The sequence below is a fragment of the Nicotiana tabacum genome, chromosome 4 (assembly GCF_000715075.1).
Source record: "Nicotiana tabacum cultivar K326 chromosome 4, ASM71507v2, whole genome shotgun sequence".
Classification (NCBI taxonomy): domain Eukaryota; kingdom Viridiplantae; phylum Streptophyta; class Magnoliopsida; order Solanales; family Solanaceae; genus Nicotiana; species Nicotiana tabacum.
This window is the reverse complement of record NC_134083.1, coordinates 114937671-115009759: the sequence shown is the minus strand read 5'-3', so window position 1 is coordinate 115009759 and position 72089 is coordinate 114937671.

Sequence of the window (72089 nt, the reverse complement as noted above, 5' to 3'; positions counted from 1 at the left end):
AGTGCGTCGTTCTGGGGTTGCAAGATCACATGTGCATGAAAGACAAGGTTCCTTTTGGTACATAATCCCGAGTTCGCTTCTCCCTTGTGATCGACACCTTGGTGCGTTTAAATACTGGTCCTTGAGGAATATTGACCCTTTCAACAATTATGTGGATTACGTGTTGTGGCTCTTCTTGCTTATTCTGTCTATTTGAATCTCTATTTCTAAAGTGGTTCTTGGCCCGATCGCTTAAGAATTGCCGAAGGTGCTCCTCGTTGAACAACCGGGCTACTTCCTCCCTTAGTTGTCTGCAATATTCTATTTTATGGACTTGAGTGCCATGATACTTGCACATTTGGTTGGGATTTCTCTAGGCTGGATCGGTCTGCAAAGGTTGAGGCCATCTAGTACCTTTGATGCGTCCGATGGATGATATGATAGCTGTTGCATCCACATTGAAGTTATATTCTGACAATCGTGGTGCTTCTTTGGGCTCGACATTCCTATCGAAACCATTCTTGCTCATGAGCCCTCGAGATATCTGACCTCGATCATTTCTTCTTTCACCTCGAATGGGGTTGCGTCCAGATCCGTTATTTCTCCGATCTCTATTATACGGCTGGTAACGATCCCTGTTTAGCCGTGGTTCCCGATCAATGTCCCTTTTGATTTTGTCGATAGGCCTGATAGGATAAATAGACCCGGAAGGAGTCTCTAGCTGGTCATCTTCGACCCTAATCTTTGACTGATACAGATTATGCACAACGACCTACGTAACAGTTATGTATTCGATCAAGTTCTACTTTAATTGTTGTGATGCCACCGACCTCCGTATTTTCAATCCTTGAATGAAGTCCTGAACGGCCCAATCATCGGCCACCGGCGGTAGATCCCTACATTCCATTTGGAACCGAGACACAAAATCTTTGAGCATCTCATTATCTCTCTGCTTTACCTTGAAGAGGTCCGAGTTCCTAGTAAAATCGACCTTTATAGCTCCGGTGTGTGCTTTAATGAAGGCATCTACAAGCATGGCAAAAGAATCAATGGAGTTGGGTAGCAGATTATGGTACCATATCATTTCTCCCTTTGATAGGGTCTCCTCGAATTTTTCAACAATATGAACTCGATCTCATCATCCTTCAGATCATTCTCTTTAATTGTACATATGTAAGAATTGACGTGCTCGTTGGGGTCAATCGTTCCATTGTACTTGGGACATTCTGGCATGCAGAACTTCTTGGGAATCGATTTAGGAGCCACGTTCGGGGGGAAGGGTTTTTGGACAAACTTCTTTGAATCCAAACCCTTCAAGATCGGTGGTGTCCTCGGAATTTGATCAACCCTAGAGTTATAGGTTTCTACCTTCTTGTCATTTGCTTCAATCTTCTTCTCCCCCGATTCGACTCGCTTTGTGAGCTCCTCGAGCATCTTCATGATAGTGGGGTCGATCCCTGATTCATTTTCGTTTGATCTTCTTGACACCGATTCGGCCCTATGAATAACTTTCTGCGATGGCTCGGGCTCGACCCTGCTCGGTGCATGGTTCTAGTTTTGGAGTTGTGCTATTGAAGCTTGTTGAACCTGCAACATTTTGAATATCACTCAAAAGCTAATCCTGCCTTCTTCGCTGCCCTGTGTGCTCTGGCTGGCTGATCGAATGTCTCTGCGGACGCTATTCTTGGGGTTGGCAGCCAGATTTGCATTAATGGCAACATGGGAACTGACGTCGATTAGGTCTACGGCCGGGACTCCATCGAGATCAACTGGAGGTATTTCATTCCCTAGGGCGGCTATGTTGTCGTTCTCGCCGTGAAAACCAAGTCCATTGTATGTGTGTAGGTGCTGCTTGAGAGTTCGACATGTTGATCCTGGAATCAAAGATACTCACAATAACAAGTATAAAATTGAAAGTTAGTACCAGGCAATCACTATTATCCTTAGCCCCACGGTGGGCGCCAAACTGCTTATCCTAAAAATGGATAACAATTGAATTTATATGTGATTTTAAAGACACGTGATTTCACTTGACACAAACTGAGAAAATATGTAAATTAATATTGAAATTGACTATAAAAAAAATAGAGCAAACCAAATGAGATGTGCAACTTTGGCCCTCGAGATAAGTTACCCTCGAACCAAGTGAATGAGCAAAATGAGATATGAACAGAGTATTGAGAGCTTAAAGAAAAGAATAGTATATTGCTTTGAATTGCGTGAATCTGTTGCCTTTACAAATGATTAGACCTCTTTATATAGTAGGGGAGTCCTACTTATGGTACAACTCAAAATACAGTAAGAAATCACATGTATGGCTAATTAAACGGCCTCAACTTGATACGTGCCGAGATTTTTGCCGTGATCCTTGCTCGATTTCAGATATTTCGGCTTATTGTTACTTGACTAGGTAAACTTCCATCGGCCTCGCTTGATCTCCGTTTTGCTTGATCTCGATCTTGGCTGATCTCGTCCTTCATCGGTCTCTGATTTAAGGGTTCAGCAATCTAACTCCGTACTGAGGCTCGATATAACACGAGGCCGCTCTATGGCCTATCATGATCCAATCATCGATTAGTCATAAGAAGGGCAGGCCCGTTCTGACCGTATACAAATTTTTTTTAGGATAAAAGATACTTGTATATTAATAATAATAACTAGGGTACGTGACCCAGTGAGCTGTCTTCATTACAAATGCCTCGATGGGCTATAGTTATGCCTTCTAAGGCATTGTCATTACCTAATGCAGCCATATTATAACACATAGAAGTTGAACATTGTCTTACATAAACAAAACCATCCTGATCTTTGTGATAGGCATCTATTACAAATTCAGGCGGTAAAACAAAGGTACATAACATTATAGCTAGTTTGCATAAGAGCTGCTTTTGCCAAAAGATGTGTTGTCATGTTCCCTTCGTGAAGGATATGCTTCAATGTGATCTCCCCTAGTAGCAGTGCCTTCTCCATTAACCACCTGCATTCATAGATCAAATCATTGTAAGTTGGATAATCATCATGAAGAAATCCTATAATCTCCGTGGCATCCGTCTCTACTTCGATTGGGAAGATTTTCTCCCTTATAATTAATTGAAGTGCATGCCGTAATGCTTGTAATTCTTCTTGGATTGGTTATGTTGCATGGATTTTTATGAGATAGCCCATTCTATATTGGCCTTTGTTGTTACGTATGGCTCCACTGATTCCCGCTTGTAGACAATTGCTCCTAAAGGCACCATCAATGTTGATCTTGTACCAACCTTTTGGAGGAGCCTGCCACTTAACATTAATGCTTATTTTTATGTTATTATCTGTTGCCCTAGACGTTAATCGATTGTATTTGATAGCTTGGCCGATAACTCTTTTAGTATTGATGTGGTTAGTAGTATTGTTTTGGTTGTTGTGATTTCTATTGTTCCAGATGGCCCATATGTTTTGGTTGTTGTGATTTCTATTGTTCCAGATGGCCCATAGGGCGAACGGGAATATATCTTCCCATGTGTGTTGTGTGCATTTGGGGATTGGTAGTCACTCCTATTGATTGCCAAAATATTTGAGTAATGCTATATTCCCAGAATATATGGACTAGTGTCTCATTGGTGTTTTTGTATATTGGGCAGTTAGGGTCTATATTGACACCAATTTTGCTTAGGTAAGCTCTAGTATGAAGACGTTTATGGTAGCATTTCCATAGGAAAAATGTAATCTTGTTAGAGCATTTGAGGCCCCAGATCCAATTGAAATAGAGGTTTGGAGATGTTTGGTCATCAATTAGCTTGTAACAAGAATTTGTGGAGAATACACCATTAAGATTTATACTCCATATGAGATTATTGGGAGGAGTAATACGCTTGTTGGGATTTAAAGCATTGATATTGGTGGTAATGCTTTGGGGGAGCTCAAAGGAGATTTTTCTTAGGTCCCAAGACTCTTTTTTACAAATATCCTTAATTTTTAAACAGTCTTCATTAAGAAATAAGGGGCATATAATGTTACTTCGAAGGTTAGTAATATTTGGGATCCAGTTTGTGTTCCAGATATTCAGATTTGAATGTTGGTTTATTTTCAATCTAATGCCCTTATTACAAATAGTCCATCCCTTAAGGAGACTATTCCAAGTGTTTGAACCACTCTTCGTATTTTTACTTTTTCCATATAAACTAATAAGTACTTTAGCCCAAAGAGCGGAAGGATTATTTAGAATTCTCCAGGCTAGGCTGGTTAGTAGGGCTAGGTTCTTTGACTTAGCTTTCTTAATACCTAGGCCACCTAGATCTTTTGTAGTAGTAATAGTGTTCCACCCAATTAAGTGAAGCTTTTTCTTTTCCCTCGTAGTGCCCCATAGGAAGTCTCTTTGTATTTTGTCTATTTTATTAAAGGGCTTTGGTCGGTAGAAAAGAAATTTGCATTAGGTGATTTGGTATGGTATTGAGAGTAGAAGTTACTAAGGTGCACCTACCTGCCATACTTAACCACCTAGCATTCCAATTGTTTAATCTAGCATGCATTTTATCAATTAAAGGTTGATAATCCTTGTGCTTAGGGATAGTGTTTAGTATGGAAAAACCTAAGTATGTACCAAAGGTATTACTAATTTTAATATCAAAGATACTCGTAGCCAGGTCTTTAGTAGGTTTTTTGCAGTTCTTGGACACAAATAGCTTGGATTTGTCTTTATTGATATTTAATCCAGAGAGGCAACAAAAACTCTCCATGCTTCTCCAAATTATTTTGAGGTTTTTTGTATTGGCTTGACCCATTAAAGTGAGATCATCAGCAAAGAATAGGTGGGATAAGGGGGGACTTCTAGGATTTAGTTTGATAGGATCCCAATTCCTTGTATCTACTTGATTATCAATGTTTTTTGAAAGTATATCCATGCATAATATGAATAAGTAGGGGGACATAGGGTCCTCGTGTCTAATACCCCTTGTAGGATAAAATTCTTTTGTTTTGTTACCATTAATCAGGATGGAGATGGTACTTGTAGTGATGCAGCTAAGAATTAGTGCAGATATATTTGGAGGGAAATTAAAAAAATTTAGAGTTCCGTAGATATACGACCATTCTATTTTGTATAATGCCTTTTCCAGATCAATCTTAAGGATTAAACTTTCCCTTCCTTTGGTAGAGTTGAACGTTTTTATTACTTCTTGGATAATAATAGCATTGTCACTAGCCCTCCTATTTTTTAGGAAGCTAGCTTGTGACGGTATACAACTTTGTATCTAAGAAACGCTAGAAAAATAGAATTCAAATAAATAAATATTTTTTTTAAAGAAAAGTTAAGTCCCCTCATAAAGTTTGGCTTTAGGCCGACTTCAAATAAATAAATATTTTTTTTAAAGAAAAGTTAAGGCCCCTAGTAAAGTTTAGCTTTAGACCACAAAACTCATCGGGCCGCCCCTGTCTTTCAAGTTACTTATGACTAATACAGTACAAAAATTAACTAAAGATTTTATATTAAAAAATAACTGTTTCCTTTCAAATATCTATTTATTCGACCAAGACTGTTTTGATTTAATCACTTAAAACATTTATAGTTCTGGCTGAGCATGATCCATGTGGATAAAGCCTTAAGCATCTCAACTTCAAGAAGCCGTTTTCTATAGAAAGTCCTATGACAAGATTCCTTCTGTTTGGTTTCTGTTCACAAACTTAAAAAATGGTGGGGAACACTTAAAAGAAACTTTAATTCAAAGCTTGCTGTATTATTTATAGAATTATAAATTAAATCCATGCAATGGATGCATGTCTTATTCCATCTTTCGTCTTTGTTTTTTCATTTATTTTGTTGTCCAGGCGTGCTTATCCATATCTTCTTACATGCCCAAATTGGATTCCTAAAACCTAACAAAAAAACATAGTGCTTAAGTATCAAGAGGAGATGCTTTCTATGTGTTAATGATCCAAGAAAAGCATAATAAACTTCGTACATGATCATAGAGTATTTTAGGTTCAAGTCCAAGCCAAAGAGATCAAGGATGGTAATAAATTGATCATCAACTAAATTTTTGTCAAAAACTATAATCCGTTCATTTTAAATAATACTTATAACTGAGCATGACTGGCTTAGGATTAAGTTGCAGTTTCTTATGTCGATCTAATTGAATATAAAAATATATGAAGAAAACAAAAGTGGAGATATATAGAAAGTGGTATCCGACTCAAAATGCTCCAATCCACCGTGTTATGCCGTATGAATGTTATCTAGAATCAAAAAAAGCAAATTACTTATGTCACATTAATTATGTCATACATAAATATTTAATTCTAATAAATAATTATTTTAACTTATCTAAACTGTCGGATAAAAAAATTCTTATTCCATCAGTGTAATAAATTTATTGTAGTAAGTTATTTTTTAGTGTTATTATAGGACTGCCTAAATTACCTTTTAAATGATCTTATACTGGAAAAAAATCAATCTATAGAAGTTAATATATAAAATAAAGTAGTAAATTTCTTAATGTTAGTCTACACATACTTTGACAAAGAAACACAGAGAATCTGTATCTTCATGTTGCCCAATCATTCAAGCGTGCGGAAAAGCTTGGAAAAATATAGATAACAAAAAGGTGGAAGAAAAAGAAAAAAACTTATCTTGTTTTGGATCATATGTAAAAATTAGTTAATGTTTACGAGGCTGATTTGATAAACCAATTAGGTTTTTGTTAGTTGATAGCATCCTTATCTCTATGCAAAAAGCGTTACAGACGCATAAATTCCCATTAAGATTCAGAAATATGGTTTCATCTAGCATTAGTCTTCTATATTATTTGTTGCTATTATTAAACTACATATTACTAGAAGAATTGGCGAATCGATCCCCCAAAAACTTAATCGAGGAACCGGTGCTCCTTGTCACGACCTCAATTTCCCATATTACGATGTCGTGATGACACCTAATCTCTAACACTAGATAAGACTAAGATTCATTGATAGCTTAACATAATTAATAATTAAGATAATAAGTTAAGTCGATAAAACTCATAATAACTCCAGAAAACAAAACATCTCTAACAAAATTTCCAAAACCGGTGGAATTGCGTCATAAACTTTACAGAAATATACGGCAAATCTCTAGTACAACACTATCTAAATAATGAGTGAACACTAGTAAAAGTAAGGACAGAAGGTGACTCCGAGGCCTGCGAGCGCCAAGCAGGTATACCTTGAAATCTCTGAAATGAATGGTCAAATCATTAATGCATAGCCTGAGCTGAGGTACCTGGATATGCACAAAAATGTGCAGAAGCATAGTATGAGTACACCACAACGGTACCCAGTAAGTATCAAGCCTAACCTCAGTTGAGTAATGACGAGGTCAGTTCAAGACACCAACTAGGATAAGAGAAACTGAACAAGGTATAGTATAGGCAAATAATAGAAGACGAGCAAATAAATGACGATAAAGCATTTCAATAATGTAAGCTAACAACGGAATTTAAAGCAATAAAGGAAACAAGGAGTGAACACATGATACGAAGAACAAAAAATCAATACGAACAAATACAAGTGAGGCAAATAAAAAGATAACAAAACAGTTCAACCAACCAGCCTCTTTAAAATAGAATGTACAACAAGAATCGCAACCGAGGTACTACCTCATATTTTGTAACGACCCGCTCGATCGTTTTAAGAGTATTAGTCCGGATTATTTATTTATTGCTCCCTCCGTCTCCATTTATGGTTACTTGACTTGCCGGGTGCTTGGTGTCGGGTTCGGGAGAGTTTCGGAGTAAAATGGGACACATGGTCCCTAAGTTTGAAGTTTGAGTTATAAGAGTTGACCGTTATTTGACTTGTATGAAGACGACTTCAAAATAGAATTTTGTTAGTTCCAATAGCTCTGTATGGTGATTTTGTTCTTAGGGGCATATTCGGATGTTGATTTGGAGGGCCGTAGGTTATTTCGGCGTTATTTGGCGAAAGTTAGAAAGTTGAAAGATTTTTGGAAAGTTTGACCGAGAGTGAACTTTTTGATATCGGGGTCGTATTCCGATTTCGAAAGTTGGAATAGGTTTGTAATGTCAAATGTGACTTGTGTGAAAAATTTGAAGTGAAACAGACGTGATTTGATAGGTTTCGATATCGTTTGTAGAAGTTGGAAGTTTCTTAGTTTCAATAGACTTGAGTTGGGGTGCGATGGTATTTTTGGTGTTGTTTGATATGATTTGAAGGTTCTACTAAGTACGTATGATGTTTTAGGACTTGTTGGTATAATTGGTTAAGGTTCCGGGGGCCTTTGGGTGGTTTCCGATGGTTAACGGATCGAGTTTGAAACTTGAAGAATGGCTGAAGTGCACCAGTTTTGGTGCAATTGCACATGAGCAAGTTTGATTGCAGGTGCGAGATCGTAGAAACATAAGAGTGAGCACAAAAGCGGGATTGAAGAGGGTGGCCAGTGGCCGCAGGTGTGACGTGTAGGTCGCAGAAGCTGAGTCGCTCCAACGGAAGGATGATTGCAAAAGCAGAGAATGGGGGAACTGAGGTGGTCAGGGTTTCCGCAGAAGCAGACAAGTGGGCCCAGAAGCACTTCCGCAAATGCGGATTTTGGTGCGCAGGTGCAAAGTCTGGGAGCTTAAGTCAGCTCTGCAGATGCGGAGGTTTCACCGCAAAAGCGGTACCGTAGAAGCGAATATTTTGAGATATAGAGCTCTGATTAAGGCGAATATTTGGGGGATTTTAGAGAAAATATTTGGGTTAGGAATCTTGACTCATATTTTATTATATTCCATTAATCTATCATTAATTTTTTTATTTAATTAATGACTTGGGTTGAGAAATTGGGAGAAAAATGTGTAAAGTTCTTAGGCCGAATTTTGAGGTTTTGATCGAGGTTTTGGTATCAGATTTGAGTAATTTTGGTATGGTCGGACTCGTGGTTGAACGGGTGTTTGGATTTTGTGACTTTTACTCGATTCCAAGATGTGGGCCCGGGTCGACTTTTTGGTGCGATTTTCTAATTCTTTGTTAAAGTCATAATTTTATTATTTAGATTAGTTTCTTATAGTTATATTTATAGTATGTAATTGCTTTTGGCTAGATTTGCGCAGTTCGATATCGGAAAGTTGAGGGAAAGGCATTCTAATTGACTGATTGAGCTTGGTTTGAGGTAAGTGACTTGTCTAACCTTGTGTGGGGGAAATTCCTTTAGGATTTGGTACTGTTTTTGGTAATTTGGGATATGTGAGTACCGTGTACGCGAGGTGACAAGTGCGTACACGAACTAAATGTTGAAATCCCAGTCTTTGCTAAGTAGTATTCTTTTTATGCCTTAATTTAGTTATTCTAGCACGTGTAGTCATCATATTTAGCCTAATTTCAAATTTCTGCGTGTCTCATCTCTTAATTGCAATTTGTACAACATGCCTTGAATTACCTGCTTCCTTGATTCTGTATTGGTTCTTTAACTGTAGGATTCCTTGCTTGTAATATCATTGTTTCCTTTACTACGTGTTGACGTTCGTGATTCTTATTGAGATGACTGTTTGGTTGTGGCACGTGGTTTCTTCCATGCGTAGTGTTATTGGCACGAGGTTTCTTCCATACGGAGTGTTATTGGCACAAGTTTTCTTCTGTGCGGAGTGATATTGGCACAAGGTTTCTTACGTACGGAGTATTATTGGCACGAGGTTTCTTCCGTGCGGAGTGTTATTGGCACGAGGTTTCTTCCGTGTGGAGTGCTATTGGCAAGAGGTTTCTTCCGTGCGGAGTGTCATTTGACACGAGGTTTCTGCCGCGCAGGTTGTTGTTCTGGCACGAGTTTTCTGCCGTACGGTTTCTATTTTCCTCCATTTGCTATATTGTTTGTTGTTGTTGTTGTTCCTTAACTTGTAAGATTTTTGTTCCCTTACGTGTTGTAAAATTCGAGGTTTCTTCCATGCGGAGTGTCATTTGGCACGAGGTTTCTGCCGTGCGAGTTATTGTTGTGACACGAGGTTTTTGCCGTGCGGTTACTGTTTTCCTCCGTTTGCTGTATTGTGTGTTGTTGTTGTTGTTGTTCCTTAACTTGTAAGATGTTCATTCCCTTACATGTTGTGATTGTCTTCTTGTTTTTTCGTGCTGTTGTTTTTCTGTACATTCTTATTGTTTCATTAACCTGCCATTTATTTTTACCATTTCACCTTCTGCCTTATTTTTTATATTCCAGTAGGGCCCTGACCTGACCTCGTCACTACTCTACCGAGGTTAGGCTTGGCACTTACTGGGTATCATTGTGGTGTACTCATACTACGCTTTTACACATATTTTTATGCAGACCTAGGTACATCTTATCAGCCTCGATAGTAGAGCGTTGTGCTGCAGCTTGGAGACTTAAAAGTATATCTACCAGCGTCTGTAGATCTCGGAATCCCCCTCTATCCTTTTTATGTTTTTTCCTTATTCTCTTCAGACTCTGATGTATAGAGATATTTAGTACTTCCTTTAGAGCTTGTGGCTTATAACTATCGGGTTTTGAGAGTTGTTCTTACTTTGAGTTGCAGATTTACTTGTACATGTCGAACGGTAATTTTTAATTATATATATATATATATATATATATATATATATATATATATATATATATATATATATATATATATATATATATATATATTGATGATGAGTTTTTAGTCGTTATTTCAGTTCTTTCCGCATAATTGTTAGGCTTACCTAGTCTTAAAGACTAGGTGGTGTCACGACATCCTACGGAGGGAAACTTGGGTCATGAAATATCCACATTTTACAATTCAAATTCACAACCTTTCCTTATACCGCCGCGTGAGCCTTACATTTAGATATGTTTGTAAACCTTTTCCCCCAAATTGCTACACGCACTTTAGCCCCCTTTTTATCGCCGCGTGGCTTCAAGTAATTCCTTTACTAGCAATACGCAGATAAATCCCACCTTGTGCCGCCGCATGCACATTAACCCCCATCCTTATATTGGCGCATGCACATCAATATCACAATATAATAATAACCCTCACCGCAAGTGTCCATATGGCACAACTTTCCAAAATCAACAATACCAACGTCACCACAACATATAGCCCAAGGATCAATCGCGATGTGAACAAGAATCTCAATAATAACAAAATAAATGAGAATCACTCAACAAGGGGAACTATCTCAATAATCAATAACTTCAACCTCAATATAATAATAGCTTTCATAACTTCAACAACAAATGATAATAATTACATAATTAAAATGCACATGACAATAAAAGAGATAACAACATCAATTAAGACATATAAAAGCATGTTTGACAAAAAAAACGATAGAGCATGTGATAACTAGATCAAGTAAAGCATGTAGAATAATTTAACAATGGAAGATATAATATGATATTTTAATTTCTAATAAAATGCATGAAAGGGTCTAAGAGCCAAAACCAGTAAAAATACCATGTATAAGCCCGTGTAATACACGTCGTTCATATAATTAAAATAGCAAAAATCAAACCAAGTCTTAAGGGGTATTTTCCCCATACAATGATAGACAAGATACTTACCTCAAGAAAGATAAATCAATCCCTTAATAAGCCTTTCCCGCAAAAATCAAACTCTGAACGGCTCGAATCTAGCCAATATAACTTAATACTATAAATACATGCTATATGATTCAATTTCGGATAATAAAGTTTTAATCTTTAAAGAAAATCAAAGACAACTCAAAAAGTCAAGCACAGGCCCGCACCTCGGAACCCGACCAAACTTATAAAATCCGAACACCCATTCCGATACGAGTCCAACCATACTAAAATTATCCAATTCCGACCACCAATCGACCTTCAAATACTCGAGTTATAGTTTTGGAAAGTTTTCGCAAAAATTCCCAATTTCTCCAACTCAAATCACTAATTAAATGATAAAAATAATGATGGAATCATGATTAATGAACAAAATCTAGTCAAAAATACTACCCTGATCCAATCCTTGAAAATCCCCTCCAAAATCGCAAAAACCAGAACTCTCTAACTCAAAATGTGAAAAATGAAATGAAACCCTCGATCTTCTCTATTTTTGCCCAGACATTCCGCACCTGTGGACGATTGGTCGCTTCTGTGACTCCGCATCTGTAGAAATATTATCGTAGATGCAGCTACACTAAAGCCCATAAAATTACGCATTTGTGGTCCACACAACACATCTTCGCTTCCGCTTATGCGGACCCAAGGCGCTTCGTTCCTTCTGCGAAAAAAGACCGCACATGCAGTCCCAAGCCAACATACAAAACTCCGCTTCTTCGGAAGAAATCCGCATCTGCGATTGCTCACCTGCACAAGAACCTCCACACCTGCGGACCTAGCTCACCCAGCCCCGTCTCGCATCTATGGCCAATGGGCCGCTTCTGCGGTGCCGCACCTGCGGCCATACCCTCGCAGGTGCAATTGCACCAAAACTCAACAGGCATCCAAAATCCTGCAAGTCTCTAAATGAGTCTGAACTCATTCCGAATCACACCCGGGGACCCCGGGACCCCGTTAGAACATAACATCAAGTCCCAAAATATAACACAAACCTTCTTGAGTCCTTATATGACATCGAACAACATCAAATCTACGAATTTCACCTCAATTCAGGCCTATTGAATTAATAAACATTCAACTTCTAAAACTAACGACGAATCATATCAAACTAACTTCGAATGAGCTCAAATTTTGCATCCAAGACCCAAATGATACAAAGGACGTATGCCAACTCCTAGAACCACAATCCGAGCCCGATATTAATAAAGTCAACCCTCTATCTAACCTATCAATCTTCCAAACCTTCAATTTTCCAACTTCCGCAAAACAACACCAAATCAACATACGAACATCCAAATCAACGTCCGGATATATGTTAAGTCCGAAATCACCATACGAAACTATCAGAACCATCAAAACTTCATATCAGAGTCGTCTATATAAAAGTCTAACTCCAGTCAACTCTTTCAACTTAAGCTTCCAACCTCGGCACTAAGTGTCTTAATTCACCATGAAACTTATCCGAACCCAAACCAACCATCTCTGGAAAGTCACATAACTGCAATTGTACATAGAAGAGGCAATAAATAGGGGAACGAGGCTCAAATACTCAAAATGACCGTCGGGTCACTACACTTGTCGTGCCCCATTTTCTTGCGAAAGCGGGTTTCAACGTGTGACAACTATTTAAAATGGTATTAAAAGAGAAGAGTTGACACTTAACGATTTTAAGATGCGTTAGGACACCTATATATAAATAACTATGTTTTAACTAGTTCCTGTTATCAAAGTTCAGGTAAGGGCTTAAATTACCCCGAAGAGACGGTATTAGGCACTCTTCAAGATTAACAACTGTGGTTCCCAGCCAAATATTACACTGTGTGGATTATGGAATTTTAATTACCCTACGTGATCATAAAAATTAGAGAAAGGAGTCCACACAGGATGAAACAAGCATTAAAAGAGATTGCACATATGAAAGAAGTGGGTTATACATTAATATGTAATTGGTACAATCATTTGGGGATTGCATGGTATAACCTAGTTTGATCTAAGTTCAAACATGCGTACAAATAGTAACTATATAGGGGGGGGGGGGCTAAGTGTTTTGGCCTAAAGGATCACCGTGATGACTCGATAGGTCATCTTAAATTTTAGAACCTAATTTTGCGCTTTCAAGCCTTAAATAATTTGTTTTAGCCTTTCTCGATTTGTGTGCGCAGTCCGGGTGTTTTTCCAGAAAGCTTTTATGTTAAAACTAGGAAAATATGAAATTTTTTCCTTCTATTTGAGTTTACTTCGGTCAACGTTTTGAGAAAACGGACCCGGATTCATATTTTGACGGTCCCGGTGGGTCCGTATCATGATTTGGGACTTAGGCGTAGGCCCGGAGTCAAATTCGGAAGTCCTTAGCCTGAGTTATCGCACTTTGCTGAAATTTGAAAGTAAAAGGCTTAATGACTTTGAAATGTTTAACAAATTGTTTGACGTTTTGGATATCGGGTCTGTATTTTGGTTCCGGAACCCAGTATAGGTTCAATACTATATTTATGACTTGTTTTTAAAATTTGATGAGAATTGGAGTTGTTTTGACATTATTCAGACGTCCGGTTGTGAAATTAGAAGTTCACGAGTTTTCTTAAAAATTCCCTTTGATTTGATGTTAAATTCGTAGTTCTAGGCGTTATTTTGGCAATTTGATTGTGCGAGCAAGTTTGTATGATATTTTTAGACTTGTGTGCATAATTGGTTTAGATCCCCGAGGTCTCGGGTGAGTTTTGGGTAGGCTACAGAGTGAAATTGGACTTAGAAACATTGCTGGTGTGTTTTAATTTTGGTGCAGGCCTTTGATCTCGCATTTGCGAGGTCATGCTTCGTATTTGCAACCTCTGATGGGTTCGCATTTGCGAGAAACTCATCGCATTTGCGAAGAGTAGCTGTAGCACCTTAAGTTTGAATTTGCGAATAAAGCTTCGCATTTGCGAAGTGGGTTAGGAGGGTATAGTGATCGCAATTGCGATCAAATGGTCGCAGTTGCGGAAGGTCAAAGTTTGCATTTGCAAACAAGTCATCGCAATTGCGATGACAACAGGAATGGAAGGGACTTCGCATCAGCGATTGTTTCTTCGCATTTGCGGGGCTCGCATTTGCAAACTCGCAAATGCAAAATCTGCAACTGACCAAATAGCTGAGAAAACGGTATTTTTGTTCATTCTCTCAAATTTTCAAAGTTAGAAACCCTAGATGCGATTTTCAAAGAAATCTTCTTCCCCAAATTATTGGTAAGTGATTCTAAACTAGTTTCTTTCATTCATTCATTTCATTTCCTAAGATTTCAACCTAAAATCTTGTGTTTTCATGGTGGAATTGGGGGTTTGGGTAGAATTAGGGATTTTTGTAAAATGGAGATTTAAACTTCAAATTGAGGGCGAATTCCAAAACCAATTACATAACCGGGCTCGGGGGTGAATGGGTAATCGGGTTTTGGTCCTATTATCAGGATTGGACCAAGCGTGCCCGGGGGCTGACTTTTGTTGACTTTTTCATTAATGACCTAAATTGAATCCTTTGCAATCGTGGGTAGTTCCTAAGGCTTAATTTGAATCGTTTGTTTGGTAATTTGCTAGATTCTATTTGTTAGGAGGCTTGTTTGAAAGGCAAAGTTGTGGTTGAGGTTTGAGTTGACTTTAGGAGTGAGGTAAGTGTCGTGGTTAACCTTGACTTGGGGGATTAGGACTTGTTTGTCTATTTGCTACATGTTTAGATGTTGGGTACAACATATATGTGATGTGACGAGTACTTATGCGTTGTTGTCGGGTTAAAGTATGCGGGTGGGACTTGTTTCTTGCAATTATTGCTTACTTTGATCATGTTATCCATGCTTAGACTAGTTATTTGTTAAATTGATCGTTCTTACCGTGTTTATGGGCTTCTGTGATAATTGAGTATTGATTCCAAAGTTGAGATTGGTATTGTGGAACCATTGTTGAAGTAAGGCTTGTTCTTGTTGATCTTATCTCCCTGTTATTTCTTGTTCATTGTTATGTGGTAAGGGAGAGTGTTAAAGCACGAAGGGTGATGCCATGCCATATTATGAGTGTTAATGGATGAAGGGTGATGCCGTGCCATATTGTGAGTGTTAATGCACGAAGGGTGATGCCGTGCCATATTGTGAGTGTTAATGCACGAAGGGTGATGCCGTGCCATATTGTGAGTGTTAATGCACGAAGGGTGATGCTATGCCATGTTATGAGAGTTAATACATGAAGGGTGATGTCGTGCCATATCTATTGATCTATATTGAGAGTGAGAGTAAAAGCACGATGGGTGATACCGTGCAGTGTCATTGCTTCATTGTAAGGTTGAGAGTAAAGGCATGAAGGGTGATGCCGTGTAATTTTCTTCGCTGTGCTAAATGTTTTTACCGGTTAAAGGCATATTGATTATTTTGAGTTATCATTTTTACTGTATATCTTATATCTTGTACACCCTTTAGCATGCCCCCCTCCCAATAGTACATGTTTAGCTGTTATTGTTGTTTTCTTGTACATATATTGTTATCTGCACAGGTTTATTATGTGGGTGTCTTGTCATAGCCTCATAACTACTTCGTCGAGGTTAGGCTCGATACTTACGAGTACATGGGGTCAGTTGTACTCACACTACACTCTGCACTTCTTGTGCATATTTTGGTACCGGCCCTAGCTGATCGTGAGGCTTAACAGCTTAGACTTGCTTATTAGAGACTCAAGGTAGATCTGCTGGCATCCGCAGACCTTGGAGTCCCCTTCTATATTTCCTATTTTACTGTTTCTTTTCATTCAGAACAGTTGTATTTCTTTCAGACTATGTTTGTAGAAAAATCTTAGAAGCTCGTGAGTTGTGACTCCAGATCCGAATTGTATCAGATATTATGGGTTTTATGTTATTTCGCATTTCAATTTTAGCTTCTATTTGGATTAATTGATCCTGTTACTGAAATTGACTAAAATTGGCTTAAAGAATCCTCTTACGTTGGCTTGCCTAGCATGTGAAATGTTAGGCGCTATCATGGTCCCGAAAGTAGGAATTCTGGGTTGTGACAATCACCCCGTACAACATAAATAATACTTCACAACTCCCTTAAGTATAAGAATTGCTGATATTATTCAGCGGTCACAGACAATCATCTTCTACTACCTAATTACTATCTTGAAGTTGTTTACCTAAAAGCGTTCTAGTTCAATTCTAAAGTGCGTCCTATGGGTGCTTTATCCGTCCCATACCTATGGTCCAGGACACTTTTGGACCTGCTATTTTGGAGGTCCTAGACTTCCTTAGGCTGCTCAAAAATGAGAAACACTAGGCGCACAATCAAAAACAAATAGGACTTTGCGTGGACAACACAAAAGGCTCAAATTCGCCTCCTCATGTAGACTCAGATGCACGCAATTAAGCAAACAATAATGACTGGGTGCACAATTTGGTAGACGACATCCATAATTGGTAGACTTAGAGTGGTAATGCGCTAAGTAGTTCAAACATTATATGCATGGTTTCTGTGTAATATAGCAATTAACACATAGCCCTATAGGCAGGATTTCTAGGCAACCGGTTTAACAAAGTAGTTATTTTTAACACACAGTTCCATTAAGGATCCTATAGTCATGATTTCTAGGCGACTGATGACATCCTATTGGCATAATCTCTAACGATTTGCAATAGAGAAATGAGGTCATCGAGAGCGCGGAATTATTTATTAGTCCCTATAGGCATGCTTTCTAGACGGGCTATGTGATAAAAGGGAAATGTAACAACATCAGTTTTGATTACTTAAGTTGAGAGCCTACCGTCATGATGTCTAGGTGAGTTACATAATTGAAATAAGTAAACCAAATCATGCATTTTCAGTTATTTGTATTGAACTCCTACATGCATAACATCTAAGTGTAACAAGTCAAATTTCAGATCCAATAGGCATGCTCTCTAACGTTGCAAGTCATTATTGTAATACCCCGGAAAATTCCGAAGTACTTAAGTATAAAGCCCGGTAAAATTTGCAAAGAAAATAATGTTTCATGGTGCCGGACTAGGCTTACGTGTTTTTGGGTTGAACAATGCACCAGAAAGTAAAGAAAAATGTTTGGCGAAAAAGTGCATTTCTGCAGTCTGTTATGTGACCGCAGAACCACTCTGCGGAACGCATAATGGCCGCAGAGTGAGGTAGTTTATTGGGTCAGTTGGAAGCAACTATGCGGTCAACTATGCGATCGCATAACTATTATGCAGTGCATTATGCGACCGCATAACAGTTATGCGGACCACATAGTGTCCGCATACACGGGCAGTTCTTTTGGCTATTTTGTAACCAAATATGCGACCGATATGCGGTCCGCATATCGGTTATGCGATCGCATACCTTGTTCCGGAGCTCCATTTTTGGGTTTTTAAAACCCAACCCTATTTCGTTAAATACACTCTTTGGGCCATTTTTGAGTCATAATATGATATTTTAGAGTGAGAGAGAGTGCCCTAGAGTGAGAAGGTGTTATTCCATAATTTTTATTCAATTCTTGTTCAAGTTTTGGAAGATTAAGAAGGGAAGCTTACTAGGTCTTCATCCTAGAGGTAAGATTCTACACCCTAAACCCTAATTTCGAAATTTTCTGAAAATTGGTAACTAGCAAGATAAAGTTTTGGGCATGAGAGTTATTTATTTTACATGCATGTGTTATCAAAGGGTGTAGGAATATTGTTGAGCTAAAAATGGTAAAGATTGGGTTGTGGGATGATGAAGTCCTTCATAAAAAGGACATTGAAATCTTATGCACACCTGGTGTTTGATAAAATGCTCAAGTGAGCTAGAACCTTGATCATCTTCCTAATTTTGATTCAATTTATTATATTTCTAAAATAGATTAAAGTTGCTAAAATTCCAGAACATTTTAGAGTGTAAGGAAGCTTAAGTGAGGTATGTTGGCTAAACTCTTCTCTTAGAATTGAATCCTACGATATTCATGTAAATTATGTAAGTCCCGAGTGATTCATTATGAAATTGGCTATTCCGAGTATGATTGGGTTGAGCGATATATGTTCAACAAGCATTGCAAATGCTCTATTCATGTTATGCTACCAATTGAGGATGTGTTAAAATATGGGCTGTGCATTAATAATGTTTCGACCTTAAGTCAAGTTCAAATGAAGGCTATTATGTCAAATTTTGAGAAATATCTATATATGCATTAGACTCTAAATTGCTCACATGTGTACTACACACTTTGATTTGAATTATGTTTGTTGTTGATGATGAGGATGATATTTGAAATTGATAATGTGAGCATGAAATACTGAATATGGTCAACGTGCCAAGAATGATCTTATAATTATGGCCACTAGTGCCAATGAAATGTAAAGATGTAAAAGTATTATGAAATGTGATGATTGATATAAAAAGGTTTATGTCTCAAATAAGACGGCCTAGCCGATCGGGTCGTGATCAGACACCATGCCGCACACATAGTGGTGATTGTGCTGGAAATTGTAATTGAATTGGAAATTGTGGCTGCATCTTTAAATGGATGCAGGTGGTTCCATAGCAGGAGATATTGATCATTGATAGCAGTGCACCTTCTTCCCAGCTGACTTGGTGAGCCCCACTTCATTCCGGGATCATAAATCTTTTGTACTTTGTGTATTCTGATTGAGGTATAGCCGGGGCCTTGTTGCCGGCATTATCATTGCACTCTTCTTTATCTATAGAGGCTCCGTAGACATAATGTGGGTTGTGTATTGGTGCTGGGGAAAGACAAACTGTGTTATGTTGTGGACATAATACTTGTCCATTTGAGACTTTAAAAATGATGAAACTATTGAAAATGAATTGGTATTGTAGACATAAACATATTTTCGTCTAATTAATGATAATATGTATTATCTCCATTCATGGATGAGTTTGGGTAGAATGAAATCTAACAGGCTTGCTCTGTCGGGTTCACTCGGTTGAGCGCCGGTCGCGCTCCTCGGTTTTGGGGCGTGACAATTATATTGGCCCTAAGTTTTATTTTCTAAGTGAATAGCATGTGCATAGATAATTTCCAAAGAATAAGGCATAATAAACAAACAGAACAATTAGGATCCTATAAGTATGTTCTCTAGCCATTCATGCAAGAAATAATATACCCCAGCCCCCCATTTCCCCTAATCCCAATTGTTCGTTATTACAAGTACAGACCCAGAATAGAATAAGGCAAACTCAAAGGTAAAAAAACAAAGACCGAAACGAATACATGCCCCATCAAACAATACATGCCCACTACAGAATAACCCATCAAATTTCTGGGCCTTCAGCGGCCTCACCAACAAGCAAACCCAAATCCCAGGCTCACAAGGACAGTAGAATATTCCTGAATCCAATGCCCAGGTCCAACAACACATGTGGCCCAACACCAGGCCCAGCGAACAATTCACATACCCAAATGGATGTCAAACTTAACCACACAGGTCACAAACTACTCATGAAATTAATGAATTAGCTTTCCCCACTTAATTCTTAAAGATGTAACTAACAGTCATTCTAGCAAAAGCATATAGACAAGATCACATGAGATATTGACAAGTTTACAAGGCAGGTTCATGCCTGTAATTTTAGAAATAAAGCTAAAGTGATAGGATTGACCAACATAGGGTAGTGAAGAGTTTCAAAAGCAAATTGATCAAGAATTAATCTATAAGAACTTTAGACATTAGATTTAAACATGAAAATCTACTAGAGTCACTGACATGAACAAATGGGATACAGTCTTCACATGGGATGTCTAACATGAAAGCCTAGTTAAAATAGCATAGCAGAACGGGTTCATGATCAAGCAACACTTCGTTGAACATGAGAAAAACTTTAGCATGCTGAGTATCAATCATACACTAGAATAATTCAAGAAACAATTTATTTTTTAGATCAACGGGACAGACTGTAATGACTCGGCCGGTCATTTTTAGAGTAATAGCCCAGATCCCCTATTTATTGCCTTCCCTGTATTTATTTCTGCTTATGTGACTTGCTGGGAGGTTTTGTTTTTGGTTTCGAAGTGTTTTGGGATACTTAGTCCCTAAATGGAAGCTTAAGTCTTAGGATTTTTTATCATAGTCGAAATTGTGTGAAGATGACTCCAGGATGGAGTTTCGTCAGTTCTGTTAGCTCTTTTGGGTCATTTTGTTCTTAGGGGCACGTCCGGACTGTGAATTAGAGGATTGTAGCGGATTTAGGCTTGAAATGACAAAAGTCGATTTTTTGGAGATTTTGATCGGAAGTGGACGTTTTGATATCGGGGCCAGATTCCAATTCCGGAAGGTGGAGTAGGCCCGTAATGTTTAATACGACTTGTGTGAAAAACTTGAGATCAATCAGGCGTGGTTTGATAGGTTTCGGCAATGGTTGTAGATATTTGAAGTTTCAAGTTCATTTATTTTGAGTTGGAGGTTGATTCGTGTTTTAGCATTGTTTGATGTGATTTGAGGGCTCGACTAAGTTCTTATGGTGTTTTAGGACTTGTTGGTATGTTTGGTTGAGGTCCCCAGAGTTTCGAATGTGTTTCGGATGCTTAACGGATTAAAGTTTTGAATTGTGCAATTGCTGAAGTGTTCTGGTTTCTGGTATTTCGCACCTCCGGCGGGGAGACCGCAGGTGCAGACTCGCACATGTGGAAGGAGGAGCTCAGGTGCGGTTTGGTCAAGCTTGGTCTATGGGCTCAGGTGCGAGACTGGCCCGCAGAAGCGGAGTCGCTTCTCCGGAAGATGGAGCGCAGAAGCGGAAGGGCCTGGAGCTTGAGGATCGCAGAAGCGGAAAGATATCTGCAGAAGCGGGCGTGCAGGTGCAACCCATTGATCGCAGAAGCAAAACTAAGGACATAGGTCATCTCTGTACCTGTGATGAAAATTTCGTAAGAGTGGCGTCACAGGTGCGATTGGTGGTCCGCAGATGCGGAATCGCTGGGCAGAAAAGGCCAAGTTTGAGGGTTTGATCCCATTTTCAATTTTGGGACTTTGAGAGCTCGGTGTGATGGGATTTTTTGAGGGTTCTTCAAGAAATTATTTGGGTAAGTAATTCTAACTCGGATTGGATTATATTTCATAAATCTATTACTATTTTCATCATCTAATTAAGGATTTGAGTTGGAAATTTTGGGGGAAATGGTAGAAACTTCCTAGACTAAATTTTTGAGTTTTGAAAGGCAATTTGAGGTCGGATTCGAGTAATTCTTGTATGGTTGGACTCGTGAGTGAATGGGTATTCATATTTTTTGACTTTTATCCGATTTAGAGACGTGGACCCGGGTAAACCTTTTGAGGCGATTTTCTAATTTCTTGCTTTAGCTTTGATTTCATTAATTAGATTAGCTTCTTATAGTTATATTTATGGTATGAAATTGATTTTGGCTAGATTTGGGCCATTCGGAGTCGAATATTCGTGGAAAAGGCATTGTTACCTATTGATCGATCTTGGATCGAGGTAAGTGGCCTGCCTAACCTTGTGTGGGGGAAATCCCCTTAGGATTTGGTACTGCTATGATATGTGTGCGTCGTGTACGCGAGGTGACGTGTGCGTACATGGGCTATTTGTTAAAAAACATGATATTTACTGAGCAATACCCTGTTTTCATCTAAATTAAGTTATAATAGCATGTGTAGTTATCCTGTTAGCCTAGAATAATATGTCTACGTGGCTTAGTTGTTTATCGAAACTCTGTGCAGCATGCTTAGTGGATTCCTACTCCTTTTCTTGACTTGTACTTAGTCTAAACTGTAGGTTTTCTTGTTGTAACTGTTATCTCCAATGTTTGAGTTGCGTATTTACTTTGGGACTACAGGACGGTATCCCGGGAGATCCCCCTGCATATTTACTTTGGGACTACAGGATGATATCCCGGGAGATTCTCCTGCACATTTACTTTTGAAACTACGAGGAGGTACCTCGGGAATTCTCCCTGTATATTTACTTTTGAGACTACGAGGTGGTACCTCTGGTGTTCTCCCTGCATATTTATTTTGGGACTACAAGACGGTATCTCGGGAGATCCCCTGTTGTTTACCCCATGTGTGTTGTATTGTTGCCTTGTTGTGTTTCCTTTTTGTTAAATTCTAGTCTCTTATTATACTGTATATTCTCCTTCCTTATTTATTATTTACCAGTGGGCCTGACCTGACCTCGTCGCTACTCGACCGAGGTTAGGCTTGGCACTTACTAGGTACCATTGTGGTGTACATATGCTACTCTTCTGCATATGTTTTAGTGTGCTGATCCAGGTATCTCCTACCAGCCTCGTTTTTAGTTGCATACTGTCTGCTGCTCCGGATACTTCAAGATACTTCTAGACAAATTCTTAGAAGCTTGTGGCTTACGATGTTCCGGATCTTGGGGAATTTTGTATATATTTCGAGAGTTGGTTATTGTATATGCCGAGCGACATTTCTATTAGTTATTAATTTACATGTTGCTATTAGTTATTAAGATTTATGCTTTCATTTTCATTATTTCTGCAAATGTTAGGTTTACCTAGTCGCAGAGACTAGGTGTCGTCGCGACCTCTCACGGAGGGAAGTCTGGGTCCTGACAAGTTGGTATCAGAGCTCTAAGTTCATAGGTGTCGTTAGTCACAAGCCATATTATTAGAATCTCGCGGATCGGTGCGGAGACGTCTGTACTTATCTTCTGGAGGCTATGGAACTATTAGGAAAAATTAAACTCTTTGATTCCTTGTCGTGCAAAAATTTGATGACATCAAAATTCTAAACTTCTGTATTCTATTCTCTCTCACAGATGGTGAGAACCGTACAGGCGGATCTGATGACCAGGCACCCGCGCCCCCTACTAGAGCCACAAGAGGCCGGGGCTAGGGTAGAGGCCGAGGATGTCCACGCGGTGCATCTAGAGCACCCGCGCGAGTTTGTACAGAGGAGCCCCAGTAGCTCCAGCTAGAGAGCAGGCACCTGGGGTACCTGTTGTAGCACCAGCTCTCCTGAAGACTTTAGCCCAGCTCATGAGCATGTTCAACACCTTAGTTCAGGCTAGATTGATTCCACTTACTCCTGCCACATCACAGGCCGGGGGAGAGGCACAGATTCCCATAGCCCGTACCCCAGAGCAGCGGGTTCAGGTTGACAAGATCCCAGAGTTTATACCGATGCAGTTGGTAGCTCCGGTTCAGCACAAGGCTAGTGCAGCAGCTTCTGAGGCAGAGCAGCTCAAACTTGAGAGGTACAAGAAGTACCACCCTCCTACCTTCAGCGGATTGGCGACAGATGATGCCCAGGGTTTTCTAGAGGAGTGTCACCGTATTCTCCGTACTATGGGCGTAGGAGAGTCGAGTGGGGTTTCTTTTACCACATTCTAGCTTAGAATCGCAGCCTATCAGTGGTGGCGTGCTTATAAGTTGAGTAGTCCGGCTGAGGCAGCTTCTATTTATATGGACTCAGTTCTCGGACATATTTTTGAGAGAGTATGTCTCTCAGAGCCTCAGGGACACATGGAGTGCGGAGTTTGAGAACCTATGCCAGGGTGCTATGATTGTGTCAGAGTATGCAGTTCGCTTCAGTGATTTGGCCCGACATGCACCGGCCTTGGTTGCCATAGTTCGAGAGAGGGTTCGTCGGTTTATTGAGGGACTCTACCACAGTATCTAGATTAGTATGGCCAGGGAGTTGGAGATGGATATTTCTTACCAGCAGGTTGTGAGTATTGCTAGGAGACTGGAGGGCATGCTTGCTCGGGATATAGAGCAGAGGGAAGCTAAGAGGTCTCGAGAGTCTGGCACATACAATGGTACTCGTGCCCCAGCTGCAGTTCGCCATGGTAGGGGTTATGTGAGTCACCCCGTTCATTCAGCTCTTCCAGCTGCCAGTGGTATTCAAGCCCCTTCTAGGCCCTAGGAGCCTTATTATGCACCGCCAGTATCTAGTGTGCCTCCTGCACGAGGTGCTTTTAGTGGCCAGTCCAGCAGACCTGGCCCGAGCCAGTCATAACAGCCACGCCCTCCAAAAGCTTGTTTTCAGTGTGGCGACACTCGCCATATGGTGAGGGATTGCCCCAGACATAGGAGGGGTGCACTTCCACAGACTTCCCAGCCACCTCATGCTCCACCGGGTCCTCAAGCTATGATTCCAGCACCAGCTACTGCCCCACCTACTCAACCAGCTCGAGGTGGAGGTCGGGGAGGTTGAGGTTACCCTAAAGGGGGAGGCCAGGCCAGATATTATGCTCTTCCGGCTCGTATAGAGGCACTTGCTTCTGACTTTGTCGTTATATGTATTGTTCCGATCTGTCATAGAGATGCGTCAGTCTTATTTGATCCAGGCTCTACTTATTCCTATGTGTCCTCTTATTTTGCCCCGTACTTGGGCGTATATCGAGATTCTTTGAGTTCTCATATTTATGTGTCTACTCCTATGGGAGATTCTCTTGTTGTGGACTACATGTATCAGTCGTGTTTTGTTGCTCTTAGTGGTTTTGAGACTAGAGCCACTTTGTTATTGCTCAGTATGGTAGACTTAGATGTTATCTTGGGCATGGACTGGTTGTCGCCCCATTATGCTATTCTTGATTGTCACACTAAGACCGTGACGATGGCTATGCTAGGTTTACCGAGTTTAGAATGGAGAGGTACCTTAGAGTATATTCCAATAGAGTTATTTCCTTTCTTAAAGCTCAACGAATGGTTGAGAAGGGGTGTGGCGCGTATCTAGCTTATGTGAGAGATGTCAGTATTAGCACCGCTACAGTTGAGTCAATTCCAGTAGCTAGGGACTTTCTAGATGTGTTTCTAGCTGATCATCCGGGCATACTGGCTGACGGAGATATTGATTTTGGCATTGATTTATTGTCGGGCACTCAGCCCATCTCTATTCCACCATATCGTATGGCTCCTCCTGAGTTGAAGGAGTTGCTTGATAAGGGCTTCATTCGGCCCAATGTGTCACCTTGAGGTGCTCCGATCTTATTTGTGAAGAAAAAGGATGGTTCTATGCGTATGTGCATTGATTATCACTAGCTGAACAAAGTTACAGTGAAGAACATGTATCCATTACCTCGTATTGATGATTTATTTGATCAGTTACAGGGTGCCAGGGTATTTTCCAAGATTGACTTACGTTCAGGCTATCATCAGTTGAAGATTCGGGAGCCAGATATCGCGAAGACTGCTTTCAGGACTCAGTATGGTCACTACGAGTTCCTTGTGATGTCTTTTGGGGTGACCGATGTCCCAACAACATTTATGCACTTGATGCATAGTGTATTACGGCCCTATCTTGACTCATTCGTCATTGTGTTTATTGACGACATTCTGGTGTACTCCCGGACTCAGGAGGATCATGAGCAGAACCTGAGGACTGTGCTTCAGACCTTGAGAGAAAAGAAGCTATATGTAAAATTTTCAAAGTTTGAGTTTTGGCTAGACTCAGTGACATTCTTGGGTCTTGTAATATCGAATGATGGGATCAAGGTGGATCCGAAGAAGGTGGAAGCAGTACAGATTTGGCCTAGACCGTTCTCAGCCACAGAGATCCGGAGTTTTCTTGGTTTGGCAGGGTATTACCATCGATTTGTAGAGGGTTTCTCATCTATTGCAGCACATATAACAAGGCTGACCTAGAAGGGTGCTCCGTTTAGGTGGACATAGTAGTGTGAGGAGAGCTTTCAGAAGCTCAAGACATCTTTGACTATTGCCCCAGTATTGGTATTGCCTACAGGTTCGGGGTCTTATATTGTATATTGTGATGCATCATGGATTGGTCTCGGTGCGGTGTTCATGCAGCATAGTAGGGTTATTGCCTACGCATCCAGATAGCTGAAAGTGCATGAAAAGAACTATCTTGTCCACGACCTTGAGTTAGCAGCTATTGTTCATGCCTTGAAGATTTGGCAGCACTATTTGTACAGTGTCCCTTGTGAGATTTACACCGATCATCGGAGTTATCAACATTTGTTCCAGCAAAAGGATCTTAACTTGCGTCAGCGAAGGTGGTTGGAGCTTCTTAAGGACTATGATATCACCATTTTGTACCATCCCGAGAAGTCTAATATGGTGACCGATGCTTTGAGTCGCCAGGCGGAGATTTTGGGGAGCTTAGCATATCTTCCAGCAGTAGAGAGGCCATTGGCATTGGATGTTCAGGCCTTAGCCAGCCAATTTGTTAGATTGGATATTTTTTAGCCGAGTCCAGTATTGGCTTGTGTGGTCTCTCGGTCTTCTCTTTATGATCGTATCAGGGAGCGTCAGCATGATGACCCCAATCTACTTGTCGTTAAGGACACGGTCCAACATGGTGATGCAAAGGAGGTCACTATTGGGGATGATAGTGCATTGAGGATGCAGGGCAGGCTATGTGGGCCCAATGTGGATAGTTTGCGTGAGTTGATTCTCCAGGAGGCTCACAGTTCGTGGTACTCCATTCATCCGGGTACCGCGAAGATGTATCAAGACTTGAGGCAGCATTACTGGTGGAGGAGAATGAAGAAGGACATAGTGGAGTATGTAGCTCGGTGTCTAAATTGTCAGTAGGTGAAGTATGAACATCAGCGGCCAGGTGGGTTGCTTCAGAAGTTAGAGATTTTGGAGTGGAAATGGGTACGGATCACTATGGATTTCATTGTTGGGCTTCCACGGACTCCACGGAAGTTTGATGCAGTTTGGGTGATTGTGGATAGGCTGACCAACTCAACTCATTTCATTCCTGTGATGACTACCTATTCTTCCGAGCAGCTGGCTCGAATTTATATCTGTGAGATCGTCACGCTTCATGGCGTACCGGTATCTATCATCTCTAACCAGGGTACGCAATTTACATCACGGTTCTGGATGGCGGTACAGCGAGAGTTGGGTACTTGTGTGGAGTTGAGCATAGCATTTCACCCTCAGACGGACGGGCAGTCTGAGCACACTATTTAGATATTAGAGGATATGCTCTGTGCATGTGTGATGGAGTTTAGAGATTCGCGGGATCAGTTCTTTCCACTTGCGAAGTTTGCCTACAACAACAGTTATCAGTCCAGCACCCAGATGGCACCGTATGAGGCTTTGTAAGGTAGACGGTGTCGGTCTCTAGTGGGTTGGTTCGAGCCGGGCGAGGCTAGATTATTTGGTACAGACTTGGTTCAGGATGCCCTAGATAAGGTGAAGGTGATTTAGGATCGACTCCGCACAGCACAGTACATGCAGAAGAGTTATGTCATTTATGACTTGTGTGCAAAATTTGAGGTCAATCGGACTTGATTTGATATGTTTTGGCACCGAAAGTGGAAGTCAGAATTTTTTAACTTTCCCTAGGCTTGAATTGAGGTGTGATTCGTGGTTTTAGTGTAGTCTGATCTGAACTGAGGCCTCGACTATGTTTGTATAGTATTTTAGGTCTTGTCGGTATATTTTGTTGGGGTCCCGGGGTCCTCGGGTGTGTTTCGTATGTTATCGGATCATTTGGGCTACATTGGATGCTGGTTTCTGATGTATAGTTTTGTTCTTCGCATTCACAAGGAGCCTCTCACGTTCGCGGAGAAGGATTTGGCTACTGGGATTTTGTTATTCACGTTCTCGAAGAGACTGTCGTGTTCGCGAAGAAGGAATTCTTGTTTTCCGTTGTCTAACTTTGGAAACCTATATCTTGCAATCTATAAGGAATTTGGAGATGATCCAAAAATAAAAGGTGTAGTCCTATGTGTCTAGTTTTCAGAAAGTTGAACCATTTATCATTTGGAGTTTTATACCAAATGTTATGATTGATACACCACAGGCTGTCTGGGTAGAGTTTGGAAATGGCTATTGAGAAATTTGTTCATCGCGAACGCAAGGGGAAGGTCTCGAACACAAAGAAGGAAGTCTGAGCAGTGTTATAAGTCCTCTATTTCAGACCTTTGAGCTGGTATTTTGATATTTTGAGTTGGAAACCTCGCAATTTGATGATTTTGGAGAGGATTTACACCAGGAGGATTAGGGTAAGTGATTATAACTCGGTTTTGGTTTAATTACACGAATCAATTGTTGTTTGTATCATTAAATTAGTGTTTTGGGTTGAACATGGTAGCAAATTTTATAGACTTCAATAAAGGATTTGAAGGCCGACTTGTGGTCGAATTTGAGTAATTTTAGTATAGTTGGACTCGTGGTTGAATGGGGGTTCGGATTTTGTTATTTTTGTCAGATCCCGAGACGTGGGCCCCACTGTTGACTTTTGGTTGACTTTTTGAGCGGAGATGGATATTTTTATAAATTGTTCAATTGTAATCATTGGAGTATATTTTAATTAATTTGCACGTTGTTTGACTAGTTTCAAATCGTTTTGCTTTGAATTGAGAAGATAGGAAGGCGTTCGGAGGTTGATACGCGCGTGGAAATTTTCGGAGTATTGTTTAGCTTACTCGGCATTGGATTCGGCTTGCTTGAGGTAAGTATTTTGCCTAACCTTGTTGAGGAAATTTTTCCTACTAATTGACATTTTTTGCTACATGCAGGGGTGATACATATATGCATGTGCCAGGGTTAATCATGATCGGGGGTAAATTATACGATTAATTGTGCCTTAAAGAATTATGTGACACCCTTGTTTCATGTCTTCCATTAGATTACTATGAATGGGAAATTAAATGCTAGAAACCATGATTTAGCTTATTATAATTCGATTAAAACTTGACGGACTTTGGTGAAAAAATTGATGTACTAAATTCGGTCGTTATTATACTTAATCACAAATACGAAGCTGCAACCGTTCATCTTGTGATTTTTAATTCTATACTTGAGTCGAAGATCATTTTTGAGACGTGTTGAAATACTTGAATAATAAAGTACTTGAGGTTTATCGAAGTGTTATTGGCTGGAAAGCCGTGATTGATGTTCAATTTGGAACATTTGTTTAAACACTCTCCTTGTTGTTATTTATGCTTCCGACCTTGCTTGTTAATGATGTACATGTTCTAGGTAAGGAAGAGTGTAAAACACGAAGGGTGATGCCATGCCATTTCATATACATTATGATGTGAAGGAGAGTGTAAAGCACGAAGGGTGATGTCGTGCCATTTCAGTTATATTATCATGTGAGGAAAAGTATAAAGCACGAAGGGTAATGCATTGCCATTCATATACATTAATATCCACTACGGATAATGTCATGCCATTTAATTTATATTATCATGTGAGGAATAGAGTAAAAGCACAAAGTATGATGTCGTGCCCTTATTTTTATATTGTCATATGTTCATGACACGACGGGTGCTTCCGTGCAGGCGAGGACGAGCAACATACATTATATTGTGATATCTTTTCGTTGTGTATACATTATATTTAAATTAGTGTTTTGGGTTGAAAATGATAGAAAATTTCAAAAACTTTAATAAAGGGTTTGAAGGCCAAGTTGTGATCGAATTTGAGTAATTTTAGTATGGTTGGACTCGTGGTTGAATGGCAGTACGGATTTTATAATTTTTGTCGGATTAAAAGATGTGGGGCCCATTGTTGACATTTCAAGCGGCAATGAGAATTTTTATAAATTGTTAATTGTAATCATTGGAGTATATTTTGATTAATTTGCACGCTTTGTGACTAGTTTTGGATCGTTTGTCTCACGACCCGAATTTCCACCATCGGAACCGTGATGGCGCCTAACGTTGTACTTACTAGGCAAGCCAACATTTGAGGGTTACGACATTGAAACAATTAAAAACATATATAAGAAGTTCTACTACAATTCAACATATGATACCAAAAATAACAAGCGATATGGTAAAATGATACTACGAAAATAATACTAACGTCAAACTACCCAGGGTCTGGAGTCACAACTCACAGACTACTAAGAATTTCTACAAGTATTTGGCTGAAAGAAAATGTATAACTGTTTGTGAACTAAATAAAACAGTAAATGAATAATAGGGAAGAGACTCCAGGAATCTACGGACGTCGGCAGATCTACCTCGGGTCTCCGTGCGACAGTCAGCTACAACTTGAAATCAGCTCGGACCTATACCTGGATTTGCACAAAAAGTGCAGAGTGCAGTATCAGTACAACCGACCCCATGTACTGGTAAGTGTCGAGCCTAGCCTCGGCGAAGTAGTGACGAGGTTAGGACAGGACACAACAGAAAACCTGAACAGTATAATCATGCTAGTGGAAATAACAACAAGTAAAGAAATAAAACAAAAAACTATGGAAAGGGGCATACAGTAGGGGATTTCAATATAAGGAGTGGGAATAACGAAAAGACAGAAATGAACGGTAATCAACAAACAATTTAAGCATCTAAAACAGAAAGGAAAACTGCATCACCCTTCGTGCTTTTACTCTCATCCTCACCAAATAATAAATAAGAATGCACGACATCACCCTTCGTGCTTTTACTCTCAACCTCACAATATAAGTAAATCATGCACGACATCACCCTTCGTGCTTTACACACTTCCTCACAATAGAATCAAATCATGCACGACATCACCCTTCGTGCTTTACACTCTTCCTCACCATATAATTAAATCATGCACGGCATCACCTTTCGTGCTTTACACTCTTCCTCACCATTCACAGAATCAATAATAACGAATAAAGAGAAGTTTCACAAAGAAATCAATATTTCATCAATAATTACTTTCACAATTTAACATCTCACCCTCGAATCAATATTCACAATGTTATCAATATCGGTGGAACCGGATACAATTCTCCCAACATTTTAATAGCAACAATAAGCATGGATAATAGGTTTTAAGACTACAAGAATAGCAAGAATGGACTTTCACTCGCATGTTATTACTCGACCACAACGTATAGGTGCTCGTCACCTCACCTATACATCGTATTCAACAACAAAACATGTAGCAAATAATCACACAATATCTATTCCCTCAAGCTAAGGTTAGACACAACACTTACCTCGATTTCGCATGCCACTCACTGTTCAAGTACAACTTTCCCTTTAGAATTCACCTCCAACCCACTCGTATCTAATCATAATTAGTTCAATATCATCAATTATCGCTAAAGGAATCAACTTTTATGCACAATTATAGTTTTCCTAAGTTTTTCCAACAAAAGTCAAAAATCGACCCCGGGCCCGCTTGGTCCAAACTCGAGGTTCGGACCAAAATTCGTTTACCCATTCTCCCCTGAGCCCGGATATACAATTGCTTTTGAAATCCGACCTCAATTCGAGGTCTAAATCCCCAAATTTCAAAATTCCTAAGTTCTACCCAAAAATCCCTAATTCCACCATGAAAATCCTAGATTCTAGGTTGAAATTTTGTTAAAAGATTTAAAAGATTGAAAGAAAATAGTTAGGAATTACTTACCTATGATTTGGGGAAGATTTGGTTTTTGGAAAATCGCCTCTTGAGGTTTAGGGTTCGAAAAATTGAAGAATGAATGAAAAATCCCATCTAAGTCCAAAGTTATCAGCTGCGGATGTCGCATTTGCGACCTGAGCTTCACAATTGTGAAGCTCGCAAATACGAAGGGGTCATCGCAAATGCGAGATCCTTCACATTTCCACTGCCTTCGCATTTGTGAAGAATATATCGCATTTGCGACAATTGGCCCATCGCATTTGCGGGCAGAAATTCGCATTTGCGAACATACCCTTCCCCAGACCACTATCGCAATTGTGAGAACATGCTGGCCCAGGCCTTCTTCGCAATTGCGATAGATACCTCGCAATTTCCAGGCCTGCTTTGTTCGCATTTGCGAAGCCTGATCTCGCAATTGCGAGATCAGAGGCCTGCTACAGACACCAGTTACACCAGTAATTCTCCAACTTCTAAAATCACTCCGTAGCCTATCCGAAACTCACCCGAGCCCTCGGGGTTCCAAATCAAATATGCACACAAGTCTAAAAATATCATACGGACTTGCTCGTGTGATCAAATCACCAAAATAACACCTAAAACTATGAATTTAGCACCAAAAACTCATGAATTCCTCAAGAACATTTCAAAATTACTATCTTCTCAACTGGACGTCTGAATCACGTCAAATCAACTCCGATTCTTATCAAATTTTACAGACATGACTTAAACATTATAATAAACCTGTACCGGGCTCCGAAACCAAAGTACGCACCCGATACCAATGAGACCAAACATTAACCAATTTCTCTAAATCTTTTAAATTTCAGTCTTACAATTTTCATCAAAAATTCATTTCTCGAGCTAGGGACCTCGGAATTTGATTCTGGACATATGCCCAAGTCCCATATTTTACTACGGACCTTCCGAGACTGTCGGAACACGGGTCCGGGTCCGTTTACTTAAAACGTTGACCAAAGTCAACTATAAATTATTTTTAAATCTCAAAAATTTTATTTCACAAATTTCCACATAAAGGCTTTTCGGATTTTTGCCCGGACTGTGCACGCAAATTGAGGTAAATGAAAATAAGGCTTTTAAGGCTAACGAGCCCGAAATAGAGTCTAAATTTACAAGATGACCCTTTGGGTCATCACAGTTTGACTTTGAAATGAGGAGATAGGAAGGCGTTCGGAGGTTGATATGCGTGCATTGGAAAATTTCGGAGTATTGTTTAGCTTGCTCGGCATTGGGTTCGGCTTGCTTGAGGTAAGTGTTCTGCCTAACTTTGTTGAGGGAATTTTCCATAGTAATTGCCATTGTTTGCTATATGCGGGGGTGAAACATAGATGAGGTGACGAGCATATATGCATGTGCCGGGGTTAATCATGCTTGGGGGTAAATTATGCGATTAATTGTGCCTTGAAGAATTATGTGACACTCTTGTTTTATCTCTTCCTTGACTTCTAGATTATTATGAATAGGAAATTAAATGCTAAATATCATGATTTAGCTTATTATAATTTGATTAAAACTTGACAGACTTTGGTGATATAATTGATGTACTAAATCCGGTCGTTATTATACTTAATCACAAACACGACGCTACAACTGTTATTCTTGAGATTTTTAATTCTATACTTGAGTCGAAGATCATTTTTGAGACTTGTTGAAATACTTGAATAATAAAGTACTTGAGGTTTATTGAATTGTTATTGGCTGAAAAGCCGTGATTGATGTTCTGTTTAGAACATTCATTTAAACACTCTCCTTGATGTTGTTTATGCTTCCTACCTTGCTTGTTAATGATATACATATGCTTGGTAAGGAAGAGTGTAAAGCACGAAGGGTGATGACGTTCCATTTTATATACGTTATCATATGAGGGAGAGTGTGAAGCACGAAGCGTGATGCCGTGCCATTTATGTTATATTATCATGTGAGGAAAAGTATAAAGCACGAATGGCCTTGCCTTGCCATTCATATACATTAATGCATGAAGGATAATGTCGTGTCATGTCATTTACATTATCATGTGAGGATGAGAGAAAAAGCACGAAGGTTGATGCCGTGCCATTATAATAGGTTATTTGTTCCTAAAGAAGATAAATAGAGGAAAGAAATTCTAAATGAAGCACATACTTCACCATATGCGATGCATCCTGGAGGAACTAAAATGTACCAAACCATCAAAGACTATTACTGGTGGAATGGTATGAAGAAAGACATTGTAGAGTTTATCTCTAAATGCTTGATTCATCGACGAATAAAGGTCGGGCATCAAGTTCCGGCTGGTTTGCTATAACCCTTGTCCATACCAGAGTGGAAATGGAAGAGAATAACGATGGACTTTATTTATGGGCTTCCACGCACTCAAAGAAATCATGATGCAATTTAGGCTATAGTTGATAGACTAATCAACAATGCTCATTTCATGGCAATCAGAATAGACTACACGCTTGAACGTTTAGCAGAATTGTACATTAATGAGATTGTGAGGCTGTATGGGGTTCCTGTTTCTATTGTATCTGACCGAGACTCGAGATTTACATCAAGATTTTGGACTAGTTTGCAAGAAGCTTTAGACACCAGATTGAACTTTAGTAATTCATTCCATCCTCGGATAGATTGCAAGTCTGAGAGGGTACTACAAATCTTGAAGGATATGTTTCGAGCCTGTATTATTGAGTTTGAGAGTAGTTGGGACAAACACTTAGCTCTGATAGAAGTTTCTTAAAATAATAGTTACCAATCAAGTATAGGCATGCTTACTTATGAAGCTTTATATGGGAGAAAATGTAGAACTTCTTTTTGTTGGAACGAGGTTGGTGAAAGGAAATTGGTGTGTCATTAGATTGTGCAACAAACTGAAGATAAGGTAAAAATCATCAAGGATCATTTAAAAATTGCGTCAGATAGACAAATGTCTTATGCCAATCTTAAGAGGCATGAAATTGAGTATCAAGCAGGAGATAAGGTATTTTTAAAGGTTTCCATGGAAGAAGAATATGAGATTTGGCCAAAAAGAAAAACTTAGTCCTCGATTTAATGGACCTTATGAAGTAATTGAGAGAGTTGTCCCAGTTTCTTATAAACTAGCTCTTCCACCTGAGTTATACAAGATCCATAATGTCTTTCATGTCTCTATTCTTAGAAGATACCGTTGTGATCCATCTCATGTTCTTCATGTTGAATCTATTGAGGTCAATCCTGATTTGACCTATGAAGAAGAACCTATCCAAATTTTAGTGTGTGAGTTAAAAGAGCTTAGAAATAATAAAATCCCCTTAGTGAAAGCCCTTTGGAAAAATCATTCCGGCAAGGAAGCTAATTGGGAGCGAGAAGAGGATATGCGAGTTCGATATCCACATTTGTTTCGAGACTAGTATAAGGTAAATTCTAGGACAAACTTTATTTAAGAGGGAGAGAGTTGTAACACCCCAAAGGTTTTAGACTAATATTTGCATTCTCAATTAAACTTCTTTATAATGAGGATAAATTTTACTCCGCACTTCCTAAACGTGAATTTGAGGATATAAGAAAATTGCCTACTTTAGATTATATTAATATGTACAAAAACGTCATGGTGTTGCTATGTTTAACACTTAATATCATTTTGATAAATTTTTATAAAATACATTAAATATTTAAATTTTTGGGCAGCCCTTTTGTATTTATCCGAAGAAGAAAAAGTTTGGGCAGCCACCTTTTGTTCATCCTAATCCAATGTGATATAGATCACCCTTGTGAAGATATCCTTAACCACCTCCTCTAATTTTGTCATATCCAACAAAAGGGAACCTCAAAAACACCCCTATCTTATAAAATTCTCCCACCAAGTCACCAAAAAGACTTGTCTTGGTTTAGCCAGAAGTTACTTCTCACCTCTGAGGTAAGTTTATCAAACCCATTTTCGAAATGGAACTCTGTTAGTAGTCTTAGCATATCTATTTGTATAAGGCTCCTTTTTAAGTGAGCCAAACTTTTTTGGAAAGCTATTTTATAGCTATATAAATTTTGTTTCGGGCTCCAAAACCTAGTTTTGCTTGTATTTATCTGAAAAAGGGTGATGAAGTACAGGGCAGGTGCTGCCCAGATTTTCAGTTTTACAAAGCCTCCAGGTCCTACTATTAGTAATTTAAGCATAGAGTTTCGTACGACCCCTCGCAAAAAATACAACAACCCCTCGCATAAAATGGAGAAAGAAATTTTATCCGTGGGGGCTTTTGTCAAGATGGAGGACCGTCTATTGGAGATAGAATTTTGTTGTTCACATGAGCTTATGTGACGACCATTAGTTTTTAGGGCAGTAATGGTCTAATTTTTAGACGTCAAGGACATATTTGGTACCAAACACAAAACGGAGGATATAATTGAGCTATTTGCGATAGTTTGAGGGCAATTTTGACCCTTTTTCCGTAATATTTAATTGTGTCCAAAAGATGATGTGGCATCCGTTAGTTTTTAGGGCAATAATGGTCCATTGTTTAGACGACGAGGACAAATTTGGTACCAAAAACAAACGGAGGGTATATTTGAGCTATTTTCGATAGTTCGAGGACAATTTTGACCCTTTTTCGTATTTTTAAAAGCAAATGACTTTGGTATTCTTGAATTTGACGCAATTTAACTCTCAATCTTCACCTTTTCTTAGGTTTTGAATTTACCAAATTAAGATTGTACATATTAGGAAGACAATGTAATTGGATCAAAAACCGCCAATCTTGATACGTAAAGATTTGCAGATTTCTAAACTTATTAGGGTTGTATTTGCTAAAATTAGTCCATGATTGATAACCTTCTTTATTTTAACTCATTTCAATGACATCAATAACAAATCCAGTGAATTCTCACAAGTGAAATTTTGGGAGGTAATGTGTACGCAAATCCTACCCATATCCTGGAAAGGCAGAGAGGTTGTTGCGATAGACCCTCGGCTAAAAAAAAGATGAAAAGAAGCAGTGGCAACAAGTAGTAACAACAGTAGGATATTATGAAAATCGAAGTAAAACATAACAATCAAACAGCAGATAGTAATAACAATCTAAGAATAAGAAAGATATCATACTAACAGTAATACTACCAGTATGGGAAAGAAAAAGAAAAACGCTCGACTTACCAACCTTCTACCCTAATTCTCGGCCTTCACACCCTCCTGACAAGGGTCATATCCTCGGTAAGCTTAATATGCATCTTGTCACGACTAATCATCTCTGTCCAATACTTCTTAATCCTACATCTACCTTTTATCGTACCCACCAAGGTCAACCTCTCATACCTCCTAACTAGGGCTTCTCTACTTCTCCTCTTCATATGCCTGAACCATAAAAGTACTTTGTTCAGGGGTTTGAGACTTTGAATGTCTTTATATTATGCATTATAATTCGTGTGTATGGTTGGTTTTGACTTTCTAAGGGTTAGGAGTCGATTTGGAAGAGTAATTCTCAATTCGGAAGCTTTAAGTTGGAAGAGTTGACTAAGGTTTAAATTTTAGATAAACGATCTCAGATTCATATTTTGATGGTTCTAATAGGTTTGTATATTAATTTTGGACTTAGGCATATGTTCAAATTTGGATTTGGAGATTTTTTCTTTAATTAAAACCATCCACCCAGGCTTTGACCTCCCGCGGTGGAGGGAGTTTGTGCATTGGCCCCCGACCTTGTCTATTAAAATCCCAAAAGTTAATACAACAAAAGGGGAGCATAATACCTTACCTCCGATAATACTAGTTAGCCTAACTAGAAAAGTGAAATACTTGGACTCGACGCAGCCAATCAATAGTCCAGAGAATAATCCAAGTAATAGAGTTGCTATTAGCTAAAAAAGTTATAGAGTCATAACAATAACTGCAATCGGGATTGCGACTACTCAATGAAGTCCTAACATCATGGTGGTTCATAAAACCAACCTCTGTGTTTGCTTGCTCTTTTTCTAAAAGAAGTGAGATTAGGCTTATCCATTATGAGAGTACATCTAGCATCATTAGGCAATTGACTTTCCGGAGCATATAGGACCTGTTAGCTGAGGTTGGTAGCATGCATGGCTAAGGCATCTGCTACCATATTACCTTCTCTAAAATAGTGAGAGATTTGTATGTTGTTACTTCTTACCATTCTCTTGATATTTTCAACATTTTCTACGGGGAGTTAATCTTTCCCTGAATCATCTGAACTACTAGTAGGAAATCTAATTTAAGGCTAAAATTGGAGATTTGGAGGTTTCTAGGTTGATTTTGCTCTAATTATCAAAAGTTAAAAATTTAAAGGTTTGAAAAGTTCATAAGTTTGACCAAAAATTGACTTTGAGGTTATCGGGGTCAAATTATTGTTTCGAGAATTGAAATAGATCTGTTTCGTCATTTGGAACTAGTGTGCAAAGTGTGAGTTCATTCCGGATTAGTTAGGCTTGAATTGGACACTTGGTTTGAAGTTGGAAGTTTATGAACTGAAGAGGTTGATCTTGATCGACGATTTTTGGTTTTGGTGTTAATTATTGTTTTTGAAGCTTTTGGATAGATTTGTGAGGTGTATTGAGACTTGTTGGTATGATTGGATGGGGTCTCGTAGGGCTCGATTGAGTTTCGGGGTGGTTTCAGATCACTTTGGTTGAGTTTTTCTTAGTTGATCTTCTGGTGTTCTAATATTCTTCGCATTCGCAATCAGTGTGTTACATTCACGCACAAAGTTTTGGTTGACTAGTGATTTGTTCATCGTGTTCGCGATGATGTAGTCGCATTCGTGAAGATTTGTTGTCAGGCAGGGTTTTGGCTATCATGTTCGCATGGGCAGCATCTCTTTCTGATAGGCTTGGGCAATGTAGACCTTTGCATTTGCGTAGGACGCTTTGCATTCATGAATAATAATTGGAGCTGGAGGCATTTGACCTTCACGGTCATGAGGGTACTACCGCGATCGCGTAGGGTACTGGTGGACAGTGCATTTAAGTTGTCATTTTTGGGATTTTACCCATTATTTCATATTTTAAGGACAACACTTTGAGAAAGGGATAGGTTTTTGATGCTATTCAAAGTTGTAGACAAGCCTGGATAAGGTAAGTATCTTGCCTAATCTTGGTTTGAGGGTAGTTTCTCGATTGGCTATGATATTTGTTATATGTTAGGGGTGATGCATATGTGAGCTGACAAGCATATATGTATGCACCTTGGTTATTCATTATTGAGGTATAATCTTAAGCTATTATATGCCTTATTTTCCTATTATGCTTCTTTGCTATCATGTTTTCTCCATTCGTATGACTACGTGAGTTATTATCCATGGTAGGAATCATGTCTAGGCTATTTTCTTATTTGTTTGAGACACGATATGGCTATTTTTGCTACGCTGAGCTATTTACCATAGCCATAGTCATAGTGTTTAGTCATGATATTATATCTACGTGTTACATCTCTTTCTCTGTACACTTTTATATCTTATCTCACATGTTGTTGGTGTCCTTGTGTGTGACATGAGTTTGAGATATATTATGGCATGTTGGTATATTCTGTGCAGTACTTTATTTGTTGTTACTGTGAGATATTGGCATATTGAGACTGGAGCGGATTGATGACTGATCTTGGGCCATAGAGTCGATTTGATACTGATAGTGAGGTGATGCTTGTGTTAGGACCCACATGGCGCTAAGTGGTATTGATTATAAGGTGACGCGTGCCCAAGGCCCCATGTTAGGCTAAGTGATATTGATTGTTGACTTAGATTCGATCCGCGCTTAGGCTAGGACCCGCCTCTCTGGAGTCATATAATAACCTTGGGTGCTGGCACATGGGTCATATATGTTCTTGGTGAGGGACAAATGTAAGGCACCCATACAGTGCTGAGTGTGTGTGTATGTATGTGTATGTGTATGTGTGATGGTCCATGGGCTTTTTGCCAAGAACCGAGAGAGTGCTTAGAGTACGATTTTAGGACATTGTGCCAGCACTATGAATGCGATGAGATTATGCATAGTTTATATTTAAATTGTAATTCTTTGTTGATTTGGCATGTAAAACATACATGCAGGCATAGAGTTGTATATTCCCGCATATTAATTGGTATTTGATGATTCTACTTGCTGTTTAGAGCTTGATATTACAACTTTATCTTGTTATATACCTGTCTAAGTGAATTTTGTGAAAGTTGATACCTTGACTGTTATATCTAAAAAGCATGTCTATTTCTCCTCCTATTGTGTTAAGTTGAGTTTGTTATTATTTGAGCTATTTTCCTTTATATGCTATTATTCTGTAGTTATTGCTATTGTTGGCGGTGGAAAGTGAACATTGGATCCTACCAAACTCGTCACTGCTTTCAGCTGGATGTTAGACTTACTACATATTTATAATATAGGGTAAGTTGTACTCATACTATATTTTAGACTCCGTGTGCAGATCCAGGTGTTACTGATCATGGTAGCTCCTGTAAGCCGGATTGAGATTAGTTGGAGATCTTGAGGTAGCACTATTATATTGTTCGCAGCCCTTGAAGTCCCTTTCCTTATTTCATGCTAACACTATTTGGTCCTTCGGACAGTACTGTATTTTATTCAGACCTTGTATTTATTTATTTTGTAGAGCTCATGTACTCGATGACACCAGATCACTGGATGGTTTTAGTTGTATCGTTGTTATTGACTTTAGTTATTTATGATTATTCTGCTGATGAGACTAGTTAATATTTTTACTTAAGTGTGTTTCTTCTTATTGATTGGTAGCTTAGGCACCGTCATGGCTCCAATAGGAATTTAGGTCGTGACAATAAACCTGGTATGCCTGCACATCCATCTTAACTTCCTTATTTCAGTGACTGACATGAGAGTTCTTGACTGGAAAATATTCTACCATATACAACATAGTCGGTCTGACCACTACTTTTGTAGAACTTACCTTTAAGTTTATCGGCACATTCTTACCACGCAAGATACCGGATGCGAGCCTCTATTTTATCCATTCCGCTCTGATACGGTGTGTGACATCATCCTCAACCTTTTGATTTCCTTGGACTACTCACCTAAGGTACTTGAAAATTTCTCTTAATGATGGCTTGTGTATCAAGCCTCATATACATATTCACTTTATGGGCCACGTCACTGAATTTACACTCCAAGTATTCTATCTTGGTCCTGCTCATTTTGAAACTTTAAACTCTAGGGTCTGTCTCTAAACCCCTAACCTTGTGTTAATACTACCTTGCATCTCATCAATCAAAACTATATCATTGCAGAATAACATACACTATGATACCTCACCTTTAATATGACTCGCCAGTGCGTCCATTGTTAAGGAAAATAAAAGTGGGCTAAGATGTGATCCCTGGAGCAACCCCATAATGCATGTCCTTAGTCACCCTAATATAGGCTATAGGCACACCTCTATTATCCAAATATCTCCGTAGAACCTCTCTCGAGACTCTATCATATGCTTTCTCTAGGTCAATGAGCACCATATGCAAATTGTTCTTCGTCTCCCTAAATTGTTCTTCCAATCCCCTTATAAGGACTTCCAAAGTCAAACGACCTGATATGAGTCTTAACTGATTTTTGAAAATAGACATACTCCTCCTCACCTTAACTTCTACCACCCTCTTCCAAACTTTCATACTGCGGCTTTAAATGTTGATACCCCTGTAGTTGTAGCAATTTTAGATATCACCATTGTTATACAACAAAATTATCGTACTCTGCCTCCATTCGCCGGGCATCTTCGTCTTCCTAAAATGAAATTAAACAATTCGTTGAGCCACTCTAAGCCTCCCTACACGTGTTCTTCTAGAATTCCATTGGAATCTTTTCTAGCACAATTGCTCTTTTCCTGCTTATCTTATGCATAGCCCCCTCGACCTTGTAACGACCCGGTCGGTAGTTTTGAGTATTTTAGCCATGATTCCCTATTTATTGCATCCTCATATTGTATTATGGTTATGTGATTTGCCGAGGGTATTTGGTTTAGGTTTCGGGTAAGTTTCAGAGTGTAATGGGACACATAGTCCCTAAGTTGGAAGGTTAAGTTGAAAGACTTCACAATAGTTTGACTTTTGTGTAGACGACTCTATAATGGAGTTTTGACGGTTCCAATAGCTCCTTATCATAATTTTGGACTTAGGAGCATGTCCGGATGTCTATTTGGAGGTCCGCAAGTCGTTTCATCTTGATTTGGCGAAAGTTACAAAGTTGAAGATTTGGAAGATTTAAAGTTTGATCGAGAGTTGACATTCTTAATATCGGGGTTGGATTCTAATTCTGTAAGTTGGAATAGGTGTTTCATTTCATTTATGACTAGTGTGCATAATTTGAAGTCAATCGGAGTTGTTTTGGTATGAATCGACATTAGTTTTGGAATTCGACGTTCGTAGTTTCAATAGGCTTGAATTTGGTGGCGATTCGTGGAATCGATGTTGTTTGATGTGATTTTATTCTTGAGTAGGTCCGTTATGCATTTTAGAACTTGTTGGTATATTCGGATGGGATCCAGTGGGCCTCGGGTGTGATTCAGATTGCATCCGGAACTAAATTGGACTTCGTCTTTTTGCTGAAGTTCCAACCATTCTGGTGTCATCGCATCTACGGAGGGATTGGACGCAGGTGCGGACTCGCGGGTGCGAGTAGTGAAGCACAGAAGCGAAGAAGGCAGCCCAGGTTTGCGCTCGTAGGTGCGAACACCTAGGCACAGGTGCGCCTTCACAAGAGCGGACCTTGCTTTCGCATAGCGGAATTTGGGGGGAAAAGGGACGTAGGTACGGTCATTTTCTCAACAGAACCGGGCTCGCAGGTGCGAGCAAGTGGTCCACAGGAGCGGAATCTCAGGACATAAGTGGGAACCGCACCTGCGATGGTTTTTTCGCAGGTGCGGCGTCGCAGGTGCAACTGAGTGACCGCAGATGCGGAATCACTATGCAGAAAAGGGCTAAGTTCAAGGTCTTGGTTTCATTTTCATTTTTGGACCTAGAGAGATCGGTTTGTGGCGATTATTTGAGAGATTTTCAAGAAATTCATCAGGGTAAGAGACTCTAACTTGATTTGGTTATATTACACGAATCCATTGTTAATTTCATCATTTAATTAGTGATTTGAGTTGGAAATTTGGGGAAAAATTGTGAAAACTTGTTAGGCTAAATTTTGGGGATTTGAAAGGACATTTGAGGTCGGATTTGAGTAATTCTTGTGTCGTTGGACTCTTTATTGAATGAGTGTTCGTATTTTGTAACTTTGGTCAGGTTCCGAGACGCAAGCCTGGAATGACTTTTTGAGTTAACTATTTATTTCTTTTTAAAGATCGTAACTTTATTATTCGGAATAGTTTTCTATAGTTTATATTATGGAATGAAGTTCTTTTGGCTAGATTCAAGCCGTTCGGAGTTGGATAATCGAGGGAAAGGCTTACTAGTAGATTGAGTTAGCATGTTTTGAGGTAAGTGTCTTGCCTAACTTTGTGTGGGGGAATTTTCCCTTAATATTGGTGTTGGTTTGCGTTAATTGTGATATGTGAAAGACATGTACGCAAGGTGACGAGTATGTACACAGGCTAAATGTGGAAATTTATCGATTTTAGCTATGTAGATTCCTTTCATGCCTTAATTGAGTTACCTTAACATGTTATAATAGTCATAATTAGTCTATCTTCACATGATCTACTTGTCTTATCTCTTACTTGTTAATTGTCTTTACTTGTTTAGTTGAAGTATTGTTTCCTCTATTCCCTATTCATTATTTAACAATTGAGTTCTATACTTGAAGTTGTTATTTTTGGTATATCTTGTTGTTGAAATTGGTATTCAGTTATAGAGGTCGTGATTTACATTGAGGCAAAGTTTTAAAGTTGTTAAATACTATTCGTGTTGAGTTATTTACTTACGGGTTTTATTACGAGACTCTTGTGCATATTATGGTTGAGTCATGGGCTATTTGTTATGCAACACTACTGTTTTTGATTTCTTGGCAAATTGTGATATTGGGAACTTGAGGTGTGATTTGTGATATGTTGTGATATTGATATGCATGTGGTGGTATAAGGTTTAGGGGTTGAAACGCATATGGTGAGATAAGGTGAACTTGATCCACATGTTGCTAGTAGGGTAACTATTTAAAACCACACAGTGTGATAGAGTGGGCTAAAATGCGGGAAGCTATTTCGCGAAAAATAATTTTCAAAACAAAATGCAAGGCTCTCGCGGTGATGTAAGGAAAGATTGTGAATTGTGTAGTGATTTGAGACTAAGAGGCAGTACCTCGGTAGTGACTCTTGTGGATACTTTTCTATTACTTTACTTGTGTTTTAGTTGCTTTGTTTCCTTCGCATAACATTCCTTGTTTTCTTTCGTGATGCATTATTTGCCTTAGTTCAGTGTAGCCAATCTTGGTATATTTCTTACTTGTTTCATTTCCAATGCTATTATTATTACACTGTTAATTATTCATTTTGTTTATTGCTTATTTCACTTGGGACTTGACCTGATCTCAACACTACTCTACCGAGGTTAGGCTTGGCACTTACTGGGTACAGTTGTGGTGTACTCATGTTATGCTTCTGCACGTCTTTTTTTGTGTAAATTCCGGTACCTCTTACCAGTCCAGACACTAGTGAGACGAGCTCATCTTCGGTGACTTCAAGGTATACCTGCCGGCATCCGCAGGCCACAGAGTCACCCTCTATCTAGTCTATTTCATTATTCTTTTTCTTTTTATAGACACTATTGTATAGGGATGTTCAATACTATCATATAGAGCTTGTGACTTGTTTTCACTAGATTTTGGGAAGTGTATTTTGTTGAGCTACGAAGTTTTCTTTTATGTTAATTGTTGAGTATTTGGAAGTTTCTTCATTATTTCAGTCATATTTTGCATGTATGTAAGGCTTACCTAGTCTTAGAGACTAGGTGCCATCACGAAATCCAATGAGGGAAATTAGGGTCGTGTCAAGTGTTAATACCCAATTTTCTCCTCATATTTTTCATATATATATATATATATATATATATACTTTCAAAATAATGCATATGCATCATCATTTGATTTACAAGTATACACAAGTATTTTTCATAATTTTCCATGATTTTTAAAGGTTTTAAATTAATTTATTTCTGCATATAAATATCCAATAATTACCCTCCAAATTATTTTATGATGATTCAATCATCTAAACTTATCATTTATACCAATATGAGGTTTTAAATAATTTCAATGCATTTATCATAATTACATTTGCATATTTTAGAGCTAAATTGCACATTTTGCAATAATAGCCCATATGCATATATAATTACATTATTTACACAAAAAATGTCTTTTTATATTTTTATAATGTTAAGTAATCATTTTAAAATATTTTCATGCACAAATAATATTTTTTTTATTTATTACTTATTTTTATAAATTATGTTTTACTAAATATTGGGTATTTAAATAATAGCCTAATTTTAAACCTATTTTTCGGACCTAATACACCAACCCAATACCCCTGGCCCAAAACCCATTAGCCCAGTCCCCATACCCACTTAAATACTCGACCCAATCCCTTTTAAATCATGGCCATTGATCTTTGAGATCAATGACCCATATCTATTCCCTCTTTTAATTAACCTAACCCACCCCAAACCCTAAATCATTCTTACCACCCCGCCACCCTAGAACTCTCTCGTCTCTCATCTCTCATGAACCCTAACCGCCGTTCTATCAAACCCCCAAATCCGACCACCGAACGGAATCCACCATGGATTCTCTTACCTTATTCGCCTATCCTCACCACTGGCCACTCGTCTATGATCCTATTTAGTTGCTTGCCTAACATGGCAAGAAAATCTTGCCAAAATCAAACCAAATCGGTTCAACTCTCTGATTTCTGTGGCTATTCCGTCTATATTCATCATTGATTCTTTGTGAGTAACGAGCATGTTCATATCTTTCTGTGATTCTTACTTACCCCAAATTAGGGGTTTCAAACCCTTTCAATCGGACCTAAATTGGTCCGATTTTCTGACTTTTTAACACTATTCTGCTTCCATTCATCCTATCTCGTGTGATTGTTTTTACCTTATTTGGTATTTTCACTGATTTCGTACTTTCCCTAAACTAGGGTTTGAATTTTCTTTTCCTTTTCTTACTGATTCTAGTGAATCTTTTCTTTCTGTGTTCGATTACCTTCTTTCTTTACATTTTCTCTGACTTTTACTTTAATATTTTACTTATATATTTTGAATAATTTTTGTTTTGGTATTATATGTGTCTCCCTTAATACTTGCTTAAATATTCTGAATAATTTCTTTGTTTTGGTATTATTTGTTTTTCCTTTAATACCTGCCCGATATTCTGAATAATTTTATGTTTTTATGCTTCCCTAATTTTGCCTGCCCTAACATTCTGAACAATTTTATTCTTAGTATTATGTGTTTCTACCTTAAATATTCTGAATAATTTTAGGTACTTCCTTAACTCGCTAAATCCCTTAAATTATTCCCTAAATTACCTATAACTGATTCTGCAAATATTTCCTTGCATGTTACTGATTTGTTTCCATTATTTATATGCTGATTTCTATCACAATATATACTCTTCCCCATTCCCTTTAGAGGAGCTTGGACTTTCTAAACTTACTACAACCTTACTAGACCTAAAGTTACTCTATATTCTGTCTTTGGCCGGCTGGAAGCCAAGGCCACTTGATTCTGAGATATTGCTATACTTCTTCTGTGCATTTTCTTCGCTTAATTGGTGAGTCACTTGATTTCTGCACTTTCATTCTTTCGTATTCCTGATTTGCACATATTGTTAGGACTGAATCCATGATCCAATATGCATATGAGTGATGTTTAGGCATTATCTTTACTATTTTTGTATGTCTTAGTTCCTTTAACACTTAATTGCTCCTAATGTTACTTTTTCTAAATTTGTTTGAACTTCTTTAAGGTCTATCTAGTTAGGGTATAAACCCTTAAGTGCCAATGAACATGTCTATCCCCTTACCCTAAATCCCTGTAGTGAATGCCTCACATCTGTGACTCTTGTTGCTAGTTGTAATATGCCTCTTTGCTATTATGTCAACATGATCACTCGATCCCCACACCCCTCTGATGTTGTTTGTAATGACTGTCTCATCATGCTTGAATTGCTACTTTGAAATAAACCTTCGATTAAGCTAGATCCCCTTTGTTTAGACTAATATAACAATGTTATCTTCTACTTTGAAGAATAGTTGTCTCAATTTTTGACTGCAAGTCACCCCTGATAATATGATGCCCTCCCCCTTTCTATGATGTTGTTCTGGTTTTCTTGATAATAACATTAGATTAAGTACCTAGCCTACTTCAAGCATTCTTTAACTCATTCTGCACCTATGGATTTGCCAAACTTGCAAACATCCTTTGCCAATTTTTAGCATGTGACTGCTGCTGTGCTGAGTATGAAACCTGTTTATCAGCTTCATTAAACTAGTTCTTGCTTGAGTTTTCTGATGCATTTAAGTGTCTGCTTGTTGACTCAATTTGGTTATGTCTGTTTAAATCAATTCCTGCTTTTCTCAATTTTGGTTTTTCTCTTCTGTCACTCAAACTCTTTGAATCCCATTCTTAGTCAATGCTGCCTAAATTATGTCATTTGGCCTTCCTAGTGTGAGCACTGCTCGGGGTTCATTAGAGACTCTTATGAACTCTGACACACTAGGATTTGGTCCCTAATCCCTCCTTGAACTATTTTGGTTAACCACCCTAGTGTGAGCACTGCCCTGGGTTCTTGAAGCCTTTGGAAACTCTGACACACTAGGGCCTTGGTTCTATATGCTCAACCTTGTCATGTGCTCACTGGGTGAATTACTCAACTATTGGTTGTTTTGTATCTATGAATATGTAACTTCGGGGCTGTTGTGAATTGTGAGAATGAAGGTCTGGCCTGTCCAGGTGTATTTGGGCCTGCTGTAAGCTCCCTATACCTATATCTACTCTGTAATTTACTATATTCGTTCTGGGTCTGTAATAATTATTGTAATAATATTTGGGGTATTAGTGAAATTGGGAAAGGGAGTTTTATCTTATACTTGCAACAAGTTGGGTAGAAATCCTGCATATAGGTTCGATAATGTGTTATTGTATGTCGTGTATTAGAAATCATGCCTATAGGTATCTTATTATGTCCAGTCATTGTATGTTAGCAATCCTGCCTATAGGTCCAATACTTGGTTTCAATTGTGTTCTTTTTCTGCTTGTTAGAAACCCTGCCTATAAGAAATAGTGTGATTCAATGTGCATGCAAAGTTCTGTTTACATGTTGCCCTACCCGTGAAATATAGAAATCATGTCTATAGGGTCTAAAATCAGATTAATTGTAGAAAGCATGCCTATAGGTCTGAATCTATTCAATTATCATTTTGCCCGTTTGTTCAGAAGGTTTCAAACACTGTGTTATTATCCTCACTAGAAAACATGCCTATAGGATCAAAACAAGTGATTCTGAATATGCTTCTGTGATTGCCACTATTTATTATTGTGTAAAATATCTAGACATCATGCCAGTAGGTTTAATCTCATTATGTTAAAATCAGTAGGCAAATCATGTAGGTTTTGGTAATCGTATTAAGGAATGACTTTTGTGTATAACTGTCTGCCCATTAATTCAGCATCACATAGAGACCCTGCCTATAGGATTCTGTAACTTTAATTAATTAAAATCTGCCAATGTTAATCAGTTTGGCGTACATTTGTTGTCTAAATGCGGACTAACATGAGCCCTTACTTGCTTATATGTGAAAGTCCTAAACTATTTTGTATGTCGCTTAGTATTTTTCTTTTTGAGCAACCTAAGTTAAAGTCTAGAACCACCCTAAAATAAAGGTCCAAATACCTCCTGGACCATAGGCATGGGACGAGTAGTGCACGCATAGAGCACGATTTAGAATTGATTAGTGCGCTTTAGGTAAACAACTTAAAGATAGTAATCAGGTAATAGGAGATGATAGTCTGTGCCCGCTGAATAATATGAGTAACACCCCTTCTTGAGGGAGTTACAAAATATTATTTATGTTGTACGGGGTGATCCTTTAGGCTAAAAAAACTTAGGACCCCTACCTCTGTTTAAAGTCAATCGTTTATTTTACTTGCCCAAATCGTTTCCCTTCCCTTAGACTAATTCATATAATTCGAGTTCGGTCGGGACCCACCGTTGTGGACCTCGAGAAGTGCCTAACACCTTTCCCTCAAGGTAATTTGAGCCCTTACCTGATCTTTGGTGACGCAACTGGTTAATCCAGAGTTATTTACAAATAGGTGCCCTAACGCACCTCAACCCCTTAGGGGGCGACTCTCTCTTTTAATACCCTTCCTTAAATGAGTTGTCACGTGTCGAAACCCGATTTCACGAGAAAAAGGAGCGCGACAGCATGGCGACTCTACTGGGGATATCTTTAGGCTCTTACCATAATGAACTTGGTCTATATGAATTAGTCTCTCTCGATAAACGTGTCTTTATTATTTTGCTGATACTTGAACATCCCCCTCCCATTCTCCCTTTTATTGCTACATGCACACCCTCTTCCCTATTTCCCCTTTATATGAACTTACATGCAACTCTTCGCTTAATCTGGTTGCAATATGCATCCCCTCCGTTATTTCCTAATCATGTTCACTGGCTCCAACTTTTTAAATTTTGTCTTTCCAAATCCTTACCTCTTTATTTGCTTTATCATAATTTTTTCCATTATACGAACTAACTTCTTCCCTGTTTTTCTTTCTTTTCTGTCTTTACATTTATTAAATACTGCATTTATCGCTTTATCTTGCAAAATACTTGACAACGTGTTGTTTTATCTTTGCATAATTGCATACTCTACATTATATTCCACTCGTGCACAATTAATATCATAGCGGCACTTGATGAGTGTCCGCGCCCTTCCTATATTACCCTTTTTAAATTTGGAGAGGCTTATTTACGGCAAAACTAGTCGATCACCGGTGCAATCGACGGTTCCGTGCCTTTCCCTCTCAAGTTGTCCACTTGAGGGTACCGGTCTAGACTCTTATAGAAATCCCTACTCTGATATTAAATGTGCATGCATCATGTCTATACCTAGCATGGGTTAGAACGATGTCCGCATAATAACCCTCTAAGGCAAGCCTTGTCCAAAGCCTATCGGGATTTCCATAATCCCAACGGGCACCATCATGATTTGTGCATTATTTGGAGAAAACGTGCCGATATGCTAATCATTAATATGTAAATAGTCGAATCCGGAGGGAGAGATGGCTAACTTTATCTGTTTTGTAGAAATGAGGCACAAAGTCCCCTGGTTCGGCATGGTCCGAAGTATCTCACCTCTGTTGCTCGATTGGTGGTAAATTCTCTCACCAAGTGACAAAAACCATGTGAAAAGAGTCCTCGAAAATTTACCTTCTTTGGTGGACACTCAACCAAACAATGTACTGATCAGACTTGGACTCATTGAAGAAAGCACTTGAGGTGAAGACCAATGAGCGATTGCGACAACTACGGACCCCTTAACTAGGTTTTTTACTAATACTAACTAATAGGCTTTCAGAAGCTTTTCCACACAAAGAGGGGAGGATGAATTTATCCAGTTAAGGCATTCTTGATTGATTGAGACAAAACGATTCCCTCAATACAGCTTAACTCCGTCAAGCCTGTACGAGTAGTGAAGAAGTATAGAGCACTTTGGTTGGTTGTTGACCAACGGAAAGCATGGGAGAAAGATGCACAAACGAAAAAGGGCTAAAAAAAAAAGGACGAAGTAATTTCGTATATAAAGATATGGGTTTGAAGCCGCTACTATGTTCTGGGATGAAAAGAGGGATGTTTTCCATTTTGGTAATATAGAGATGACTCCCCTTCTTGAGGAAATAGGAGGCTTTACTGGGCCTCTCTGAGATAGCCCTGGTCTGTTGGTACCAGAAAATCGTACTTCTCGAGGGTTTCTGAAAATGATGGGTTTTAGAAAGAATGATGAGTTAGTTTGCCTGAAGAAGTCTTATATAACTTTTGACTTCCTTTACGAGCGTTATGGGCACAACACGTCCTACTGTATCTGTCATGATGAGTTTTCCATCACTTCTCTGGGCTGGACTCATCGCCGGGTTTTTGTGCTCAGTGTCTGTTTTCTGGGAATGCTAGTATTCCCAATACAAGGAGAAAGGATCCACACTCGTTTAGCTATGGTTACCAAGACCTTAATGGAAGGAATTGAGGGACAGACTTACACTATCGTCCCAATGATCGTGGCAGAGATATACCGAGCCTTGGACCGTTGTAAGAAGGGATTTAGGCATTTTGAGGGTTATAATTTGTTGCTGCAAATATGGCTGTTGGAACACCTTCAAAGAGGACAGTACAGTCAAGAATTTCTGCGGCGGCCATGGAATGACCACATAGATTTTCACCATCCTAAAAGAATGACTTTCATCCCAGACAGGTTCGCACAACCAGAAAACGCTGTGGATTGGGTACACTTCTTTAGGAATTTGACTGACGACAAGGTCCATTGGATGTTCGAGTGGTTCACTACTAGCGAGTTCATAATCAGGTCAAGAGAAGTCCCTCACTTAGTGATCATTGGATTAAGGGGTATCTATCCTTATGCTCCTATCAGGGTCATGAGGCAGGCTGGGAGGAAACAAGTCATACCACGAGTTTCCAAGATAGTTCACTACAAAGCAGACTTCCAGGGTGATGCCATTCCATTCAAGTGTGAGGCACAACACATGTGGCGTCTAAAGATCATTGTGGAAAATAATACCATCGAGTCAGATCGATACCACGCCAGTCATGTGTATTTCTACCCATCATGGTTGGATGATGACATAGCAGGAGAAGTCAAGCCAGGGATTGATCAGGAAACAGGGTCATAGACGACGCTGCTGAAGCACAAGTAAAATATAGGAGGTTACGCAAAAAGATCTTTGAGTCTGAGGCCAGACCCTTAGAACAGCACAAAGTGGACATGGAAGCAATCAACGAATGGAGAGGATTCGCTACAAAATCAACAGAAAAGTTGGAGTATTTAGAGCAGGGTCTGATAGAGCTTGAAGTGAAGATGAGGAAAAGGATCATGGATTGTCAGAATGCAGAGGGCAATGAAGGAGGACATCTAGCAAGGGCATATCTGCTGCTGGACATGCGCGACCAGGGGAATCTAATCGACGGGGCTAAGAAGGCCAAGCTTGGAGAAGGTCCCTCTGGGACCGAATAGATTAGAATTGATGTTTACTTGTTTTTCTTGAGTTGTTTTAGAATTTGATTGTAATAAGACAAATGCCACTATTAACTCCTTTTGATTATTGTTGTTTTAGAGATTTGGTCTATTTATCACATTAATGAAATGATGCAATTATTGGCATTAAGTTTCTCCAAATCTACATGTCGCTAGGCCTACCTCGGGCACAATGAGGTCCCCAAGTTAGGACGCGAATTTATAATTCTGCAATACGTGTTTAAATATTGCAAATATCCTTTCAAAACTCCCTACTGACTTGTTTACCTTTTTGCTTCTCTTTGTTTTGATTATTCACATCCCCTAAGGTTGGTTCGTGCATACTGGCATCGTCAGCATACCATACCAGATCAAGAGGTGCTCCATCTCCTCCTCCTCCAAGTGATCCTAAAAGTAAGGGAAAAGATAAGAAGGATGACATGAGTGGTATCAGGAAAGACAACGCTACACATGCAGAAAATGTTGAGACTTCAGATGGTCGGAGTACCCCGACACAGAATGATTTGGTTCTACGATTGGAGCAGAAAATATTGGAGTTACAAGGGGAACTTGAGCAGGTCGCAACTTGGCAAACCTCTCCCTCACCTTAAACGTCCCAGATATCAACCAACAGAACGCCCAAAACCCAGCACCTCCTCAAAACATACCAAACCAGCATCCACAAAATCCTTCCACACCTCATCAATACGCCACGCCTCCCCAAAATCCTAATCCTCCACCAGTACCAACTCCTCATCAGCACCAACCTCATCCAACCCAAAACCCACAAACCACTACCTACCATACTCCTCAAAACACGCCACAACCTACCCCCGATCCACAAAACTCAACCAATGATCACCACTACACCCAAATCCCCGGTATCCATCAAAACAACCACATATACGTAGAACTCTACCTCACCCTGCACAACAAACCCCATACACACCAGAATCTGCCGAGAAGGACCTGCTCATCAAGAATATGGCAGAGGAACTTAAGAAGCTCACAAGTCATGTTCAAGGCGTCGAAGGGGGTAAAGACATTAAGGGTTTGAACTATGAAGATCTTTGTATTCGGCCGGACGTAGAACTGCCAGAGGGTTACAAACCTCCCAAGTTCGAGATATTCGACGGAACATGTGACCCAAAGGTGCATCTAAGGACATACTGTGACAAGCTCGTAGGAGTCGGAAAAGATGAAAGAATTTGCATGAAGTTATTTTTGAGGAGCCTCACTGGAGACGCCCTATCTTGGTATATCAGTCAAAATCCAAAGAAGTGGGTTAACTGAGTAAGCATGGCGTCAGATTTCGTGGATCGGTTCAGATTCAATACGGAGAATGCACCAGATGTCTTCTAAATCCAGAATCTAAAGAAGAAGCTGACAGAGACTTTCCGCGAATATGCTACGAGGTGGAGATCGGAAGCTACAAAAGTAAGGCCGGCATTGGAAGAAGAGCAGATGAACAAATTCTTTGTCCGGGCCCAAGATCCGCAATACTATGAGAGGTTAATGGTTATTGAAAATCACAAATTCTCCGACATTATCAAATTGGGAGAAAGAATTGAAGAAGGAATTAAAAGCGGGATGGTAACCAATTTTGAGGCATTACAAGCCACTAACAAGGCCTTGCAGTCAGGAGGCATATCCAAGAAGAAGGAAGTAGGGGCCGTGATGGTGGCCCAAGGTCCGAAATCTCCTCTTACATACCAAACACCTCCACCCACATATCAACCTTCACCTCCCAGATATCGGCAACCCGCCACCACCTACCACACTTATAACACCTAACCAGTATATTACCACTCACCGCCAGCTCGCCAAAACTATCAGAAACCCAGACCAAACTTCAGCCGCAGGCAGCCCAGAAAATACACCCCTATTTCTGAACCTATCGATCAGTTATATGAAAGGCTGAAAGTTGCTGGTTATGTCACTCCTATTCCCATTGTTACCATGGAAAACTCCTCTCAATGGGTCAATCCAAATAAAACATGTGCCTACCACTCCGGCATGAAGGGTCATACCATTGATGAATGCCGCACTCTGAAAGACAAGATCCAGCCACTAATCGATACCAAGGTTATATAATCAAAGGAGGCTGCACCTAACGTTTGCAACAATTCCCTCCCGGATCACAGGGGCGAGGGGGTGAATGTGAAAGAGACTGATGAAGAATGGGACCCGGTAGGGTCAATCGGCTTATTCGAGAAGGGGATGATCCTAAGAAACCTGCAGTCACTCTCACTCCTATTGTGGTACAGATACAGCCACCAGTAGAAGTTGAGGTAGCCGCACTCACTCAGTTCGAGGTGGAAGTAACAACACCTGCAGTTGCACCTGCTCCGTTTGAAGTAGAAGTGACCACACCCTTCACTATGACGGTGGCACCCGCACCATCCTTCAATTACAAAGCCATACCCTGGGACTATGTTGCAGAAGCTAGGAGGAAAGGAAAAGCAAAAATGGAAGAAGCTGGTGCCGCACAAGGGTTGACCATTACTGGTAGAGTTTACACACCTGAGCATCTAGAGGGAACAAGTAAAGATGTTGCTTCCAAGCAGCCTATCATTGAAACCGTCCTGGATGATATTTGGAGAAAAGTGCAAGCAAGAGAATACTCTGTAGTGGACCATCTGAACAAAACCCCTGCTCAGATATCTATTTTATCATTACTGTAGAATTCTGAAGCACATAGGAATGCCTTGATGAGGTATTGAACGAAGCTTACATGCCCAACAATATCACTAGTGGGGAAATGGCTAACATGGTAGGACAAGTACTGGAGAGCCATAAGATCACTTTCCATGAAGACAAATTGCTGCCGGAAGGAATAAGCCATATCAGGGCACTGCATATCACGGTACAATGTGAAGATAAATTCATTGCCAGGGTTTTGATAGATGGAGCTTCCAGTCTCAACATCTGTCCATTGACGACTTTGAAGAGATTGGGCAAAGGATTGCATAAAATACGGGCAGGAACCATGAACGTAAAAACATTCGACGGATCTCAAAGGGCCACGAACGGGGAAACCAATCTTTGCTTACAAATGGGCCCGACTTGGTTTGATGTTGAATTACAAGTACTCGACATATCCGCCTCATACAACTTATTGCTGGGACGACCTTGGATACACGCCGCTAAGGCTGTGGCTTCCACTTTGCACCAGGCTGTAAAGTTTGAATGGAACCATCAGGAGGTGATCATTCATGGAGGCGGGAGTAATCCTATTTATACTAATCAGACTGTTCCAGTCGTGGAAAATAGAAGGAAATTGGGTGGAGAGTCTTATCATCGCATCAAGTGCGACAATGCAATTGAAAAGGACAAGTGGTGGAGCTGCAAAATAGAGAGCATACTGGCATGGGCAGGATATGAACCCGGTAAAGGGCTCGGGAAAAATCTCCAAGGTATTGCCAAACCAATACAGCTAAAACGTCACGGCACGACCTTTGGATTGGGATATCAGTACACCTGGCATGAGTACTAGAATTGGTCGCCACCATGGCACGAGCCTTACTACCCCCTTGAACAGCCAATACCGCATCTGAGCCAATCCTTCCATCAAGCTGATATGATGTGGGGATCCGAGGAGGACGAAGTGCTCGCTGGTTTGAGGAATTTATTTCTAGAAGAGAGAGACATGGATTGGAGTGTAATAGTTGAGGAGGAGGAGGAGGAAGGCCTCGTCATCCAGACGGTAGAGAAGGGAGCTGTCCTCAGAAACTGGAAAGCCACACCATCAAGGGCCCGCCGAGTCCTGGGGTAGTGTGGCTGCTAGTGTCATTTATTTTGAAAACAATTCTTCTTGAGCATTTTGTTTTAAAACATTTTATTTTTCAGTATTTCGTTTTGGAAAACGTTGTTTGAATCATTAAAATCGCTTTGTTTAACTTTAATATTTATCGATGGCTGAATGTTTTATTATTTATTACTATTTTCTATATCTTTCTCTCTACAACATTACTATTTCTTACCTTGATGAACCAACTACTGTGACATGTAATGAGACAACACAACATAAGGATAGTGACTCGGAAGAAATAGAAGAAGAAGATGTAATACCTGAGGAAATTGTCAGAGAAGTTGAGAATTTTGAGAATAAGCCTAAGTCCAACCTGGACGAAACTGAGATAGTCAACCTGGGAGATTCTGAAACAATCAAAGAAACTCACATAAGCATTCATTTGTCACATCAGAGAAGGAGGAGTACATTCATTTCCTGAAAGAGTATGAAGACATTTTCGCATGGTCGTATGATGATATGACCGGATTGAGCACATCCATAGTGGCTTATAAATTACCTACCAATCCGATGTGTCCATCAGTAAAGCAGAAGCTCAGAAAGTTCAAGCCGGATATGAGTCTGAAAATTAAAGAAGAAGTCACCAAGCAAATCGAAGCTAAGGTCCACAGGGTAGTTGAATATCCGACTTGGTTGGCCAACATTGTGCCGGTTCCGAAGAAAGACGGGATAGTCAGGGTGTGTGTCGACTATCGGGATTTAAACAGAGCAAGTCCCAAAGATGATTTCCTACTACCAAATATACACATACTGATCGACAATTGCGCCAAGCATGAACTCCAATCCTTTGTAGATTGCTTCCCGGGTTATCATCAGATCTGGATGGATGAAGAAGATGCCGAGAAAACAACTTTCATCACGCCATGGGGAGTGTACTATTACAAAATGATGTTGTTTGGTCTAAAGAATGCTGGGTCCACCTACATTAGGGCCATGACAACTATTTTCCATGACATGATACATAAGGAGATAGAAGTATATGTGGACGACGTCATCATCAAATCCAAGAAGGCTGCAGATCACATAACAGATTTAAGAAAGTTCTTTGACCGGCTACAGAGGTACAATTTGAAACTGAATCCCGCAAAATGTTTCTTTGGAGTTCGTGATGGAAAATTTCTAAGATTCATCGTCAGCCGCCGAGGAATTGAGTTAGACCCATCAAAGGTCAAGGCCATCCAGGACATACCTCCGCCAAAGAACAAGAAAAACGTAATGAGTTTCTTGGGACGTCTCAATTACATCAGCCTCTTCATAGCACAATCAACCATGATATGTGAGCCGATTTTCAAAATGTTAAAGAAGGATGCCGCCACCGGTTGGGCTGAAGACTGTCACAAGGCTTTCGACAGAATCAAAGAATACTTACCCACACCACCAGTCCTAGTCCCGCCAGAGCCTGGTAGACCACTGTTGCTCTATCTCTCCATATTAGATGGGGCTTTCGGTTGTGTCTTAGGACAACATGACGATACAAGGAGAAACGAACAGGCCATATATTATCTGAGAAAGAAGTTTACACCCTACGAAGCACGGTATTCTCTGCTGGAACGCACTTGCTGTGCTCTGACATGGATAGCCCAAAAACTGAGGCACTACTTCTGTGCCAATACCACATATCTCATATCAAGGATGGATCTTTGAAGTACATCTTCCAGAAGCCTATGCCTACAGGAAAGATGGCCAAATGGCAGATATTGTTGAGTGAATTTGACATCATATTTGTCAGAAGGCAGTTAAGGGACAAACGTTAGCATATCATCTTACAGAAAACCCCGTAGGAGGAGAATACGAACCATTAAAAACGTATTTTCCTAATGAAGAAGTATCATTCATAGGAGAGGATATTGCTAAAGCCTATGACGGGTGGAGAGTGTTCTTCGATGGAGCTGCAAATTTCAAAGGAGTAAGTATCGGAGCCGTTTTGGTGTCGGAAACTGGTCAACATTACCCGGTGTCTGTAAAACTCAGATTCCCATGTACCAACAATATGGCAGAGTATGAAACTTGCATATTAGGGCTTAATTTGGTTGTTGACGTGAATATCCCGAAATTGCTGGTAATCGATGATTCAGACCTGCTGGTACACCAGGTACAAGGAGAATGGGCTACAAAGAACACTAAGATACTTCCATATCTGCATCACGTACAAGAGATGATGAAGAGATTCACGAAGATAGAGTTCAGGCATGGCCCCAGAATCCAGAATGAGTTCGCAAACGCATTGGCCACTTTGTCCTCCATGATACAACACCCGGACAAGAATTTCATCGATCCCATTCCGGTAAGAATTCATAATCAGCCGGCTTACTGTGCTCATGTTGAAGAAGAAACAGATGGAAATCCATGGTTTCACGATATCAAGGATTATTTGGAAAAAGGAGAATGCCCAGAGCATGCAAATCATACTCAGAAACGCACACTCTGGAGATTGTCCAACCATTTCTTCCAAAGCGGAGGAATTCTGTATAGAAGAACTGCAGATCTAGGGCTATTACGGTGTGTTGACGCCAAGGAAGCCTCCAAATTGCTTGAAGAGATACACACTGGAACCTGCGGCCCTTATATGAATGGTTTCGTCCTAGCCAAGAAGATACTTAGAGCCGGATACTTTTGGATGACTATGGAGACAGACTGCATCAGGTATGTCCAGAAATGTCAATAATGCTAGATACACGTAGATATGATACGGGTATCGCCCAATGAACTCAATGCAACAAGTGCACCTTGGCCTTTTGCCGCTTGGGGAATGGATGTCATTGGACCAATCGATCCCACCGCTTCGAACGGGCACATGTTCATTCTAGTAGCCATAGACTACTTCACAAAATGGGTTGAAGCTGCATCTTACAAAGTCGTAACCAAGAAAGTCATCGCAGATTTTGTCAGAGATTGTATTGTTTGCTGATTCAGGGTAACAAAATCCATCATCACCGATAATGCCGCCAATCTCAACAGTGACCTAATGAAAGTTATGTGCGAGACCTTCAAAATCAAACATAAAAACTCCACAGCATACCAGCCCCAAATGAATGGAGTCGTGGAGGCCGCCAACAAGAATATTAAGAAGATACTAAGGAAGATGTTAAAGAATCACAAACAATGCACGAGAAGTTACCATTTGCCTTATTAGGATACCATACCACAGTCCGCATATCAACCGGGGCAACTCCTTACCTATTGGTCTACGGTACTTAAGCTGTCATCCGCGCCGAGGTGGAAATTCCTTCCTTGAGAATTATACAAGAAGCTAAACTCAGTGATGCAGAATGGATAAGGAGCCGCTATGAACAATTAGCTCTCATTGACGGGAAAAGAATGAATGCAGTGTGTCATGGTCAGCTCTATCAGAATAGAATGTCCAGAGCTTTCAACAAAAGGGTCAAACCTAGACAGTTCGCACTAGGGCAGCTGGTGCTGAAACGAATCTTTCCACATCAAGATGAAGCCAAAGGAAAATTCTCACCCAACTGGCAAGGACCCTACATGGTTCACAGAGTACTAACAGGAGGAGCACTCATACTCACAGAAATGGATGGACAAATTTGGCAAAAGCCTATCAACTCAGATGCAGTCAAAAGATATTATGTTTAAACTGTTTACATTTCTTCATATGATATCACTGAACTACGCTTGAACCTGATTCCCGTTTAAGAAGGGATACGTAGGCAGCCCTATAGGTTCGGTCACAATACAATAAAATTTTCATTTTTCCTACAATTAGAAACAGGGGCAGAATTTTTAGGAGGACCCTCAAAATTCCGGAGCAAGTTCAGCCAACGGCACCATATGCGGAACACCCAGAAATTCGTCTAGATAACTGGGGCAGAATTTTGAGAAGGATGCTCAAAATTCTATGACAAGAAGATCGCGGTGTCTCTGATAGTGTCACAGTTACTGGTTCACCTAATTATTTTAAAATTACATATTGCTATGTTTTGAATAACTATGCACGCATATTTTTCAAAAACTTTATTTTTAGCCAGATGCTACCCATGGTAACTCGAGCAGGATTTCAATGCGGAGCAGAGAAAAGCAAGCAGGCGAAGGCACTAACCAGCCTTCCCCGCAAAACTCACAATTTTTCTTTGGATGCAGGAACAAGGAATATTCAAAAATACGCGCACCTTAGAATCACTATCTTCATAACAACAAAGCTACCGAACTCATCTCCAGCTAAGAAATACCCTGCTATCATTTATTATCTATTCATTGCATGAGACTAAGCATTGTCTCGAATCTTGCATGAGGCTAAGCCCTGCCTCCTCAACTGCATAAGGCTAAGCTCTGCCTTCCCATTACATGAGACTAAGCATTGTCTCGAATCTTGCATGAGGCTAAGCCCTGCCTCCTCAACTGCATAAGGCTAAGCTCTACCTTCCCATTGCATGAGACTAAGCATTGTTGATCGGCTCCAACCCTACACCACTAGATAATGGCGAGGAGGGGTCGATGCAGTTTTACCCGATAGGTCGGGATCGATATACACAGGGAGTTAATATTGGTTGGGAGTTGGGTTTCTACCTAATCTAGCTATGCGTCTTGTCTTTAATTGCACTTCTAATCATGGTTGGGATTGTCTCTATTATAATTTGAAAACTATTAATTGCTGAAAATAATCTAAGTACAATATTTTTGTAGGAGTTTTTCAAATGATAAAAAGCACTAGGGAAGTGACTTACACCTAGGCGAGTATCTAATGGGGTCTAAAATCTAGGACTAGCTTGTTATGATTGGGGTCATGATATAATCTTTACACATAATTACTCACTCTATACCTCTCGGTAATTTGAGTGACTTTGTCCGGTTTGGCTTTCTCAAGCCTAAATGGGTGTTCAAACAATGCAAGTGAAATTGGCTCAAGTCGAGTATTACTATCTTTAGGTTTAACCCTTTAATTGGGGCTATCAATCTCTTGAATTCACCCAATTGCTTGTTAGCCCACCTTACCTAGACTTGGGCTCTCTTTCTCAAGAAGTGCCTAAATCAAAAAGGCATGAATCAGTGTTTGCAACCACCAATTCTACAATTAAAGCATGAAACAAGCTAAATATCACTAACCCATAACAATTAAGCCCTAAACTTGAAGACCCATTAAATACCCACACTAGGGTCGGGTCACAACCCTAGCTAATGGGTTTAGCTATCAACGATGGAGATGTAATATAAGCCATAAAAGTCAAATACAAGAAGAAAATCTAAAAATATAAGGTAAAGCTACTCTAAAATTACTCAAAACAGTAAAATACAGTTGTTCATGTGTTCCTTAAAATCAGACTTAACCTAAAAATGTGAAAAAGATCTATTTATACACAGCTAAAATTACTGGACAAAAATACCCCTACGGAGGTTCCGCTGACAGCGTAATACTGGGCACGTCCACGCTTAGCCATTCGCGGCCGCGCAATAACGAGTGCGGTTCGCTTTTTTATACATTTGGATCTGGACTGGAGTTTGTTTCGCGGACCGCTTAAATCCAGTCGCGTCCGCGTTTGCGTCTATCACAGCCGCGTAAAATGTTCGCGGACCGCGTTCCTCAGTTTAGCTTTACTTGCAAACTCTCTGAACCCCTTATCTCGCTCCCAGCGGAATTTCCACCGCTTCCGCATCAAGTGACTTCGCGGCCGTGTAATTTAGACGCGGGCCACGCTCTTTGTTTGAACCAAGATTGCAAGGCCTGTGAACCTCGCTCCTCACTGTCAGCATAATTTCACTCGCGGCAGTGCCACTGGTTTCGCGGCCGCGCTTTTGTAGTGCGGTCAGCGATGGTGTTTTCTCAAAATTTCAGCTTCCCTGATCCTCTATCTCGTCGACCGCAGAATATTATCTGCCTCAGTGGTGAACCCTACGCAGCCGCACTTTTCCATCGCGGTCAGCGGTTCAGTTTCAGCCTTTGGCTTGGGCAAGTTTGACTCTTCATGAGCTTATTTTGGCTTCTTTGCCTCATTTTGACCAAAACCCGCAAGCAAGCACCTTAAGTTAGCTTTCAGGAATACCTTAACGCATTTTTGACCCAAAACCTAAGCAAAAGAGAGCAAATAGTAGGCTAAAATCCCTAGTTATCAACTCCCCCAAACTTAAGCCTTTGCTTGTCCTCAAGCAAACAAGGTAATTCTCACCTCTGCAAGAAAAAGAAAGGAAAATTTTAGCTGTCCTAATATGACTTCATCAAGCATCAATTGGGACTAATAATTACCCTCAACACAAATGCATTATCAACAATATTATGTTATGACTTTTTGAGTTTCATAGGTCTAATGTGACACAAGAGCATCAAGAGTTGACTCAATTCATCAAGGAAACTCGCACTCTCAGGTAGGTCAATGTGGATCCCAGACTCCTTCTCCTCTACTCTCCATGAGCTCATCTCCTCTTATAGAATGTGACACTCAAAACCAGGATTGTAAAGAAGTGCGCTCATCACTCTTAAAAGAATGTCACAAGTCCGGCTCTATGTACCATAGGCTTGCCCCTCATGTAAATCACCAATAATGTAATCTCACCACTATAGGGCTTTAGCGGGGTGTAATGAAGGCTTTTTGGATCAAGGTCGGACATAATGAACTATGATGGTATCATCTTTCCTTAAGCACTCCATTTTTTTCAATTTGGCTCATGCTTTCTTGACTCTTTGAGTCATTTTCTTCTTCCTCGGGGGAACTAGAAAGACACATTGTCACTCTTTCTTGACTCTTTAAGCACTCCATTGTTTTCTTGAATCCTTTCAACCTTTGCTTTTCTTTTGACATGCTTCTTTTTGGCTTTTCATCCTTTTCTTTTCCTTTCTTTTTCATCAATTCCTTTTGTTCTTTGAACCTTTCATCACCTTGTAATTCCTCGTCTCTCCCCAAACTTATGTTTTTGCATATTGTTCATCATGAATGCTAAGAAAAGATTGGGTGCCAAGAGAGGGTCATTATAGAACGGATGAAGGCTTGTAATGTGGTTATTTAATGAAAACGTCTTAGGCTCAAAGGGGTTGACTAAGGATATTATACTGGTAGGCTATGGAGTCTTCAAAATTCAACTGGGACCAAGAAGAGCCTATAATCACTTCTCAAGTCAAGCTACACTTAGAATTTTGCCTAGAAAAATATTCTGGGCAAGTTCTAGACTTGTTGGCACAAGATTTGGACTTTGCAATTCAAAACCTCACCTCTCATGCTACTGGATTGTTAAAGAGAGTATAGTAGAGGGCCCATAACAACCCTAGATAAGCTTGAAGATCACATATGGCTAACAGAAACCACTTGATGATAGTTTTAGTCAACTCAAGAATCTAAAGGTCACAACTAGAGCTAATCTTGTCGACAAACTTATCTCTAACCATGAGGTCGAAGGTAAATGTGCTAGTGCCAAATGAAGCTTACTTGAGTCACTTTTATTCATTACTACTATATATCAAAACAAAAAGAAAAACTGACACAATCCCTTAAGAAGGTTTCACGCCATCCATCGTTGGGAAGAGCCACCCGGTTCACACAAATTCCACCTTTGGAAAGAACCGTGGCATTAAGAAAACCAAAGACTTATTGATCACGAAAAAATGTAAAAAGAAGCTACTAAAGAAAATAAGAAGCTAAGCTATTAAGGAAAATTACATAAGAAGTTATAAAGGATGTTTATAATTATTCTGATAGGGAGCGCCTGTGAAAAACCCTCGTTGTTCCAATAAGGTCAACATGACATTTGTAATCTGAAAATTGCCCGCCCGGATTCGGGGTGGGACATTGCACTGGCGTAACCTTAATTGGGAAGCACCCAATGATCTGCCCGTGGAGGAGGTAGGGGAGGGTCTGGAATATTGTCATTGGCCTGGCAACCTCTTCTTTGAGCTTGAGGTGCTAGATGTGCATCATCCTCACCATTATCATCTACCTCCTCCCCCGGGAAAACATTGCCGAAAGGATCAGCCATTTTGTACCTAAAGTAATTAACACACAAAAGTTAGTTAAAATAGAAGGAAAGAAAAACAATACACATAACTAGTCAGATAGATAGCCAAAACCGTTTAACTCCCCGGCAACGGCGCCAAAAAGTGATCGGTTCCAACCCTACACCACTATATAATGGCGAGGAGTGGTCGATGCAGTTTTACCCGATATGTCGGGATCGATATTCACAAGGAGTTAATATTGGTTTGGAGTTGGGTTTCTACCTAATCTAGCTATGCGTGTTGTCTTTAATTGCACTTCTAATCATGGTTGGGATTATCTCTATTCTAATTTGAAAACTATTAATTGCTGAAAATAATGTAAGTACAACGTTTTTGTAGGAGTTTTTCAAATGATAAAAAGCACTAGGGAAGTGACTTACACCTAGGCGAGTATCTAATGGGGTCTAAAATCTAGGACTAGCTTGTTATTATTGGGGTCATGATATAATCTTTACACATAATTACTCACTCTATACCTCTCGGTAATTTGAGTGACTTTGTCCGATTTGGCTTTCTCAAGCCTAAATGGGTGTTCAAACAATGCAAGTGAAATTGGCTCAAGTCGGGTATTACTATCTCTAGGTTTAACCCTTTAATCGGGGCTATCAATCTCTTGAATTCACCCCAATTCCTTGTTAGCCCACCTTACCTAGACTTGGGCTCTCTTTCTCAAGAAGAGCCTAAGTCAAAAAGCATGAATCAGTATTTGCAACTACCAATTCTACAATTAAAGCATGAAACAAGCTAAATATCACTAACCCATAACAATTAAGCCCTAAACTTGAAGACCCGTTAAATACCGACACTAGGGTTGGGTCACAACCCTAGCTAATAGTTTTAGCTACTCATAATAATGAAAGGAATCAAAGATGGAGATGTAATATAAGCCATAAAAGTCAAATACAAGAAGAAAATCTAAAGATATAAGCTAAAGCTACTTTACAATTACTCAAAACAGTAAAATACGGTTGTTCACGTGTTCCTTAAAATCAGACTTAACCTAAAAATGTGAAAAAGATCTATTTATACACAGCTAAAATTACTGGACAAAAATACCCCTACGGAGGTTCCGCTGACAGCGTAATACTGGGCGCGTCCGCGCTTAGCCATTCACGGCCGCACAATAACGAACGCAGTCCACTTTTTTCTACATTTGGATCTGGACTGGAGTTTGTTTTGCGGACCGCTTAAATCCAGTCGCGTCCGCGTTTGCTTCTATCGTGGCCGCGTAAAATGTTCGCGGACCGTGCTCCTGAGCTTAGCTTTACTTGCAAACTCTCTGAACCCCTTATCTCGCTCCCAGCGTAATTTCCACCGCTTCCGCGTCAGGTGACTTCACGGGCGCGTAAATTAGACACGAGCCGCATTCTTTGTTTGAACCAAGATTGCAAGGCCTCTGAACCTCGCTCCTCGCTGTCAGCGTAATTTCACTCACGGCCGCGCCACTGGTTTTGCGGCCGTGCTTTTGTAGCGTGGTCAGCGATGGTGTTTTCTCAAAATTGCAGCTTCTCTGAACCTTTATCTCGCCGACTGCGGAATATTATCCACCTCAGCGGTGAACCCTACGCGGTTGCGCTTTTCCACCGCAGTCAACGGTTCAGTTTTAGCCTTTGGCTTGTGCAAGTTTGACTCTTCATGAGCTTATTTTGGCTTCTTTGCCTCATTTTGACCAAAACCTGCAAGCAAGCACCTTAAGTTAGCTTTCGAGAATACCTTAACGCATTTTTGACCCAAAACCTAAGCAAAAGAGAGCAAATAGTTGGCTAAAATCCGTAGTTATCAATTGTCTCGAATCTTGCATGAGGCTAAGCCCCGCCTCCTCAACTGCATAAGGCTAAGCTCTGCCTTCCCATTGCATGAGACTAAGTATTGTCTCAATCTTTGCATGAGGCTAAGCCCTGCCTCCTTAATTGCATAAGACTAAGCCCTGTCTTCCCATTGCATGAGACTAAGCATTGTCTCCAATCTTGCATGAGGCTAAGCCCTACCTCCTCAATTGCATAAGGCTAAGCTCTTCCTTCCCATTGTATGAGACTAAGCATTGTCTCCAATCTTGTATGAGGCTAAGACATGCCTCCTTAATTGCATAAGGCTAGGCTTTGCCTTCCCATTGCATGAGACTAAGCATTGTCTCCAATCTTGCATAAGGCTAAGCCCCGCCTCCTCAACTGCATAAGGCTAAGCTCTACCTTCCCATTGCATGAATCTAAGCATTGTCTCCAATCTTGCATAAGGCTAAGCCTTGCATCCTTAACTGCATAAGGCTAAGCTCTGCCTTCCCCGCACGAGACTAAGCATTGTCTCTCCTTGCATAACCACGAATGCTGCACTATTAAAAATGTTGCAATATTCTCTTCTCTCAGGGCTAAGCTATGCCCCCGATCTTACACAAGACTAAGCTTTGTCTTGTTTCAAGCATCATGTCTTTGCATCTCATGGGCTGAAACATAGCCAAACTTTCCAAAGGCGTCATAGTCCGAAGGCATCATCTTCATAGCCGGAAGACACCATGCCATGGCCGAGGATCTTTCAATATTGCACATCATTATTCAAAGGCATCATGGTTAAGAGGCACCATCTTGATAGCCCGAGAACATCATTTCATCGCTTGCGAATCCCCTATCTCACAATTAATAGCCCAGGATGTCATGGTCTAAGGACGTCATCCTCACCGTCCAAAGATAACCCACATGGTCCAAAGGAAATTTGTATCATGTTTAAATTCATGCAATACTCTATATGTATTTGTATGCATCGTATTTTGAGTCTGCACGTGATCCAAGAAGTAACCGTTCTCCTAACGGGAGCAATCTTCACTCCAGTTTCCTTTCAACGTTCATATCCTTCAATCATTTTAAACGTAACCGATCACCGTCTGTTACCCATTCCCATCCGATAACCAGTCAAATATCCGCAACCGTCCGTTACCCATTCCCAATACTAATATTGTCCTATCCAGAATATTTTGCCTGTTCTTATAATAACTCCATCGGTTTATTCTATCGTTGGATCCAGAACTACACATGGCCTGATTCCTATAAAACCAGGGATATGTAGGTAGCTCAGAAACCAGGGTCCGGCCAATATTTTTCAATTCACCGCATTCGGTCAAAATCGGTCATCATTTCTTTACCCGACAACTCGTTCATCCTTCCCGGGTAAAGAGGGGCAATTGTTGATACCCAATTTTTCCCTCATATTTTTCAAATATATATATATATATATATATATATATATATATATATATATATATATATATATATATATACACTTTCAAAATAGTACATATGCATCATCATTTGATTTACAAACATACACAAGTATTTTTCATAATTTTTCATGATTTTTAAAAGCTTTAAATCAATTTATTTCTGCTTATAAATATCCAATAATTACCCTCCAAATTATTTTATGATGATTCAATCATCTAAACTTATGACTTATACCAATATGAGGTTTTAAATATTTTCAATGCGTTGATCATAATTACATTTGTATAGTTTAGAGCTAAATTGAATATTTTGCAATAATAGCCCATATGCATATATAATTACATTATCTACACAAACAATGAATTTTTATATTTTTATAATGTTAAGTAATCATTTTAAATTATTTTTATGCACAAATAATATTTTTTTTATTTATTACCTATTTTTATAAATTATATTTTGCTAAATATTGTGTATTTAAATAATGGCCTAATTTTAAACCTATTTTTCGGACCTAATACACCAACCCAATACCCCTGGTCCAAAACCCATTAGCCCAGTCACCATACCCACTTAAATACCCGACCCAATCCATTTTAAATCATGGTCGTTGATCTCTGAGATCAACGGCCCATATTTATTTCCTGATTTAATTAACCTAACCCACCCCAAACCCTAAATCATTCTTACCACCTCGCCACCCTAGAACTCTCTCGTCTCTCATCTCGCATGAACCCTAGCCTCTGTTCGATCAAACCCCCCAAATCAGACCCCAGAACGGAATCCACCATGGATTACCTTACCTTATTTGCATATCCTCACTACTGGCCACTCGCATATGATCCTATTTAGTTGCTTGCCTAATATGGCAAGCAAATCTTGCCAAAATCGAACCAAATCAGTTCAAGTCTCTGATTTCTGTGGCTATTCTGCCTATATTCATCATTGATTCTTTGTGAGTAACGAGCATGTTCATATCTTTCTGTCATTCTTACTTACCCCAAATTAGGGTTATCAAACCCTTTCAATCGGACCTAAATAGGTCTGATTTTTTAACACTATTCTGCTTCCATTCATCCTATCTCGTATGATTGTTTTACCTTAATTGGTATTATCACTGATTTTGTACTTTCCCTAAACTAGGGTTTGAATTTTCTTTTCCTTTTCTTACTGATTCTAGTGAATCTTTCCTTTCTGTGTTCGATTACCTTCTTTCTTTACATTTTTCCTGACTTTTACTTTAATATTTTGCTTAAATATTCTGAATAATTTTTGTTTTGGTATTATTTGTGTCTCCCTTAATATTTGCTTAAATATTCTGAATAATTTCTTTGTTTTGGTATTATTTGTGTTTCCTTTAATACCTGCCCGATATTCTGAATAATTTTATGTTTTTATGCTTCCCTAATTTTAACTGCCCTAACATTATGAACGATTTTATTCTTAGTATTATGTGTTTCTGCCTTAAATATTCTGAATAATTTTAAGTACTTCCTTAACTCGCTATATCCCTTAATTTATTCCCTAAATTACCTATAACTGATTCTGCAAATATTTTCTTGCATATTACTGATTTTTTTCCATGTTTATATATTGATTTCTATCACTATATATACTCTTCCCCCATTCCCTTTAGAGGAGCTTGGACTTTCTGAACTTACTACAACCTTACTAGACCTAAAGTTACTCTATATTCTGTCTTTGGCCGGCTGGAAGCCAATGCCACTTGATTCTGAGCTATTGCTATACTTCTTCTGCGCATTTTCTTCGCTTAATTGGTGAGTCACTTGACATCTGCACTTTCATTCTTTCGTATATCCCTGATTTCCACATATGATTAGCACCGAATCCATGATCCAATATGCATGTGAGTGATGTTTAGGCATTATCTTTACCAGTTTTGTATGTCTTAGTTCCTTTAACACTTAATTGCTCCTAATGTTACTTTTTCTGAAGTTGTTTGAACTTCTTTAAGGTCTATCCAGTTAGGGTATCAACCCTTAAGTGCCAATGAACATGTCTATCCCCTTACCCTAAATCCCTGTAGTGAATGCCTCACATCTGTGACTCTTGTTGCTAGTTGTAATATGCCTCTTTGCTATTATGTCAACATGATCACTCGATCCCCACACCCCTCTGATGTTGTTTGTAATGACTGTCTCATCATGCTTGAATTGCTACTTTGAAATAAACCTTTGTTTAGACCAATATAACAATGTTATCTGCTACTTTGAAGAATAGCTGTCTCAATTTGTGACTGCAAGTCACCCCTGATAATTTGATGCCCTCCCCCTTTCTATGATGTTGTTTTGGTTTTCTTGATAATAACATTAGGTTAAGTACTTGGCCTACTTCAAGCATGCTTTAACTCATTCTGCACCTATGGCTTTGCCAAACTTGCAAACATGCTTTGCCAATTTTTAGCATGTAACTGTTGTTGTGCTGAGTATGAAACCTATTTATCAGCTTCATTAAACTAGTTCTTGCTTGCATTTTGTGATGCATTTAAGTGTCTGCTTGTTGACTCAATTTGGTTATGTCTATTTAAATCAATTCATGTTTTTCTCAATTTTGGTCTTTCTCTTCTGTCACTAAAACTCTTTAAATCCCATTCTTAGCCAATGCTGCCTAAATTCTGTCCTTTGGCCTTTCTAGTGTGAGCACTGCTCGGAGTTCATTAGAGACCTTTGTGAACTCTGACACACTAGGATTTGGTCCCTAATCCCTCCTTGAACTATCTTGGTTAACCACCCTAGTGTGAGCACTGCCCTGGGTTCTTGAAGCCCTTGGGAACTCTGACACACTAGGGCCTTGGTTCTATATGCTCAACCTTGTCATGTGCTCACTCGGTGAATTACTCAACTATTGGCTATTTTGTATCTATGAATATGTAACTTTGGGGCTGTTGTGAATTGTGAGAATGAAGGTCTGGCCTGTCCGGGTGTATTTGGGCCTGCTGTAGGCTCCCTATAGCTATATCTACTCTGTAATTTACTATATTCGTTCTGGGTCTGTAATAATTATTGTAACAATATTTGGGGTATTAGTGAAACTGGGAAAGAGATTTTTATCTTATACTTGCAACAAGTTGGGTAGAAATTCTGCCTATAGGTTTGATAATGTGTTATTGTATGTCGTGTGTTAGAAATCATGCCTATAGGTATCTTATCATGTTCAGTCATTGTATGTTAGCAATCCTGCCTATAGGTCCAATACTTGGTTCAATTGTGTTCTTTTTCTGCTTGTTAGAAACCCTGCCTATAAGAAATAGTGTGATTCAATGTGCATGCAAAGTTTTGTTTACATGTTGCCCTACTCGCGAATTATAGAAATCATGTCTATAGGGTCTAAAATCGGATTAATTGTAGAAAGCATGCCTATAGGTCTGAATCCGTTCAATTATCATTTTGCCCGTTTGTTCAGGAGTTTTCAATCACTGTGTTATTATCCTCACTAGAAAACATGCCTATAGGGTCAAAACAAGTAATTTTGAATATGCCTCTGTGATTGCCACTATTTATTATTGCGTAAAATACCTAGACATCATGCCAGTAGGTTTAATCTCATTATGCTAAAATTAGTAGGCAAATCATGTAGGTTTTGGTAATCGTATTAAGGAATGACTTTTGTGTATAACTGTCTGCCCATTAATTCAGTATCACATAGAGACGTTGCCTATAGGATTTTGCAACTTTAATTAATTAAAATTTGTCAATATTAATCAGTTTGGCGTACATTTGTTGTCTAAATGCGGAGCCTAACTTGAGCCCTTACTTGCTTATATGTGAAATTCCTAAACTGTTTTGTATGTCGCTTAGTATTGTCCCTTTTGAGCAACTTAAGTTAAAGTCTAGAATCACCCTAAAATAAAGGTCCAAATGCCTCCTGGACCATAGGCAGGGGACGGGTAGTGCACGCATAGAGCACGATTTAGAATTGAACTTTAGGTAAACAACTTAAAGATAGTAATCAGGTAGCAGGAGATGATAGTCTGTGCCCGCTGAATAATATGAGTAACACCCCATCTTGAAGGAGTTACGAAATATTATTTATGTTGTACGGGGTGATCCTTTAGGCTAAAAAACTTAGGACCCCCACCTCTGTTTAAAGTCAATCATTTATTTTACTGCCCAAATCGTTTCCATTCCCTTAGACTAATTCATATAATTCGAGTTCGGCCAGGACCTACCGTTGTGGACCTCGAGGAGTGCCTAACACCTTCTCCTCAAGGTAATTTGAGCCCTTACCCGATCTTTGGTGACGCAACTGGTTAATCCAGAGTTATTTGCAAATAGGTGCCCTAACGCATCTTAACCCGTTAGGTGGCGACTCTCTATTTTAATACACTTCCTTAAAAGAGTTGTCACGTGTCGAAACCCGATTTTACGAGAAAAAAGGGCGCGACATCAAGTTGGTATCAGAGCTCTAGGTTCATAGGTATTTTGAGTCACAAGAAGGTTTAGTAGAGTCTCGCGGATCGGTACCGAGACATCTGTACTTATCTTCAAGAGGCTATGGAACTGTTAGGAAAGCTTCACTTCTTTGATTCCTTATCGTGCAAATTTGTTGACTTCAAAATTCTAAATCTCTACCTTTCTATTCTGTCACATATAGTGAGGACAAGCACAGCTGGATCTGATGATCAGACATTCGTGCCCACTGCTAGAGCCGCAAAAGGCTGGGGCCGGGGTAGAGGCCAAGGACAGGCACGTGGTGTAGCTAGAGCACCTGTATGAGATGCTAATGAGGAGCCACCAGTAGCTCCAGTTGGGGGGCAGGCACCCGAGATGCCTGTTACTACCCTTGTTCTTCGGGAGACCCTCGCCAAGTGTTTGAGCATGTTTGGCACTCTAGCAAAGGTAGGGTTGATTCCACTTGCTCTTTCCACACCCCAGGCTGGGGGAGGAGCACAGACTCCCGCAGCCCATACCCCAGAGTAGCAGGTCCAGGTTGACCAGGTCCCAGAGGTCATACCAGTTTAGCCGGTTGTCCTAGTTTAGCCCGGGTTACGGTAGCAGCATCTGAGTAGGAACATATCTTGCTCAAGAGGTACAAGAAGTACCATCCTTCTACATTCAGTGGCCTAGCTACAAAGGACGCACAGGGTTTTCTTGATGAGTGCCTTCGTATCCTCCGTACTATGGGTATTGTGGAGTCGAGTGGGGTTGCTTTCACTATGTTCCAGTTTAACAGAGTGACTTATTAGTGGTGGCAAGCATACGAGTT